The 59,286-nt window shown below is 46.8% G+C and overlaps 4 protein-coding genes across 6 annotated transcripts in view; 3 read left to right on the top strand and 1 right to left on the bottom strand.

The window, feature by feature from the left end:
• Window positions 1-7,993: 7,993 nt before the first annotated feature.
• LOC128409381 (zinc finger protein 883-like) lies at window positions 7,994-23,112 on the bottom strand. Its single transcript, XM_053379809.1, has 3 exons — window positions 22,979-23,112; window positions 12,966-13,094; window positions 7,994-11,763 (listed from the first exon to the last, which is right to left on the bottom strand). Exons 2-3 carry the CDS (start codon window positions 13,081-13,083, stop codon window positions 9,827-9,829), a joined length of 2,055 nt encoding a protein of 684 aa, XP_053235784.1. The 5' UTR covers window positions 13,084-13,094; window positions 22,979-23,112; the 3' UTR covers window positions 7,994-9,826.
• Window positions 23,113-25,139: 2,027 nt separating this feature from the next.
• LOC128409378 (zinc finger protein 24-like) lies at window positions 25,140-32,404 on the top strand. Of its 3 annotated transcripts, none has more exons than XM_053379803.1 (5): window positions 25,140-25,365; window positions 26,951-27,956; window positions 28,159-28,293; window positions 28,849-28,972; window positions 30,672-32,404. In XM_053379803.1, the coding sequence occupies exons 2-5, from the start codon at window positions 27,150-27,152 to the stop codon at window positions 31,268-31,270; spliced, it is 1,665 nt and encodes a 554-aa protein (XP_053235778.1). In that variant the 5' UTR covers window positions 25,140-25,365; window positions 26,951-27,149; the 3' UTR covers window positions 31,271-32,404. The 3 variants fall into 3 exon arrangements, with proteins under 3 accessions (XP_053235778.1, XP_053235780.1, XP_053235779.1); XM_053379804.1 differs by lacking the exon at window positions 25,140-25,365 and adding an exon at window positions 25,372-25,539; XM_053379805.1 differs by lacking the exon at window positions 28,159-28,293 and having other exon boundaries at window positions 25,141-25,365.
• An 8,666-nt stretch (window positions 32,405-41,070) lies between these two features.
• LOC128408827 (uncharacterized) overlaps window positions 41,071-59,286 on the top strand; it is a 282,229-nt gene continuing 264,013 nt past the window's right edge. Inside the window, exons 1-2 of the mRNA XM_053378849.1 lie at window positions 41,071-41,158; window positions 42,431-42,911. Coding sequence (XP_053234824.1) covers window positions 42,495-42,911 — 417 coding nt within the window. The 5' untranslated portion in view covers window positions 41,071-41,158; window positions 42,431-42,494. The remainder of the gene's footprint in view (window positions 41,159-42,430; window positions 42,912-59,286) is intronic.
• Window positions 56,624-59,286, top strand: part of LOC128409628 (uncharacterized) — a 24,720-nt gene continuing 22,057 nt past the window's right edge. The window contains exons 1-2 of the mRNA XM_053380193.1: window positions 56,624-56,768; window positions 58,445-59,286. The exon at window positions 58,445-59,286 is cut by the window's right edge and continues 156 nt beyond it. Of these exons, the coding sequence (XP_053236168.1) occupies window positions 58,651-59,286 (636 nt within the window). The 5' untranslated portion in view covers window positions 56,624-56,768; window positions 58,445-58,650. The remainder of the gene's footprint in view (window positions 56,769-58,444) is intronic.

Here is a 59,286-nt window from a genome sequence, read left to right as displayed (position 1 = left end):
TGTGATACTCCCACAATTCTTTGGTGGAAGCCATGACTGTTTTAAAGTGGTATCATGGTGATTTAAATGCATTGTGGCTTCAGTGTTGCTGGGGAAAGGCTGTTATGTTGAAGGGAGCTGAAAGCAGTGCCCCCCCCCCATGGAACAACTGGGAATTTTTGGAAAGCTCTGCAGATGGGGCGGGGTATGCTTTTTGTGTGTGTGTGTTTTTTGTAACTCTAATGTGTAGTAGCAGTTTTTAATGTAAGACAATCCATTGCGCTGGAGAGTGATTATTTCTGTGCATACTATAGAGCTCAGTGCTTTCAATCTCTTTCTGGATTCCGCAGCATTTTAGAGCTTGAATTTTACACAATTGCATTGTTTAAATAAAAGCAGAACTTGCTTTCAGGACATCCCCCCTTCATTAGAAATCACTGCTTTCGAAATTCTGGGTTTGCGCTTTCCCCATGTTCTGGAGCCACTTTTGTTCCATTTATTTAAGCACCTGCACTCTGCTGCTTTTTGCGGAACTTCCGTCATGTAGCATCTGGGCTTTTTTTATTAACTACTTGCTCCTCATTTGAAAGGGGAAATGAATATTATTTTTAAAATTTCCTAAGGTTTCCTTCCTGCCCATCACCGTACGGTCACAGGGAGGGCAGATTACAACCATTTAATAGGCAATCAGTACTTTTTTTCTAAAAAAAATATTTAGGGGTACTCTCCTTTGGACTCAAGAAAATCACTATTTATAGTTCAAATTGGGAAAACTAAATACAGTAAATGGACAAAAGTACAAAGATTCACAAAATGTTTAGTGGTATGCAGAGCTGTCTTTCCCATAGGGCTTAGTGGTTCGTTGCGCCAGGGCGCTGGCCTCTCAGGAGCGCCCCAGCGAGTGGGGGAGCTTCGCAGCTTTGCCGGCGGCCTCCCCTTTCCCTGCACGCCCGCCAGCTGCACCTCGCCAACCATATGGCTGGCGGACGTGCAGCTTGCCTCCCAAACCTCCGCGGGAGGAGAGCGATCCCTGCAGAAGCTTAGGATGGAAGCTGCGCCCTGCCAACTATATGGCTGGCTGGCGTGCAACTTCCTTCCCAAGCCTCCCTCCCTCCTTCCCTCACCCCACACCCCCAGTCTTCCCTCCGTGAAAGTAGCATTTATTACTACTCGGGAGGAGGAGGCGGCAGCAGCAAGATGAACATTTGGGGGCGATGGGTGGATCTTTCCACCCCGGCGCTGCATATGCTAAAGACGGCCCGGGGTATGCGTACCCCTGCGTCGTATCCAGAAAAAAGCACTGTACATATTTATGAAACAGGTCACAACTGTTCCAGGTGTAACAGAACAGGATGAATTCAACAAACGATGTGGGTCCCACAAAGAGAATGCCTTCTCTGTCAAGGACCAGGAGGAAGAGGTGCATCTTCTGCACCAGTGAAGGGGTGCAGACAGGGTGACATTGCTCCCCCCCAACACTTAAGTGTTACTGTGGGTTCCTCAGAAGATGGGTGGCAAGGCATGGGGGCCTCAGCAGGCGGCATCAATCATAGAATCGTATCTCCTCTCAGTCTCCTCTTTTCCAGGCCAAACATACCCAGCTCCTTCAACCATTCCTCTCAGGCTTGGTTTTCAGACTCTTCATCATCTGCACACCTTCCAGCTTCTCAACATCCTTCTTAAATTGTGGCACCCAGAACTGGGTCTGTTTAGCCTGGAAAAGAGGAGACTGAGAGGAGATAGGATAGACAGCTTCAGATATCTGAAGGGCTGTCACATGGAAGGTGGAGCACGCTTGTTTTCTCCTGCTGTGGAGGGTAGGACTCGAACCCATGGCTTCTGAGATTCCAACTAAACACCAGGAAGAGGTTTGTGACATTAAAAAACGTTCGACAGTGGAACGGACTCCCTTGGTAAGTGGTGGAGACTCAAAAGGTTGGCTGGCCATCTGCCATGGATGCCTTGAGATTCCTGCATTGCAGAGGGTCAGGCTAGATGACCCTCAGGTTCCTTTCCCACTCATGATTCTGTGATTTGTGCAGTACATAGTTAAACTATGGAACTCCGGCAAGAGGCAGGTATGGATTAGACACAGAAGTAGACAATTTTGTGGAGGAAAGAGCTATCCAGGTACAAATTCAGATATGTTCTACCTCCCTGTCGGAGGCAGTAAACGCTGCTTCTGAACACCAGTTGCTGGAAGCCACAGGATGGGGCGTTCTGTCACACTCAGAACCTGCTTTTGGGCTTCCCTTTGAGGCTGGGACCCGAATGCTGGACTAGATGGGCCACTGGACTGGCCTGATCTCAGTAGAGATCTTCTCATGTTTTTAAACATGAGCAGAATTAAAAACCACACACACACACACACACACACACACAATCAGAGTGAGAGAGAGAAGGCTCCTGCAGTTCAGCCGTCCAATGGTTAAATGGACTGAGCTCTTGTTCCTAGAGAGGCAGGAAGTTTTGAAAGTGAGGTGGGAGAGACTATGGGGGGGGGGCACACTCATTGGTCTTCCAGGGAGGGAAACAGGCCTAGTGACATTTTTTGGCAAAGCTGATGGGTGGAGTGGAGGCCTGGACCCAAGAGGTGCAGGAGGAGGATGCATTTGAGGGAAGTGGCGCAGCAATAAAACTGCTGACACGCTTGCAAAGCTAAGCAGGGTCCAGTATGGTTTCAAATTGGATGGGGTACCTCTGTTGATTCCAGCATTGCAGGGGGCTGGAATGGATGACCCTGAGGGGTCCCTTCCAGCTCTACCATTCAGTGAAAGAGAATCCCCCTTCCCACCATGGGGTGGTGGTGCTGATCCATGCAAGTGGGCTGCAAAAGGGGGTCCCCATTCAGCTGCATTGATTTGCCAGACTGCCTGGGAAGCCTCAACTGCAAGATATGGGGTGGGAGGAAATGGATTTGCGGGGCAGCGGTGGACGGGTGAAGGAGCTCTTTAAAAATAAAAAGGAGGAAGAACACCACCACCCCCAAAAAAATCCACACCCATCCAACTACAAAATGCCCCCCAAAAACCCTGGATTGGGTTTTAAAGGATCTTCCTCCCCTCCTGCCTACTCTGAACTCTTATCAAATCTGTATAGGGGCAGGAGAGGAAAGAGCCTTGCGGAGGGAAGAGGGGAACTTCGCTGTGCAGCTTTTCAGTGCCAGAGCTGGAGGGGAACTACTCTCCTGCATCATCATCATCATCATAACAACAATAATTTATACCTCACACACTCACACATGGGCATAGTCAGGATTTTTGTTGGGGAGGGGCAGGCCTTTTGTTGGGGGGGAAGAACCTCAGTTAGCTGTATTTTTTATTCATTTCTATTTGTTGGGGGGGCAGCTGCCCCTCCCTGCCCCCCTTGGCTACGCCCATGATAAAACATCAGTCATGAATTTATCGGAACTGTTTCTTCCTTCAATTTTCAGGCATAAATCCTTTGGTAAGGAAGGGATCATATTCTCCTTTCTTTCTAGGGCTCAAATATACAAATATGATTGACTGGGAAGAAAACCTGCCTGTTTAAACTGCAACGAGTTCCGGCATTTGTTACTGCAATGTGTTTGATGGGGGAAGTCTTCTCTCTGGTCAGGTGCAAGTCCGTTTAACTGTCACTGTGGGAACTTTGACGGGCAGCTGAAGAGGGGCTGGAGCGATGCGTATTCTGATTGGCGGTTGCTGGTTTAGAATTCCGAGTGAAACGCTGTGATTGGCTGGGTTGCCCCAAGGAAGTGTATATATAGCCAGGTGCTATTCAGCAGAGTTAGTTGGAGCTGTTGGTGCTCCTGGAGTCAGACAGAAAAAGACAGAGGAGGAGGATGGGGAAAGAAGACCCAGAAGGAAGGGCAGAGGGGCTTGGTGGCCAAAGGCTTCTTGGGCTAGCCATATAATTTGGCTCAGCCTAAGGCAGGGGTGTCAAACTCAAATTCATCGGGGGCCGCACCAGCAGTTTGGTCACCCTCAAAGGGCCGGTTGTATCTGTAGGACTATGTAAAGGACATGTAAAGTGGAGGTTTCCTGTGTAGAACGGCCGTTCTCTGGCTTGTACGCTGCCGCGCATGCACTGAAGAGGCGGCTTTCTTGTGTCAAAAAAAAAAAAGTGAGAATAAAAGGTGGCGGCTGGCGGCGGCTGCACGGGCCACATGATGAGGTCTGGCTGGCCGGATTCGGCCCGCGGGCCTTGTGTTTGACACCCGTGGCCTAAGGAATCTACAGCACTGAAGGAGAAGAAAGGAGAGGCGGTTTGCAATGCTGGGCTCTGGTGCCTGGTAGGGGAGCCAGAGGAAGATCCCAGACAGCAAAAACAGGCCTGGGGTTTCATTTGTGGGAATTAAAATCTAGCCCCCATTTACAGAGTTATGCCAAAGAGAGCCTGGGTCTTTTGACCCTTTAATTTGTTCCCTTTTCCCTCCTATAAAAACTATGCAAGACCACCTCTGTTTAGAGTTTAAATAACAAATAACTTTTACTCAGTGCAGACCCTCCAAGTGTCCCTGTTTTCCAGGGACAGTCCTAGATTTATGGAAGCCGTCCCGGTTTCTGATTTGATCCTGGCATGTCCTTCTTTTCATTAGGACATCCCTAATGGTCAGGCTTCACTGTGATGGAGTAACTACAAGGGCAATATGACAAAAGGGTTTTAAAAAGGTTCCTCAGAGTTGTCTTGCAATAATAACAGGTAGTGTAAAAAAGGTGTATTTTGGTAAGAGACATATATCCTATTAAATATATATATATATATATGTGTGTGTGTGTGTGTATAAATAATAATAATAATAATAATAATAATAATAATAATAATATATCCTATTATATAAGTTTGTGCACAGCCATACTCTTGCAATCAATAAACATTATTATATTTGTTAAATATAGCCTATATCTGTCTGGGTTTGAACCATGCCTATATCCCACAGTTGCCAGGGTTATTGGTAAGTTAAGGGTCCAGAGAGTTTAAAGGATGTTAAATGGTGGCAGCAGTACAGGTTTAGGGAATTCTTTGGGGTAGAAATTGGGTTTTGTTAATAAACTAAGTAAGGAAACTCCCTCCTTCCCTCGCCACAGTGACCAAGTAAGTAGACTGTGAAAGCTCCCACTGTCTCACACATGTAAGGAAGATTATTTCTGAGTACAGAATATGTGCTTCTTTCAGTGTTTGGTTTCCTTTGAGGAGGTGGTTGTGTCTTTCACCAAAGGGGAGTGGGATCTCCTGGATCTGGGCCAAAGAGCTCTCTACAAGGAAGTGATGCTGGAGATTTACCAGGCTGTGATCTCTCTGGGTAAGGGTGATTGTTTCTTGATGGACAGATGCTGAAGGGGTTGGGAAGCCATATAGGTTATAATGGGGGTCGTTATTACTGCTACATTTATTGATCACTTCCCATCCCAAAATGATTTACAATAAAAACGTATATAAGAATTGCACACACAGCACAGCCTCATCAGCCTTTTGGAGGACTGAATACCAGGGTTCAAACTATGTGCTGTATTTATTTTCTTCCTGTCCTGAATCTCCAATGTTTGGCTGCTTTGGAAATCCATGGGTTCTGGTGTTATGGGGAGAAAAACTTGCCTTTACCCATTTTCCCCTCACTGTGAAATGTGTGATGCGAGCCTCACAGACAAAGGAGTATGCATCAATAGAGATGGACGGACGAGAGGATGAAGGACTTGACACAGAAAGTTTCTCTGTGCGATCCTCTGCATGTCTGCTCAGAAGTAAATCCCACTGGACTCGAAGAGGTTTCACTGCCAAGTCAGTGTGTGTTTGGCTGATAAAAATATCTAGGCGTCTTAGCAGACCACAAGCTTAAGATGAGTCAACAGTGTGAGGCAGCGGCAAAAAAGGCCAATGCTTATCTAGGCTACATCAACAAACTTATAGTGTACTGATCAAGAAAAGTAATAGCATCACTCTATTCTGCATTGGCCAACCCCCAACTGGAGTTCTGTGTCCAGGTCTGGCCACCAACGTTTAAGAAGGATATTGACAAGTTAAAACGTCTGCAGAGAAGGGTGATCAAGGCCATCAAGCGTCTGGAAACCAAACACTGCAACAGGAATAGGGGCCCCACTATCAATTCTCAGCACCCTTAACAAACTGTCTCTCAGAATTTTGGGGGGAAATGACTGTGTAAAGCAGCCCTTTACACATATGGTGTGAATGTAGACTTAAGTTGGATAATGATGATGATTTATACCCTGTCCATCTGACTGGGTTTCCCCAGCCACTCTGGGTGGCTTACAGGATACAGTGGTACCTCAGGTTACATACACTTCAGGTTTCATACGCTTCAGGTTACATACGCTTCAGGTTACATACGCTTCAGGTTACACACTCCGCTAAGCCAGAAATAGTGCTTCAGGTGAAGAACTTTGCTGCAGGATAAGAACAGAAATTGTGCTCCAGCAGCGCTGCGGCAGCAGGAGGCCCCATTAGCTAAAGTGGTGCTTCAGGTTAAGAACAGTTTCAGGTTAAGAACGGACCTCTAGAACGAATTAAGTACTTAACCTGAGGTACCACTGTATATAAAAATATAATAGCCCAAAGTCTCTGAGATCCTCGTCCAGCAGTCTAACCACTATAACACACCGGCAACTTTTTGTATATGCTTCTGACTTCCTCATGGGCTGCTGCACAATTATTATTACCTTGAGGCCCTTGGATGAAAGGTAGGGTATAAATGTGAACATGAATTTAAAAAATGTGTAATGTGCCACAGAAACTTTAGATATTTGCTGTTTTTAAGTGTGTGTGTGTGTGTGTGTGTGTGTGTGAAGACCATATTCATGGAAGACAATCTTACCCGGCTTAGGAGTGATTGCCAATGAAGAAGACCTTGAGGGTTACACTCCCTGGATCCCATTAAAATATTTCAGCAAAGGGAAGGGGACCCATCTTTGGCCAGAGAAGGAGCCAGCTGGCTCTCTCGCTTCCCTGCTCTGGGATAACAAGACCGTTTGGCCCCCAGTTGACTTGGGACCACCGAGCCAAAGGGAGGCCCACTTGGGCCCTGTCCTTCCTTCTCTCTCACCCCCCCTTCCTTCCTCCTCTCACACAGGTATTCCTCCTTTCTCACACACTTCCTCTCACACGCTTCCTCCTTTCCTTCTCTCTTTCTTACACATACATTCCCCCCCCCCTATTTCTCTCACATACAGCTCCTTCCACTCAGACATCATAATCATTATTATCATATTTATTAAATTTGTATATCACCCTATACCCTCGGGGCGGTTACCACATAAAAGCACAACATGAAAACACAAATTACGTAATAAAAACTAAAACAAGTCAAACAATTATACAAGTTCTCACACATTCCTCCTCCTTTCCTTCTTGCACTTCTTTTTCACATACATTCCTCCTCCTTTCTCACACTCCTTCTCCCTCCTCTTTTTCACACATTCTTCCTTCCCTCACTTTTCCACACACATTCCTCTCATACACCTTTCCTACCTTCTCTCACTTTCTCACACATTCCTTTCTTGCCTTATTCCTCCATTCTCTCTCTTTCTCACATTCCTTTCTTCCCCCTCTCCCTCTTTCTTTCCTCTCTCTCAGACACAACCTTCCTTTCCTCTCTCTCACACATTCCTTTCTTCCCTCTCTCAGACACAACCTCCTCTCTCTCTCTCTCTCTCTCTCTCTCTCTCTCACACACACACACACACACACACACATTCCTTTCTTCCCCCTCTCTTCCTCTTTCTTCCCTCTCTCACACAGACACAACCTCCTCCCTTTTTTCACACTTTCTGACACAAGCTAGTTGATTATACTAAGCCCCATCTATCTCCACCAACTGTCTTTTGGGGACTTTGAGATCGGTGGGTAGAAAATCTTGAGAAACTCCAGGCCAGATTTGACACCTTGGCTGCCCCTATGCCACTATGTGATTCTATGACTCCTTCGGGAGGAAGAGCTGGGTATAAATTAAGGCAATAAAAATACAATATTGAGCCTGTCCTTTCACAGGCTGCCCAGGAGAAAAGTGTACAACGGCCAGTTGTCTGTTTACTTATTTATTCTTCCCACTTATTAGTTGCCCGGTAACAGATATTTTTCAAGCCAACATACAGTAATAGTGTAAAACAAAATTTTAAATGCAAGCAGGTACAACAATTCCAACAATAAAATCCAACCCAGCGTAAAAATGCACAAGGGAGCCACCCGCAACCCCTCCAGGACTCAACACCCCCCCTACAAAAGCTAAAAAGCAATAACTAAATTGCCATCGATCTCCAGACACTAAAATAAAATATGTTACATTACGGTAAAATAATATCGAATGACATTCATAGGCTTGGGAGAACAAAAAAGAGATCTGCCTGACACCAAAATATGTTAAAAGTAGGGAACAAGGAGAGGGATTTGTCAAATCTCCTTCTCTGCTATGAAGGTGTAAAAAGATATTTTTTGTGCGTTGATAGGGTCACTACAAAGTTTGGTCACCAGATGACAAAAGACTTAAGTTTTATCTGAGTGGAGTGGATGTTTCCTAGGTCTCTTCTCTTATTGCTGGAGAAAGTCAATAAGGTTTTTGTCTTGCTTTCTGACCAGTTTCTCCTCTCAGCCTTCTATAACAAAGAGTCCCCAAGACAGTTTTTATTCTTTTTATCACGAGATAGAAATTCCCCTCAGGATTTTCCTCTCCATTGATAAGAGGCTTCCAGGGCACAGTCATAAGATGGCTTCTATTCTTTTTTTTTGTCACGTGACAGAAATTCCTCTCAGGATTTTTCCTCTCCATAAGACAGACACCAAGAGTTTCTATACTTTTTGTTACGTGACTAGGGATGCCATATTTCAAAAGGTGAAAATCCGGAAACAAAAGTTGTTGAGGTTGGTTTTTTGTTTTTTGCCAAAGTTGTTGAGCTTTTTTAGTTTTGGCCAAAATTTTGCTGAAAGAGTTTTTGTGCTATTTTTAAGGAAGATCGCAAAAAACGGCACTGTTGCCATACATCCAGATTCTCCCAGACATTTCACCCTATACATGACAGAAATTCCCCTCAGGATTTTCATTCTCCATTTATGGGGTCTTCCAGAACACAAATTAACCAAGACAGTTTTTATTCTTTTCACATGACAGAAATTCCCTGAAGGGTATTTTTCTCTCCGTTGATGGAAACACAGATACATCTAGCCAAACACATGCTGACTAGGATTTGGTCTGCACACGCAACACCACCTATGTCCACCTCACAAGTCAGTCTTTCCTGACAAAAATTCAGCCGACAGTAAAACTATTAGTCTTAATAGTTTCCACCTGCTGTTTTCCCCGCAAGAGGTGAATAAGTCTCTTCTTCTGTCACACGTTCTTATTCCTGAAGGGTGACCAGCTCCTCAAATGATGCACAGAACCACCTAGCAAAAACAGTTTTTTTTAAAAGAGTCATGTGGAAGACAAAGGACCAGAGATAGGAGAGTGACTTCCATACAGCAACAGGCAGCAGAGGAACATAGCAGTGTTCATACATCACAGAAGTTTGCTTGGTGGTGGCCTAACATGAAAGTACTATTTCTTAGATTGCACAATAGGAAATATACACACTTAAAAAACAACAACATAAGATTAGGAGACCTTCTTCCCTCTGCTGTACGCCTTCAAGGAATCAGGATGTCTGTAGTGCCTGGAAGAATTGCCAGATTTTATGATTGTGCAGGCGAAAACTCATTAAAATCTATGCAACTGAAGAGGAGACTCTGCAATTCCGGAAGCTCTTTCTTTGCTACAATCATTTTCATGATTTCTGATTAGCTGCGAACTGATCCGTTGCAGAAGCTGCAGTATATATATAAATTTCCCACAATGTGAATAATTCCCAGGGCCCGACAAGGCTTATTGCATGACAACCGCTCCACTGTTTTCATCGTTGCAGTGGATCATCTCCTCCTTGAATTCTTTGATGTCTAGGAAGTTCTGAGCGCTGGCCGAAGCCCTTTCAAAACTCCAAGCGCTGAAATGGTTCTCGGTGTGAACCCGCTGGTGTCTTATAAGGAGCGTGCTCGAAGTGAAGTTCTTTCCGCACTCCAAGCATTTGAACGGCTTCTCCCCGGTGTGGCTTCTCTGATGTTTGTTGAGCAGCGAACTCTCGCGGAAGCTTTTCCCGCACTGCTGGCATTTGAACGGCTTCTCTGCCGTGTGGGTTCTCTCGTGTCTAATAAGGAGCGTGCTCCAAGTGAAACTCTTCCCGCACTCCAGGCATTTAAAGGGTTTGTCTCCCGTGTGGGTTCTCACGTGAGAAATGAGGATGGAGTTGTGGCTGAAGCTTTTGCCGCATTCCATGCACTTGAAGGGCTTCTCGCCGGTGTGCGTCCTCTCGTGGCAGGTGAGGTGTATGTGCTGGCGGAAGCTCCGGCCGCACTCCAGGCATTTGAAGGGCTTCTCTCCTGTGTGGATCCGCTTGTGGGAGGTGAGGTGGATGAGCTGGCGGAACCTCTTCCCGCACTCGGGGCACTTGAACGGCTTCTGCCCTGTGTGCATCCCTTGGTGCGCAGTAAGGATCCCGCTCTGGCTGAAGCACTTCCCACACTCGAGGCACTGATACGGCTTCTCCCCGGTGTGGGTTCTCTGATGTGAAGTCAGGCTCCTGCTCTGGCTGAAGCTCTTCCCGCACACTGGACACTTATACGGTCTCTCTCCCGTGTGGCTGACTTGGTGCCTGATGAGGTTGGTGCTGTCACTGAATTCCTTCCCGCACTCCAAGCATTTGAACGGTTTCTCTCCCGTGTGGGTTCTCTCGTGTCGTATAAGTTCCGAGCTCCGGCTGAAGCTCTTCCCGCAAACCTGGCACCTGAAGGGTTTTTCCCCTGTGTGAGTCCTTTCATGTCGAATGAGTTCCGCGCTGTGGCCAAAGCTCTTCCCGCACAGCAGGCAGTTAAACGGCTTCTCTCCGGTGTGAATTCTTTCGTGTCTGATAAGGTGGGAGCTCTGGCTAAAGCTCTTCCCACACTCCCGGCATTTGAACGGTTTCTCTCCGGTGTGCGTTCTTTCGTGGGAAGTAAGGTGGATCTGCTGGCGGAAGCTCTTCCCGCACTGCTGACATTTAAAGGGCTTCTCCCCAGTGTGCGTTCTTTCGTGGGAGGTGAGGTGGATCTGCTGGCGAAAGCTTTTCCCACACTCCAGACACTTGAATGGTTTCTGCCCTGTGTGCATTCCCTGGTGTGCGGTAAGGATCCCGCTCTGACTGAAGCACTTTCCACACTCCAGGCACTGATATGGTTTCTCCCCGGTGTGGCTTCTCTGATGTGAAGTAAGAATCCCGGCCTGGCTGAAACACTTTCCGCACTCCAGGCATTTATAAGGCTTCTCTCCCGTGTGACTCCTCTGATGTGAAGTAAGGTTTCTGCTCTGAGTGAAGCTTTTCCCGCACTCCAGGCATTTGAAAGGTTTCTCTCCGGTGTGGATCCTTTTATGTCGAATAAGCTCTGAGTTACGCTTGAAGCTCTTCCCACAGTCCAGGCATTTATACGGTTTGTCTCCTGTCTGGGTTTTCCAATGCATTTGAAGGCCTGGTGCATCGTTAAAGCTTTCCAAATACGCTGGGCACTCGTTCCTTCTTCCTCCTTTATGTTTTCCTGGATGGGCTGGGATTTCAAAGAAGCCGCTGTTCAGACAACCAATAGGTTCACCCCAATCCTGATCTGCCTCGTTTCCTGCCTGCAACTTTACCCCATCTTGATTCCCAAGGTTCTCAACCATAGCTGGAAATGTAATGCTTTCCTCCAACACCTGATGGGCTTCCTCATCACTTTCTCTCTTCCACACGTGCCCTGCTGAAATAAAAGAGAAATGTGATGTGAGGGAAAAGAAGAAAAATCAATTACAGAATACAACAGCTGCCCCAAACTTTCTACCACCTTACCTCTCCTGGTAAACCAACATTAACCCCTACCTAGTGAACAACTTCAGACCTTGGCATTCTTCAGACATTTGACAGCTTCTGGGTCATGTGGCCAGCATGACTAAGCTGCTTTTGGCGAACCAGAGCAGTAGACGGAAACGCCGTTTACCTTCCCGCTGGAGCAGTATCTTTACGAACGTTTTACAAGGAGAGGAAGAAACATCACGGGCAGAATAAATGCCACACACAGGAAGAAGGATATAGTTTGAATGCTTCACCTGTAGATTTAGAAATCCCTTAATGTGTCAATATGAATGGAAGTCGTTAATATTCCAGTTGTTGTATAAGGGATTGTTATTTTGACAGGAGCGTAGTTGAAATTAATAAGATTTTGGAACGCAGAAATAAAGTAAATCATCAAACCATCAATTCTAGCACGCAGGGGGGCCACCTAAATTTTATAATTTGGCGTCTGAATGATTGGAATTAGTAACTGCATTATAATTTGCCATTGTTAAAGGTAAAGGGACCCCTGACCATTAGGTCCAGTCGTGGCCAACTATGGGGTTGCGGCACTCATCTCGCTTTACTGGCCAAGGGAGCCGGTGTACAGCTTCCGGGTCATGTGGCCAGCATGACTAAGCCACTTCTGGCGAACCAGAGCAGCGCACAGAAATGCCGTTTACCTTCCCGCCAGAGTGGTACCTATTTATCTACTTGCACTTTGATGTGCTTTCAAACTGCTAGGTTGGCAGGAGCTGGGACCCAGCAATGGGAGCTCACCCCGTTGCGGGGATTTGAACCGCCGACCTTCTGACCGGCAAGTCCTAGGCTCTGTGGTTTAACCCACAGCGCCACCCGAGGCTATTATTGGATTATTGTAATTAAAAACTAATTAAAATTATTTTCAAAAAAAAACTCAGAAAGAACTAAAACATTTAAAACAAAACATTATTATTAACGTATTATGGCATGCAAAACTCATATTCTGTTTTTTAGGATACCGTTATATATTTTTTATCGTATTTTTGAATGCCATTTAGGGATCTTTAAAACACAGAGCAGTTTAGATGCACTTTAAAACAAAGAAACAAATTTAGAATTGAGCTCTATCCAAGTTTGAACGGAACTCACATTCATCGACTGCATTCTGGAGGGCCAGGCTTGCGTGGGATCGTCCGGTGGAAGCCATGAACATTTCTTCGAACCCGGGGCTTTCCTCTTGGATATGCTGAGCCGTGATCTCTGCCATGTTCCTGTCATCTTTGCGGGAGCGGGTTGAGAAAAAAGAAAGAATGAGAATCGTAAAACTTCAGTCCTAGATACAGCAAGATAGGAAGCTCCACAGGAAGAGGAGTCGGGGAAAACTCATGATTTGTTTGGAGGCAAACAAACCGTAAAACCAGGGTTCGGATATTACGCTAAGGCAGCCTAGCTCCTGGCAGCAAACTACCAGCAAGGGAAAAGCGAAGCACCTGCAAATTTCTGCAACTTGCATCCAGCAGTGCTCACATTAATGTTAAACCATTGTTTAACTATGGTTGAACATGATATATAAGCAAGGCCATCAGGGGTTTTCGCCTTCATCTCTGAGCTTGCAGTTTGGGGAAAGAATTCAAAGCCCCAAATGTCACTTTCTTCCTTCTTCCTTTCTACATTATGAAAACCAATATTCCCATAAACACCACGATTTACAACAGCGTACATCTACAAAACACGTTCTTACTAAGTGAGCCACAAGTTAGTGTAAACCTTTGGGGCTGGTCCTTGGTTTTCTGGAGAACCAAAACTCCACCATTCTACCACAAAGGTGTCTTTGTGCTTTGCTCCTTTCACAAGTCACCTTGTTCTGGATGAAGGAAATTCTATAGGGAGCCCTATAGTTCCCAGACGACAGACTGTCTCCCCACACATCTAAGGAGCTACCTGACAAACTCTCCTCTTCAACGAACTCTCCTCTTCGTCACAGTCCCAGACATACAGTTCTAATAATAATAATAATAATTTATTTATATCCCCGCCCTCCCTAGCCGAAGCTGGGCTCAGAGCGGCTAACAATAAAAGTAACACAACATTCTAAAATCAAGTCATTTTAAAATCAATTCAAAATGAAATTAATGGCAACCTTTCCGCAGGTCCTGCGGAAAGATGTCAAGTCCCGCAGGGCCCTAGTCTCCTGTGACAGAGCGTTCCACCAGATCGGGGCCACGGCCGAAAAAGCCCTAGCTCTGGTTGAGGCCAGCCTAACCTCCCTGTGGCCTGGGACCTCCAAGATGTTTTTGTTTGAAGACCGTAAGGTCCTCTGTGGGGCATACCAGGAGAGGCTGGCCTTTTCCTCTTTATGCCAGCCAGGAGATAAAGTCAGAAATCCTGTAGGAAGAAGAAGAAGAAGAAGAAGAAGAAGAAGAAGAAGAAGAAGAAGAAGAAGAGCAGAGGAGGAGGAGGAGATTCTGATATTTCTGCCTCTTTGTGCCTCACAAAAGTCAAATCTTTAAAAAGCAAGATTTTTTTAAAAAGCTTGCAACAGTTGGGTAAGGTCACTTTGGACTTCAAAACATCCACCTGGTGTCTGTTGCTTGCCCCTGGCTTCGATTTGACATACCAGAAAGAGATGGAAAGAAGACAAAGTCCTGACCAGAAGAGAATGGCAGATTTAAGTTGATGGATTATGCCAAAATGGCAAAAATGACCGAAAGAATCAGAAATCAGGAAGACCAAAATTTTAATAAGGAATGGGGGGAAATTATAATTTATATTAAAAATCATTGTAAACAGTTAAAATTGTTAGTAGGATTGGAATAACATTTGTAGTTTAATGGTGAATTTTGGCTTCGTTTTCGAACGTAATCTGTTCCGGAAGACCGTTCGACTTCTGAAACGTTCGAAAACCGAAGCGTTTACTTCCGGAAGCATTTACTTGCGGAAAACTCAATACAGAAGCCGCGTGGCATGTTCGACTTCTGAAAAGCGTTTGGATACCGAAGCAGTCACTTCTGGGTTTTTGGTGTTCGAAAACCGAAACATTCGACTTCCAAGATGTTTGAAAACCGAGGTACCACTGTAATAGAGATTCGGATTATTATAAAAGATGCAGGAGGAAATGACTAACGATAGGACCCACAAAGGGGAGGAGATTCTTTGGAATCTTGTTCTTACGATGTATGTTGGATATGTGATTGTAAAACTTTAATTTGAAAAACCAAATAAATAAATTTATTTTTTAAAAAAGGAAAATGGTACAGTTGAAGAGGGACCAAGGATGATCTCCCAAGAGTCTTAGCGCAGGGTTGGCTGGTTTAAGCAACCAAGACTCCTTTAAACAGAGCCAACAGGGTCTCTTCCTTTAAATTCCTAGGAGTTTATCTCAGTGAAGACCTTACTTGGAAAATCAATACAACCCAGGTGGTTAAGAAAGCCCAACAGAGACTCCATCTCCTCAGAATATTGCGTAAGAACGATGTCAATCAACATTTGATGATCTCCTTCTACTGGTCAACAATAGAAAGTGTCCTTTCATACTGCATCATGGTGTGGTACGCTGGTTTGACATCAACTGATAGGAAGTGCCTACGGAGGGTGGTGAATACAGCACGAGATATTATGGGCTGTCCCGTGAATCCGCTGGATGAAAAAGTGGAAGAACGTTGCCTCAGGAGAGTGAGGAAAATTCTCAGGGATGATTCACACCCTGGCCAGCACTTTCTTGATCTCCTGCCCTGGGCAGAAGATAAAGAAGCATGATTAGTCGCACCAACAGGGTAAAGAACAGCTTCTATCCGTGGGCTGTTAGGCTGCTGAATGAAAAGAGAACAACAGGGCAACTGACTTTCGGGTTTGGTGGATGTGCGTCAGTAAACGAGGGGAATTAAGACTAAGAGAGCTGAGTGGGGGTTCTTATGTAATCTTGCTGTATACAAGTTGTACAAGTGACAATAAAGTATTTCAATTTCAATCGCTGCCTCTTGGGGGAGTGAATCCCACAATTTAGCTATCTGCTGAATGAAGAAATCCTTTGTCAGTCCTGAATCGTCCAACATTCAGCTGGATGTCCCTGTGACGTTAACATATGAGAGTGCTGGAGGTGAAATAGCTAAACAGGTTACCCAATCAGAACCCAGGGGGTGGAGTCAGAGGGACTATAAAACCAGCTCTGGGAGGGGCGAAGGGAGGAGTTCGTTGGGAGTTGGGTGGTTGGTTGGAGTGGGAGTGAATTGGGATAGAGTCTGTGGGTAGGTTGAGTGAGTGTAGCGAAATAAGCTGAGTCAGGAACAGTTAGGAGCTAGGAAGACAAGTATCTGAGAGGTGGTTTAGTGAGTGAGAGCAGGTAGCGGAAGTTATAGGTCTGGATAGGCATCCCATGATTGTAATTGACTGATACCGTTTATGAAACCACACGCTTGTTAAACTGCAATAAATAAACAGAAGTTTATGTTCTAATTTAAACCTGACTGGACTCAGTATTGTCCCAGGTAGGGTCTGGGTGGTGGCAGAGAGAAATCAAGTGGTGGCACAGGGATCAGTAGACGGTGAAACGTCCAGGGACCCTGTGTGATCGCCACAGTCCCAGCGCTATTTTTCTGGGAAAAGAGGTCTCAGAACCCACCATGAACACCTCCCTTTTTCTTTTAGAATGGCACCCACCCGGGAGGTTGCCAGAACTGAGTTCCGGTGAATTCCCCCTGGAAAAAAAGAAAAAAGCTCCGAATGTCCCCAAGTTACAGCGTTATGAGAGAGGGACAAACTCTTTGTCCCCTATCCACTTCCTCCAGCTTCGTTGACCTACCCCTGGTTCTATCATTCAATGTTAAGGGGCAAAAAAGCTTTCTGTCTGCTATCTCCATCATCATGGATAACTTGACACATCTCTGTCGTCAGGCCCCTTTACTCAAAATTTTTCTACTCTTAAGTAGCCACCCCCTCTCACAAAAAAAAATCTTTTCCACATATAGTGGACGCTCGGGTTGCGAACGTGATCCGTGCAGGATGCATGTTCTCAACCTGCAGCGGCACGTCTGCGCACGCACGGGTTGCGATTTGGCGCTCCTGCGCAAAGTGTGATTTAGTGCTTCTGCGCATGTGCGACCGCCGAAACCCAGAAGTAACCTGTTCCGGTACTTCTGGGTTTCGGTGGTCCATCACCTGAAAAAATGCAACCTGAAGCGTCTGTAACCCGAGTATGACTGTAGATGAATTACTCCAGCCCCCCAATTGTGAAACTGCTGTGTGAAATTGTAGTCTTTAAAAGCTGTGGGCCCACTGAAAGGCACATTGAGAACAGAAAGGTGAGAGAAACACACCGTGTTTTTCGCTCTGTAAGAGCCACCAGACCAGAAGACGCACCTAGTTTTTGGAGGAGGAAAACAAGAAAAAAAAAATCTGAATCTCAGAAACCAGAACAGCAAGAGGGATCATTACACAGTGAAAGCAGCAATCCCTCTTGCTGTTCTGGCTTCTGGGATAGCTGTGCAGCCTGCATTCGCTCCATAAGATGCACACACATTTCCCCTTACTTTTTAGGAGGGAAAAAGTGAGTCTTATAGAGCAAAAAATACGGTACTTTAAATGCAGAGACGGGGAATTTGCGGCCCTGCAAAAACCGTGGGGAATTCCATCGGCCAAACCAAATTCCCAGCCAGCATGGCTGATAATCAAGGAATTATGGGAGTGGGGCGCCATCATCACCAGCTCCTCCCCCATCAATCCCACTTTTGAGAAAAGAAGTCTTAATAAATGTTCTGCTTCTGAGCTTCCCGTAGGGACCTGGTTGGTTGAACTGGGTGCTGGACTAATCTGGATTAGGAGCCGAGACTGGCTTGATCCAGCAGGTTCTAAAAACGAAGATGGCAGGATTCTTTTCACACACTGCATTTATTTTGTGTTCCCATTTCTTGTGAGGAAAAATTGCTTTTTGGAAACCATTATAGATGTTGCATTTGATCTAGACCAGGGTTTCCCCAAACTCGGGTCTCCAGCTGCTTTTGGACTAATAATAATAATAATAATAATAATAATAATAATAATAATAATAATAAATTGTATTTGTACCCTGCCCTCCCCAGCCAGAGCCGGGCTCAGGGCGGCTAACACCAATAAAATCACAGTAAAAACATAGTAAGAAAAAAGAAAAAGAAAAAAACCAATTTAAAATACAGGTTAAAATGCAATTTAAAATGCAGCCTCATTATAAAAGTCAAAACCATAAGGGGAGGGAAACATAAGGGTCAGACTGAGTCCAAACCAAAGGAACAGCTCTGTCTTGCAGGCCCTGCAGAAAGATGTCAAGTCCCGCAGGGCCCTGGTCTCTTGTGACAGAGCATTCCACCACGTCGGGGCCAGTACTGAAAAGGCCCTGGCCCTAGTTGAGACCAACCTAACCACCTTGCGACCTGGGACCTCCAAAATGTTGTCATTTGTGGACCTTGAGGTCCTCCGCGGGGCATACCAGGAGAGGCGGTCCCATAGGTACATGGGTCCTAGGCCGCATAGCAGGACCAGCAGTCAGGGATGATGGGAATCGTAGTCCCCAAACATCAGGAGACCCGAGCTTGGGAAACCCTGATGTAGAAACCCTTTCCAACTCTGCAGTTCTATGATTCTATGACTCCCCCCGCTTAGCCCCAGGTATACATTACGTTCTTATGAATGCCAGTTGTTGGTAATCATAAATAGGAAGTGTGTTGCGATTTCGGGCGTCCCATTCAGTCATCTGCCTGGCAACCAGGATACTGGCTTAGAAAGGTTCCCTTTGGCCTGATCTTCTTTTTTTCTGCTTATGTGCTTAATCTCCTCACCATAGCTGTCAACTGTTGCCTTTTCTTGCGAGGAATCCTATTTGGAAGAAGGGAATTTCCCTTAAAAAAAGGGAAACATTGACAGCTATGCTCCTCACCTAGGTTCTCCCATGCAGTTTGAGCAGATCAACACCATTCATTTAAACCCCATGGCTTCCCCACAAAGGATCCTGGGAACTGTAGTTTATTAAGAGTGCTGGGAATTGTAGCTCCATGAGCGGGAAAACTAGAGGCATCGGAACTGGCTATCTATTTGGGATAACGTGAGGTGCATTTTGTATGTGCTATCATTTCCTGTGCTGTCTCCTTTTTTAAAAAAATAATAATAATTTCTCAGATATACCTTGCAATGCTAAAATTTAATATATAATAAACAACCAAAAGTAATTTTAAATATTTATTGCATCAACTCCCGCTGCTTTTAAATGGTTATGGTGGGTACAATAGGAAGAAACTTTTGAATCACAGCTTGAACTGGGTTTTGATCCTGACGCCTGTTCCCCTGTGAAAATAAGGTTTATACATATTAGTCTAACTTTTTGGGTGAAATTTGCTTTCCATTTATACCTCAGATGCTATGCTTTGCATTTTTAGCTTTGGCCCAACCTGACTTTGTTTTTTGGTGTGTTTTTTTACTTTTTACTGGCAGAAAACATGTGCTCACAATATAATATTATTTATATTTCATTTGCTTTCTGCTGTTATTTTATTGCTTATCCTGTTTCAGGAGAGGGTGAATATTGTCTTGTCAAGGGTGTTCAACCTGTCTATAAAATCCAATAAAAGAATATTTTTAAACAAAATTTACTATAACATAGTATAGGATTTAATGCATAATGGCCACCTCCCAAAATAACTATAACAACTAAAAAATTTGGGAGGATATCATAAAATAAGGTTGCCATACATCCAGAATTTCCCATGTCAGCAGTGTCGTTTCTGGCAATTTCCCTTAAAACTACCTGCCAAAAAAGCTTAACTTTGCCAAAAAAAAAAGCCCAACAACTTTTGTGTCTGTTTATTCAGGGTAACGTTTTCAAATACGGCAACCCTATCATAAAAGTTTTACATCTTTGCTTCTTAAATCTTGCAAAAAGGGACTGGGATTTTAGTGGGATTCTGTGGAACAACCACCATAACTTTGCATTCTTTCAGAAACCACGGAAAATCTATCATTTTTGCTGGGCTTTTAGCAGCTGATGAGTTAAATCATTTTAAAGCCATTTTTAATCATGCTATCTATGGTAATTGTTTTAATGTTTCTGTTTTTTATATAATGTTTCTATTTATTATGTGTTTTTTAATATTAGGGTGTGTGTGTTTTGTGTAAAACAATAGACTCGACACAATGTAGCGGTTAGACTGTTGGACTAGGATCTGGGAGACCTGGGTTCAAATCCTCACTCAGCCATGAAGCTCACTGAATGGCCTGCTCCAGTCACTGCCTGTCAGCCTAACCTACCTCACAGGGGTGTTGAGGAGAAGAACCATGTGCATCACCTCAAACTCCTCCAATGTAGAACACAGAAGTACAGTGGTACCTCGGGTTAAGTACTTAATTCGTTCCGGAGGTCCGTACTTAACCTGAAACTGTTCTTAACCTGAAGCACCACTTTAGCTAATGGGGCCTCCTGCTGCCGCTGCGCTGCTGAAGCACGATTTCTGTTCTCATCCTGAAGCAAAGTTCTTAACCTGAAGCACTACAGTGGTGCCCCGCAAGACGAATGCCTCGCAAGACGAAAAACTCGCTAGACGAAAGGGTTTTCCGTTTTTTGAGTCGTTCCGCAAGACGAATTTCCCTATGGGCTTGCTTCGCAAGACGAAACGTCTTGTGAGTTCTTGCGAGTTTGTTTCCTTTTTCTTAAAGCCGCTAAGCTGTTAATAGCCGCTAAGCCGCTAATAGCCGTGCTTCGCAAGACGAAAAAACCGCAAGACGAAGAGATTCGCGGAACGGATTAATTTCGTCTTGCGAGGCACCACTGTATTTCTGGGTTAGCGGAGTATGTAACCTGAAGCACATGTAACCTGAAGCGTATGTAACCTGAGGTACCACTGTAGTAATAAATAATAAACAAAGGGGAAAAACTGTCCAGTGACTATTTTTGAAAGGCTATACGGTATAGTAATATTTTTTAAAAAGCAAAAACAAATAAACTACGGTAATGTGCTTTCCCTACCTTCCCTCACTTAAGAAATTATTGTAACATACCCTGTTTTACTGGGACATTCTTGGACTAAAGGAATTATCGCAGGTCCCTTTTTCGTGTGTGTGTGTACATAATTTTTCTGTTTTACAATTTAGAGTATTCATTTAAACAGCCTTAAAACATCAATGACTTCCCTTCTTCTCTTTCCATGGTTCATTTTGCATACCATAAATCCCTGCATATTTTACATAAACTAAACCGTTCGGTATTCCATTATTACATCCATCAAAACTTACATTGTTGAATTGATCTTAATGCTGCCAACGTTTTCAAACGTACAGTCCCCCCCCATATATTTAATAAACATTTTCCAATCTTCTTTAAACGTATGGTCCATTTTCATATGCCACAGAAGTATTCATAGAGAGATTACGAGGGGAATCTGTAACCAGGCAGCATCCAGATTATGCTCTTAAAAACTTGTAATCTGGACCAGCGTCCTGTTTTCACAGTGGCCAAGCAGATGTCTGTGGCAAACCCACGAGAACAACAGAAAATATCCCCTGCCATGACTTCCAGGAGCTGGTATTCAGAAGCATTACAGTGGTACCTCGGGTTAAGTACTTAATTCGTTCCTGAGGTCCGTTCTTAACCTGAAACTGTTCTTAACCTGAAGCACCACTTTAGCTAATGGGGCCTCCTGCTGCCGCAGCAGCACAATTTCTGTTCTCATCCTGAAGCAAAGTTCTTAACCTGAAGCACTATTTCTGGGTTAGTGGAGTCTGTATCCTGAAGCATACGTAACCTGAAGAGTATGTAACCTGAGGTACCACTGTACTGCCTTGGACTATGGAGGGGAATCACAGCCCTTAGAGCAGGGGTCAGCAAACTTTTTCAGCAGGGGGCCGGTCCACTGTCCCTCAGACCTTGTGGGGGGCCGGACTATATACACCGTATTTTTCGCTCTATAAGACGCACCAGATCATAAGACGTACCTAGTTTTTGGAGGAGGAAAACAAGAAAAAATAATATTCTGAATCTCAGAAGCCAGAACAGCAAGAGGGATCGCTGCGCAGCCTCTTGCTGTTCCGGCTTCCAGGATAGCTGCGCAGCCTGTATTCGCTCCATAAGACGCACACACATTTCCTCTTACTTTTTGGGAGGGAAAAGTGAGTCTTATAGAGCAAAAAATACGGTATATATTTTTTTGGGGGGGATAAACGAATTCCTATGCCCCACAAATAACCCAGAGATGCATTTTAAATAAAAGCACACATTCTACTCATGTAAAAAGACACTGGTTCCTGGACCGTCCGCGGGCTGGATTTAGAAAGCGATTGGGCCGGATCCGGCCCCCGGGCCTTAGTTTGCCTATCCATGCCTTAGAGCTGGTACCCATTGATAGCCTTCTCCTCCAAACATTTGTCCCTCTTAAAGGTCATCAGGGTTGGCGGCAGGCCCTGCCTCCTGTGGCAGCGAGTTCCATAGGTTAACGACTCACTGCAGGAAGGAGGGCCTTTTTTTAGAGGGTGGGGGGGGGCTTTTCTGTATCCACTTTTCTGCACGCCATGCAGAGCTCTCCCAACCCACCCACAGCTGCTTTGACCAAGAACTCCCATCACCAACCCCATTTGTTGCTGTTATTATTATTACTATTATTATTATTATTATTATTCTGTGTAAATTATATACTTAAGGTTGCACACCACCCTGGGATATTTGGATAAAGAGGGGTATACAAATTGAATAAAACAAGAGCTGTTCGTCTCCCTCGGGAGGTGGTGGCCTCTCCTTCCTTGGAGGTTTTTAAGCAGAGCTTGGATGGCCACCTGTCATAGATGCTTTAGCTGATGCATTGCAGAGGGGGTCCGACTAGAGGACCCCTGGGGATCCCTTCCAAGTCTAAGATTCTATGAAATAGCAATAATAGGAGACAAGGAGGAGAAAGGACCTTGCGTGCAGTGAAAGGAGGAGCAGCATCAGGTTCTGCTGCACAGACGGAAGGTGACTGGGTGTCCTTTACTAGCCTATGTTATGAACCACCCTGAGATCTTTGGGTGAAGGGCGGTATAGAAATTTAATAAATTAAAAATAATAAATAATACTCCCCAGGCTGCATGTCCCCCCCCTCTCCTTTTCTGCAAAGCCTGGAGCTTTTTTGGGCGTTGCAGCCTCTCCTTTTCTTTTTTGCACCCGGAGCCAGACTCACCAGATTCCTCCCCAGACACGGAAGATGCAGAACCTGCAGCCGCCTTCCGACGTTCAGACGGGGCTCCAGCTTCCAGGAAAGGTGGGGGGGTAGGGTAGAGAGTGGGGGGGTGAGAGGGGCGTTTGCAACCGGAAATGGATTTTTCGGGCGCCACTCTAGGACACCGGGCTCGCTTTAATTAACCCTTTCAGGAGGCAGGCTCCACGTTCAGACAAAGAGGCTGCATACCCGCTTAGGGAAGGAGAGATGTTGGAAGCTGCGTGTCAGAGCTTTGCTCCATCTAGCTCGGGATTGCCGACACGGGCTGGCAGCGGCTCGCGATGGTTTCAGGGATGGGAGACCTTTTTGCAGTCCTGCTTGGAGGGATTGAAGCTGTGGCCTTCCGTGCATACAAAGGAGACCGTGGATTCGGAAGGGACCCCGAGGGTCATCTAGACCAACCCCCCACAATGCAGGAATCTCAACTAAAGCATCCATGACAAATGAGCTGGGATAGCTCAGTCGCTAGAGCAATAGACTTAATCTCAGGGCTGTGGGTTCAAGCCCCACCTTGGGCGAAATATTCCTGCATTGCAAGGGTTGGACTAGATGACCCCGGGGGTCTCTTCCGACTCTCTCATTCTATACTTCTATGAGCCTCTGCTTAAAAACCTCTAATGAAGGAGAGTCCGTCACCGAGGAAGTCTGTTCAAGCCCCCTGCATTGCAGGAATCTTTCGCCGAAGCTGGGGCTCGAACCCACGGACCTGATATTCTCTTGCCCTACTGACTGAGCTAACACCTGGCTGTCCCACCTGCAAGATGGCGCAGTGGGAGAGCACCTGCTTTGTATTGCAGAAGGTCCCAGTTCAATCCTAGAATTGCAGAGTTGGAAAAGGGGACCCGGGGTCATCTAGTCCAACCCGCTGTGATACAGGCATCTTTCGCCCAAGCTGGGACTCAAACCCACAACCGTACTCTACCAACTGAGCTATACCAGCTCATTTGTAGTTGATGCTGTAGTTGAGATTCCTGCATTGCAGGGGCTTGGTCTAGATGTCCCTCGGGGGTTCCTTCCATGTGGGGTTCCTTCTTTGGGGTTTGCCCCATGTAGGGCTCACAACCCTGTGAGGTAGGTGAGGCAGAGAGTGCTACAGCGGCTTTCTTCCCCCCAAGGTCACCCAGGGAGCTTCATTGTGACTGAGTGGGGATTTGAACCCAGTTCCCCCAGGGCCAGGGACGTGGGTGGCGCTGTGGGTAAAAGCCTCAGCGCCTAGGGCTTGCCGATCGAAAGGTCGGCGGTTCGAATCCCTGCGGCGGGGTGCGCTCCCGTTGCTCGGTCCCAGCGCCTGCCAACCTAGCAGTTCAAAAGCACCCCCAGGTGCAAGTAAATAAATAGGGACCGCTTACTGGCGGGAAGGTAAACGGCGTTTCCGTGTACTGCGCTGGCTCGCCAGATGCAGCTTTGTCACGCTGGCCACGTGACCCGGAAGTGTCTCCGGACAGCGCTGGCCCCTGGCCTCTTAAGTGAGATGGGCGCACAACCCTAGAGTCTGTCAAGACTGGCCCGTATGGGCAGGGGTACCTTTACCTTTACCTTTACCCCCAGGGCCTAAGTACGGCACACTGGTGCCTGATTTGATCTCTCTTCCTTAGGACATCCCTATTTTCATCAGCTTAAAAAGCAGAGACATCACCTTGCCAACAAAGTTCCGTATAGTTAAATCTATGGTTTTCCCAGCAGTGATGTATGGAAGTGAGAGCTGGACCATAAAGAAGGCTGATCGCCGAAGAATTGATGCTTTTGAATTCTGGTGCTGGAGGAGACTCTTGAGAGTCCCATGGACTGCAAGAAGATCAAACCTCTCCATTCTTAAGGAAATTAGCCCTGAGTGCTCACTAGAAGGACAGAACCTGAAGCTGAGGCTCCAATACTTTGGCCACCTCATGAGAAGAGAAGACTCCCTGGAAAAGACCCTGATGTTGGGAAAGATGGAGGGCACAAGGAGAAGGGGACGACAGAGGACGAGATGGTTGGATGGTGTTCTTGAAGCTACCAGCATGAGTTTGACCAAACTGTGGGAGGCAGTGGAAGACAGGAGTGCCTGGCGTGCTCTGGTCCATGGGGTCACGAAGAGGCGGACACGACTAAACGACAACATTTTCATTGGAGAAATGTTGGAGGGCATGGCATTGAACTGGGGGAAAGCCAGGAAAGAGCTATTCCCGCCCCAGTTTGGCCCTTTAATGGTTAAAGCCACGGATAAATCATTCCTAGAGAGGAAGAAGGAAGTGAGCACCCCATGGGGGAAATCCCCAGGCTGGGCACCTTCCTGTCCGTTCTCTTTTGTGTTCCTCAGTGGTGGGAAAGAATGGGAGACCCATCCCTGTGAGTTAGAAAGGTGCGAGGTGGGGTGACAGGCATGGTCTTCCTTGGGAGGCCATGGCCAGGCCGAGCAGGAGGGTGGGGGAAGGCGGCTGGGAAGTGGAAGGACCCAGTGCAAGAGGGAGAAGCAGCCAGACTTCTGCTGCAGGGAGCAATAAAACCTCAAAATACATTTGCAAAGCTAAGCAGGGTCCGCTGTGGTTTCACATTGGATGGGGAGCCTGCGTGTTGAGATGGGGTGCGCAAGAGGGGAGGGGAGCCGCTGCCCATGAACCCCGCAAATCCCCTTCATTTTCTAGCATTGGTCTGATTCAGCGAGAGGCATCTCCCTTGGCTCCAGTTTGAAGGGCTCTGCGTTCATGAGGATCCATAAATTGAGGGTCCATAAATAGCAACACCCTAGTGGTCCCGGGCCCTAAGGAAGTCAGATTAGCCTCAACCAGAGCCAGGGCCTTTTCAACACTGGCTCCCGCCTGGTGGAACGCTCTGTCTCATGAGACCAGGGCCCTGCAGGATCTGATTTCTTTCTGCAGGGCCTGTGAGACAGAGTTGTTCCGCCTGGCCTTTGGCTTAGAATCAATTTGACTCCCTCCCCCTCTTTCTTTCTTTTTTCCTTTCTCCTGTGAAGAGGCTGCATTTTAATGTTTTAATGTTGTATTTTAATCTTGTTTTTAAGTTGTATTTCAATCAACTTGTTTTATTATTGGTTGTTAGCTGCCCTGAGCCCGGTCCTGGCTGGGGAGGGCGGGGTATAAATAAAATTTATTATTATTATTATGGGAGGTATAACCACTCAGGGAAGGAGTGCATGTGGAACTTCTTGAGTTCAATCCTGGGCATCTCCAGGTAAAAGCTGGGAGCAAGCACTGTCTGAAATCCTGGAGAGCTGCTTGCGTGTTGATGTGACAGTCCCAAGCGCCCCCTTACCTATGGGTACACCAGCATTCTCATCCTCCCGGTTGCTCATATGCAAAATAAATCTTACGGGTTGTTTAAGAGACGGGTTGTGACTTGGTGGCAGAGCAGCTGCTCTGTGTGGAGAAGGTCCCCTGGGATCTCCAGGTAAGGCTGTGACTGTTCCTTGCCTGAAAGCCGTGGAGAGCCAATGATCCCACAGCAGAGAGACTAATTTGGGATAATGACGCTTCCTAATTATTTAAATAGCTCTTCACAGAACAATGAGGACGAGAATCTTACTTAATCTTTAAGGAAAGGGACAACAGATCAGTGGTAGAGCACCTTTCAGAATGTCGCACTTCAATCCTTGGTTTCGGGGGAAACACCTTTGCCTGGAACCTTGGAGAACTGATGTCAGTCAGTGCCTGGAATCTTCCTTCCCCCCCTGCAGAATTCCCAGAGTTCCCTGGGATGAAGGATTGCTTCTTAAGCCACACTGGGAATTGTAGCTGTGTAAATAGGGGCTTCCTAGCAACACTCGGCACCCTTGACAAACTACAACTCCCAGTATAATTTGGGGAAATGCTGTCTTTTTAAAGCGGTTTCACCCCACTTTAAATGTCTAGTGCAGATGGGGCCTACAAAGTGCCCTGTTTCATCAGTTGCCTCACTTTTGTCTGTTTCGATTCCCATTTCTTTCAGTGTAAAGAGAAGCTTTTGCCAGAAGTGGGGGAAAGATTTCAGCTTCCATGTGACCCTTCTTTGGCCAGAGACTTGCCGCTGACTGAGAGGCAACACTCCATCACATGTTCCCAGGAACCTCATTCTTGTGCTGACCCACAAATTAACAGGGGAAACGTTTTGTCCCTTACACAGAAGACGACTGAGGGACATCTCCCTGTGAGTGAAAATGGCTGCAGAGCAGGGAGCAGAAATCCCAGCAGCCTCTCTGGGTCTCCAGCTCCAGTTGGCACCAGAGGCCGGTGCGAAGCCAGGAATTAAAACGGAGCAGGCGGAATTGGCAAGGCTGGCGCCAGAGATGACACTGGAAGGGACTGTCTGTCTTGGGGGCACAGAGGGACTGCATCCGAGCCAGACGGAGCCACAACGTATCAAAGAGGAGTCGGAAGAGGAGCTCTCGTCCCGGCAATGGGAAGCCCAGTGGCAGGAATTCCTCCGGACTGTGCAGGCCCCACACTCTGGGGGAGAAGGAAGCCCACAGCTCCTAGGGGATGGGGCATGGGGCGAGGCAAAGCCTTCTGGGTCCTCCTTTGAGGGAGCAGCCATTCCCAGCCAGTGGGCTGGAGCAGGAGACAGCAAGACCAGTCTCCCTCTAGGAACAGCTCAACCGGTCACTTCCAGACCAGCCGCTGCCAGCCAGGGAAACATCGGGCAAGCAAAGGAAATCAAGATGGAGGATGTCAGCAGCTCTGAGGCTCGTCGCCAGCTCTTCAGGCAGCTCTGCTACCAGGATGCCCAGGGCCCTCGCGAGGTCTACGGCCTCCTGAGGGAGCTTTGCCTACAGTGGCTGAGGCCAGAGAAGCACACCAAGGAGCAGATCCTGGACCTGGTGATCCTGGAGCAGTTCCTGGCTGTGCTGCCCTCGGAAATGGGGAGCTGGGTGAAGGAGCGAGGCTCAGAGGGCTGCGTCCAGGCCCTGGCCCTGGCAGAGGAATTCCTCCTGAGGCACCAGGAGGCGGAGAAAGCAGGACAGCAGGTGAGAGAAGCATTTGGGGGTCCAGAGTCGACAAAGGGGTTAAAAAAGTGGCCATTTTGCTTATGAACATGACTCCTCGATCACCCAATGAACGGTCGTGGCTCCCTGGAGTTTCATGCAAGCTATACATGCCGAGAAGTGAATGTGTTCTCTCTTGCTCTGCAGGGGCTGGATAGAAAAATATTTTCTCCTCCTCTTTCAGGGACTGAGGACCATTGCAGAGGCGGCTGCTTGTGTCACCGAAGGAGAAAAGCAGGGAAGCTCAGAGGGCTGCGTCCTTGCCCTGGCAGAGGAATTCCTCCTGAGGCACCAGGAGGTGGAGAAAGCAGGACAGCAGGTGAGAGAAGCATTTGGGGGTCCAGAGTCGACAAAGGGGTTAACCTCCTAAAAACTCTGATACCCCATAATTAAATACAATATACTCCCACAAAGACTACCTTACACTGCGTTTAATACCAAAATTGCATTGGATAGAAACTGTTTCTCAGGTGGCTAGTCCTAGTCTTTATAACCCTGTACCTTCTTCCGGAAGGCAGAAGCTGAAAGAGATCAATTCCGGGGTTCACACTATCCTGCGCTATCTCTGCAGCTTTCGTATGGCACCTGGAAGCGTAGATTTGATCCAAGGTGGGAAGAGTGCCCCCAGTTATTCTCTCCGCAGTCTTTACAACCCTGGACAGCATTGTTTTTCCCCTGACCGTGCAGCTCCCAAACCACACACACAGACCATAAGTTAATACACTCTCCACAGTACAATGGTAAAGTGCCATCAACAGTTCATTTGAGAGATTATTTTTCCAGAGGATGTTTTCTGTGTGGGGCTGCCCTTGGGACTTGGTGCAGAATGCAGGTGTCCTGACGAGGTTGAATGGAAAGTGTTACTCTCTTTCAGGGACTGGGGGCCATTGAAGAAGGGGCAGTGTGCACTCCCAAAGAAGAACGTTCCTTGCTGGATCCAGGCCGAAGACTTGAGACCAGGGAAGTCCTGCAGAATTATGAAAACAAGGCCCCTTTGGGTAAAAAGACACTCATTCTCCCTATCCCAATCTGTTGTGAGTTTTTCCATGAAATTGTATTCTAGATTTGGCTCTTTAGCTCTGCTCTCTGTGCATCTGTCGGATTGATTTGTTGTGCTCCAAAGTGATTCAGGTTGGACACAAGAAAATGCTTTCCCCTCCCCCCCCAGCCCGTACAAGGCAGGCCATTCCCGATTTGCACGGGGCTGGCATTCTGGGTCACTGCGATGGCGGGTGGCGCTATGGGTAAAACCTCAGCGCCTAGGACTTGCCGATCGCATGGTCGGCGGTTCAAATCCCCGCGGCGGGGTGAGCTCCCGTCGTTCGGTCCCAGCTCCTGCCCACCTAGCAGTTCGAAAGCACCCTTAAAAAAAGTGCAAGTAGATAAATAGATACTGCTTTATAGCGGGAAGGTAAACGGCGTTTCCGTGTGCTGCGCTGGTGCTGGCTCGCCAGAGCAGCTTCATCACGCTGGCCACGTGACCCGGAAGTGTCTTCGGACAGCGCCCGCTCCCGGCCTCTAGAGTGAGATGAGCGCACAACACTAGAGTCTGTCAAGACTGGCCCGTACGGGCAGAGGTACCTTTACCTTTACCTGCGATGGCGGAGTGTGCATAAGCTCACTCTTCCCCATTATGCCCCTGCCTCGCCTCTTTTCCCGACCCTTTCTAGGTCACCACTATGTACGCATGCGTAGTCGCGCATCAGTTAGACGCAAGTAAACCGGCTTTTAGATGTGCATAGCTAAAACACTGGCATTTTCACATGCAATATTTATTTATTTTATAAAACTTGTTTAGCACCCTTCCTCTGAAGATCAAAACACAAAATACATAATACAGTGGTACCTCAGGTTAAGTACTTAATTCGTTCCGGAGGTCTGTTCTTAACCTGAAACTGTTCTTAACCTGAAGCACCACTTTAGCTAATGGGGCCTCCCGCTGCCGCCGCGCCGCTGGAGCATGATTTCTGTTCTCATCCTGAAGCAAAGTTCTTAACCTGAGGTACTATTTGTGGGTTAGCGGAGTCTGTAACCTGAAGCGTCTGTAACCCGAGGTACCACTGTAAAGACAAAAGCAAAGCTAACCCAGACACTATGGAAAGGAATATGCAATGGTGGCCACAATTTTGGGGAGCAGGGAGAGTGCCTGCGGGAAGTGGGTCGTAGCTCAGTGAGTGTCCCAACTCAAATTTAAACGCTACAATAGAGGCTCTTAGGCGAGAGCATAAAAGGAGCTTTCTTCGAAGCTTGCAACGGCCCAGGTACAGATCACCAAAGGTGCTGGCTGGAGAGTTCACAGACAGCATCAGGGGTCCACTGCCAGGCGGTTTTTGCTACTTCTGAGTTCCCTTTTCAGCCCAGCACTCCCCTTCCATGGACCCCCAAATGTCATAGAAGGTTAGGGGACCTATGGAACAAGGTGGGAAATGGCACAGGGCAGTATGAGAAGGGAATCTTGAACAAATTTTGGGCAGAGGTCGGTAAGGATTACTTCTGCTTTAATTTGTTCTATTGCGTATTTTGATTATAGATGTTTAGATTTTTAACATCTGTACTACTGGATTTTTCACTCGTTTGAAGCCTGGTTTGACATTACGGAGCCATTAAGCATTAAGCCTATTTTGACATCCATCATAATTTGGGGGTTTTGGCAACATGCTCATTCTACGGTTCCTCCGCCCCCCCACTTCTTAACAGATTGCTGGCAGGTAGATGAACGCCAAGAGGGAAACCCTTCACTTGAGAGAGCCATGGAAGGGGCGACTTTGCAGAGCTGCGTCCAAAGGAGAACAGCAGAGAAGACACCTTCCTGGGGCGAGGAGCGGGAAGAGACTTCCGAGCATCAGCCGAGACCAAGAAAGCAGCAGAGGAACCGCCCCAAGAACAGGCTGAGCAAGTCTATCTCTTGCACCGTCCACCTTCTTCAGCACCCGTGGACCCAAGAGGCCACGAAACTGCACCAGTGCTCTTACTGCGGGAAGAACTTTGACGGCCCGTCGCACCTGATCATCCACGAGAGGAAGCACACCGGGGAGAAGCCCTATAGCTGTGCCACATGCGGGAAGAGCTTCAGCCGCAATTGGAGCCTGGTCATGCACGTGATGACCCACACAGGCGAGAAGCCCTACAAGTGCTCAGCCTGCGGGAAAGGCTTCCGGCAGAAGTCCGCACTCACCATCCACGAGAGAACCCACACGGGGGAGAAGCCCTACAAGTGCTCAGCCTGCGGCAAAAGCTACATGTGCAACTCGCGCCTCGTCGCACACGGCAAGAAGCACTCCAAGGAGAAGCCCTAACAGTGTCCCTCGTACGGGAAGAACTTCCGCTGCAACTCCCAGCTCGTCCAGCACCAGAGGGTCCACACGGAGGGGAAGCTGTAGAAGCGCTCTTGTCTGCGGGAAGAGCTCCAGCTACAAGTCAGACCTTCTCTGACATAAGAGAACCCACCGTTAGAGGGGGGTTTTCTTCTGGTGGCGGACGACAGAACCATGAGACCGGTGTAAAACACTCAAACGAAGGTTTTATTACAGCTATACAAAACAACAAACACAAAGCATGTTGGTGTTATCTCTCTGCAGGCAAATTCAAACTGCAATTTCTCCTCTTTTGATACTCATCACCAGCTGTACCTAATCAGCCTAGAAAACCACTCACAGAAACAGTTCTTAAAGTTACAATCATTTTTTCTGTATGACTCCTAACACCCCCTCTCATTCAAACAGATACAGAAACAAAACAGTACTTTAAACATATACAAAACATATTTATACATCATGCACAACAATTCCTAATTTTGTCACTAGCTGTGCATGTTTCTCAAAAGTTAGTGCTTTCGTAAATATATCAGCCACATTTTACATGCTCTCACAGTATTTCAGCATTATCAGGTTTTGTTTAACATTTTCACTTACATTCTGATCTTTAATCTCCAAATGTTTTGATTTACTGTTGAACTGATCAGGCCCAGACAAAGTTATTACAGCTTGATTTTCTTCCCATATTTGAACTGGATAATCACATTGTATATCTAAATCATTGAGGATTTGAACGTAATATTTTATTTCATTACACAACTCCGATAAAGCACAGTATTCAGCCTCTGTTGAAGACGTGGTCTCGATTCGTTGCTCTTTGGACTTCCAACCTATCAAGGAATCCCCAAATTGAAACACCATGCTGGAAATGGATTTTCTATCAGGCAGGTTGGCCCAATCGCTGTCAATGTAACACTGCAATTTTGTAGACCCTGAAGATGGTAATCTTAAACAATAATCAAGTGTAAGTTTTAGATACCAGAAAATACGTTTTAAACCCTTCCAGGCATTTTCTGTGGGGTAGCTTACAAGTCTGCTCAGTATTCCAACTGCATAACTCAAATCTGGTCTGTTCCACAATGAAATGTATAATAAACTTCCAACTATTGAATGGTACGTTTCAGGATTTACTGGTTCTGTGGATTCTCCATTATTGAAAAAAAACCTATTTCCATTGGGGTTTTTGCTCCCTTGCTATTTTGCATATTGTTCTTTCTAGAAATTCCATTATTTTATCTTTTTGACTCAACAAAAAACTTACATTGTTTGTCCTTTGAATTTCTAGACCGAGATAATTTTTCACTGGTCCCAAATCTCTTACTTTAAATTCCTTTCTTAGTTGTTCTGCAAATTTTTGCACTTGCTTGTCATTTTTTGTAGAATAAAGCAAATCATCAACATAAGACAAACATAATTCTTGTTTATCACCCTTTCCTTTAGTGTACAAGCAATTATCAGCTAAGCTACTTTTAAAGCCAATATTTTTTAAAGCATTATTGAGACACTTGTTCCAATTTCTAGCTGATTGTTTGAGCCCATAGATTGCTTTGTGTAACCTATATACAGAATTCTGTTGCCTGCCTCAAAACCTGGCGCTTGATTCATAAAAAATTCTTCGTGCAGTTTTGTGTTAAGATAAGCTGTTTCAATATCAAAATGATTTACTTTAAACCCACGTTGTGCTGCAATACCTAGCAATAAACGTACATGTTCGCTCCTTGCAGTAGGAGAAAAGGTTTCATCAAAACTTTCACCTTTTCTTTGCGTAAAGCCTCGTGCTACCTGCCTAGCTTTGTAATTAACGCTACCATCTGCCAAGTGTTTTATTTTTTACACCCATCTACAGTCCACTGCCTTTTTTCCTTCTGGCAATGGCTCAATAGTAAACACATTATGTTTTGCCAAAGATTTCAATTCTGCTCCCATTGCATTTTCCCACATTACTATTTCCTGGTATGGTAACTTTAAAACCTCCTCATAATCACAAGGTTCTTTCTTCACGTCAACAGTTTTAACTTCTTGTATAGTAAACCTTTCTGAAGGTACCCCCTTATTGCTTCTTTGTGATCTTCTAACTTGAACACTTTCCCCCTCTGAACTATCTTCCCCTTCTAATTCATCTTGCTCAGGAGAAATTGGTTCAGCTTTAGGAGATTGTGTACTGGGACTCTCATCCCCTGATTCCTCATCACTATCACTTTCAGGACTTTCTTGAATTTGTGGCTTTTCTTCCTCAGATTTCACAAATTTATCTGTATCATCTGAAGATAAAACTTCTGAATTTCCATGTAAATGAGCCCAACCATCTTGCTCACAAAACTTTGCATGTCTTGATATCACAACTCTGCCACGCCCTAGTGCAAAACGATACCCCTTTGACCAACTTTGATAGCCAACAAATCTAAGTCTCTTTGCCTTGGGATCTCCTTTCCTTCTCTGTCCTTTTGGGATGTGAACCCAAGCCCAACAACCAAAAGTTGGTCCAAAAAAGACTTTTTTCCATAAAGCAAAAAAAGGGGTATTGTTTATGGTAGAATGAAACAATCTGTTCTGTGTGTAATTAGCACAGAGAATTGCTTCCCCTCAAAACTTCCTGGATAAGCCAGACTCACATAACATAGAATCTAGCATTGTTTGTAAAGACCTTATATTGCGTTCTGCAATTGAATTTTCTTCGGGTGAAAAGGGACACAATTTACAGTGACTAATACCACGTTTTTTCAACCGTATCTGGGGGGCTTCAGACATGAACTTGTCTCCATGGTCACTCTGCAATTGGGTATCTTTGTAGGGAAACTTCCTTTCTATATAGTTGACCCAATTTTTAATCAGTTGACCAGTTTCACTTTTGTGTTTTAACAAGTATACCCAAGTATACCGGCTATAATCATCCACAAGAACCAGAAAAAACTTTGCTCCTCCTTCAGATTCTGCAAATGGCCCACAAAGGTCTGAGTGTACTAAAGCAAATGGCATCTTGCTAATTCTATTACTCTCAGGATAAGATCTCCGCTTACTTTTAGACTCCTTGCAGGTATTGCAGTCCAGAAAAACTGAACATTTTCCAGAGTTACGGTGAGGTGTTGTCGCCTTCCTCTCATGGCGTCTTTCCTCCGCATCAAGCAAACGCCTTGTTAAGAAATGCATCGTTAATTGGCTTTCTGGAATTGCCTCCAGCATCATCACTAAATTATCCCATGACTTGGGAAGTGAAGACAGCACAATATAAACCTTTCTCTGCTCAGAAAAATGTTCCCCAAGTTCATTTAACTGTGAAAATAAATCACACATTCTTTGAAGGTGTTTTGAAACACATTCACCCTCACTTAGTCTGGCTCGGTACAGAGCTCTCATTAGAGTAATTTTGCTGCCAGCAGTATCTCTAATGTGTATTGCTTTCAATGCTTTCCAAATCTCACTTGCTGTTTCAAGGTCTTGCACATGAGATAACTGAGACTTCTCTAAACTCAAAATTAGATTGGCAAATGCTTTGTCCTCCAGCCTTTGGTCTGCTTCATCTACTTCTTCATCCTCCTTACAGGAGGGTTAACAATTACAGTCCAACATTGTTCTTTCTTTAAAAATGCCTGCATCTGTAAACTCCATGACATATAATTGGATTCTCCCAGTTTCTCTACTGGAAAACATGAAGCTCCCCCTTGAGCTCCAGTTCCAAGTCCAGCCATGGCTCCACCCACCTTTCAGCTTTCCACTCAGTCTTTACTCACATGCGGCTTGAAGAATTGCTCGGCTCCTGGTCTCACACAGACACTCCCTGCCGACGCCTTCACACGGCCAGCTGCTTGAGAAACACTGAATCACTTCCAATCTCTGGGTTCTTTTCCACGCTCTGTCTCTGCCCACTCAGGACTGGTGCCCATAACCTGTTAGAGGGGGGTTTCTTCTGGTGGCGGACGACAGAACCACAAGACCGGTGTAAAAGACTCAAACAAAGGTTTTATTACAGCTACACAAAACAACAAACACAAAGCATGTGGGAATTTGCCTCTCTCTGCAGGCAAATTCAAACTGCAACTACTCCTCCAGCTGTACCTAATCAGCCTAGAAAACCACTCACAGAAACAGTTCTTAAAGTTACAACCATCTTTTCTGTTTCTTTGCAGAATGACTCCTAACACCCACATGCGGGAGAGACCTTACCAGTGCGACAAGTGCGGGTGGAGTTTCGTTTGGAAATCGCAGCTCATGAGCCACCAGTGGATGCACAGGGAAGAGAAGCCTTGACGCAGGAACCCGCTTGCTTTGGGGAAAGCGTTTGTCATCACTCACTTCATAGGAGGAGGCAGAAGGAACAGAGGAAGCTTCCCCTCTACCCAACCAGGCCGTTGGGTCCATCCGGCCGTGGCTGTCCAGGATTCCAGGCAGGGTTCTTTCTGAGACCTACCCAGAGATGCCACGGATTGAGCGTACGCAAAGCAGTTACTCTGCAAATGAGCTATGACCACTCCCCATTTCTACCAAAATACCTGCCTTATTAAAATGCTCCATGCGTTAGGTGTGTGGCAGCCGTGGGGAGCCCTGAATCCACAGCTCTGGCTGACTTCAGAAGGTCTTTTTGTCCCGTCCCGATCACCAGTTTCTTAATATCTTCAGTCTGGTTCCTGGGCAAGACTTCCAAACTGAGCTCACACCACAAAAACCCCAGTTCTACGATACTCACAGGTTCCCTGTTAATGTCGAGTTGACGCTCCCGAATTATTATTTTTCTCCATTATTTTTATTAAATTTTCAGTTTTACATTTTAGAATATTAATTTAAACAACCTTAAAATATCAATGACTTCCCTTCTCTTTCCATGGTTCATTTTGCATAGCATAAATCCCTGCGTATTTTATATTAACTAAACCATTCAGTATTCCTTTATTGCATCCATCAAAACTTTTTTACACGGTTGAATTCATATTAATGCAGCCCACGTTTTCAAAAATACACATCCCCCCCCCATATATTCAATAAACATTTTCCAATCTACTTCAAACATACGTTCTTCTTGTTCTCTTATTCTATATGTTAGGTCTGCAAGCTGCACGTATTCCATCAGTTTAAGTTGCCATTCTTCTTTGGTTGGGACCGCGCTCGTTTTCCATTTGGGGGCTAACCAAGCACGGGCCGCAGTAGTGGCATACATAAATAACCTTTTTCGACACCTGGGAATTTCCATCTGAATTATCCCCAACCAAAAGGACTCTGATTTTTTTGGGAAAGTACTTCTAAACATTTTTTTCCAATTCATTATGAATTCTTTCCCAATACTCTTTTACCCTTTTACAGGTCCACCACATATGATAGAATGTACCCTCAGTCGCATTGCATCTCCTGAAAATGACACTCCTGAAAATAGATCTTTTCCTTGTATACTTTAGAAGGATAAATAAACTGAAACCATTCCCTGCCTCTCGAAGCATTCTCTTTTAATGCTGCTAGCAGTTCTGAATGTGTTGTCTCTTGTTTGGCTTGTCCCTGTTTCTTGTGACGCCCTTTGGGAGTCTGTCAGTTGAGGATGGCCAGCAGTCTCTCTGGCTAAGCCCAAGCGGCTGTGACATGTACCGTATTTTTCCCTCTATAACACGCAGATTTTTTCTCCTAAAAAGGAAGGGGAAATGTCTGTGCGTGTTATTGAGCGAATGTGTGGTCCCTGGAGCCGAAAAATCAGGCAAAAATCAAATCGCGCTTCACGGAGAAGGGAAACCTGAAAAGAGGAAGTGGCTGCTTTCCTGCATTCTGCCTCAGGGTCTTACTGCCCACCCTCCTCTGTTTCCTTGCTGTGTTTGCTGAAACGGAACAAAGAGCAGGGAAAGCCCCTCCCCTCCAGGCAAGCAGAGGGGAAAGCAGAGTGTGTTCCTTCTAATTCCTCTCTGTGCTCCGGTGCTGCTGGGGGAGAGGGAGAGGGGGGGAGGGAGAGAGAGGGGGGGAGGGAGAGAGGGAGGGGGAGGGAGGGATGGAGAGAGAGAGAGAGATGGCTGGCTTGGGTGGGGGGAAACTTTTGCCTTTCTTTTCTCCCTCCCGTTAAATCCCTCTCCTGCATTCTTAGCCAGCTGCTTCTCTGCACACCCCCTCATGTCCCTTCTTTGTTTTTCCTTCGCTCCCCACTTAAAATGTGGTTACAAAGCATGGATCTAAAGGGATTCTCAGGATCTTTGCATTGGATCACCCCAAATTCACCATCAGATCACATAGCATGTCCATGGCTACAGCCTGCCCCCCAAAAATCACGCACCCACTGTTGCCTGGGGCTGCAATGGTGCAAAAATGTGGTTACAAAGCATGGATCCACAGGGATTCTCAGGATCTTTGCATTGGGTCACCCCAAATTCACCATCAGATCACATAGCATGTCCATGGCTACAGCCTGCCCCCCAAAAATCACGCACCCACTGTTGCCTGGGGCTGCAATGGTGCAAAAACGTGGTTACAAAGCATGGGTCCACAGGAATTCTCAGGATTTTTGCATTGGGTCACCCCAAATTCACCATCAGATCACATGTCTGTGGCCACAGCATGAAGCACAAAAATGATACATCCACTGTTTCATTCAGAATGTTTTTTCCCTTGTTTTCCTCCTCTAAAAACGATGTGCGTGTTATGGTCAGGTGCGTGTTATAGAGCGAAAAATACGGTAGTTCCTCTTCTGCAAGCACCAGTGAAATGAGTCCTTACCTTCCAAGGATTGGCTCCCAGGGCCATTCTGCAAAAGGCGCACAAGGATGAAAACTGAGCAGGAGCTGCTGCTCCTTACGCCCCAAAGCTAAGCAGCCAGGAACGCTTAAAGCATGTCAGCTTCAAGAAACTGCCGAGTGAGTTCTGTTGGCTATAATAATAAGAATAATAATTTATTATTTATGCCCCGCCCATCTGGCTGGGTTTCCCCAGCCACTCTGGGTGGCTCCCAACAAAATATTAAAAATTCAATAAAACATCAAACATTAAAAACTTCCCCAAACAGGGCTGCCTTCAGATGTCTTCTGAAAGTCAGATAGTTGTTTATTTCCTTGAGCGTTCCACAGGGTGGGTGCCACTATTGAGAAGGCCCTTGGTCTACAATGGAAAACACAATTCGAAAATGTCTTTGAGTGCTGCAAATCATTTGCCCAGGGTAGGGAAGATATCGTCAAAAGGCAACACATGCAGATCTGATTGTGGCAATGCATCCCCATGTATTATGATCTTGTATTATCTGATAAGATTATATAATCTTAGAAGGAGTCATAACTGTGAGACCCTGCTCTTCTGAATTTGGCCCTCTAGATGTCAGAAATGCAATATAATTTGGGAAGCATCTCAGAACTACTAAGAAAGCAGAATGAGGTGTGGGATATCCGGTATAAACCCAATACTAACACACTAATGTGTCAGTTACATGTTGTGTCAATTATTATGATGTCCATTAGGTAAAGGGACCCCTGATCATTAGGTCCAGTCATGGCCGACTCTGGGGTTGCGGTGCTCATCTCGCTTTATTGGCCGAGGGAGCCGGCGTACAGCTTCCGAGTCATGGCCAGCATGACTAAGCCGCTTCTGGCGAACCAGAGCAGCGCACGGAAACGCGGTGCCTATTTATCTACTTGCACTTTTACATGCTTTTGAACTGCTAGGTTGGCAGGAGCAGGGACCGAGCAACAGGAGCTCACCCCGTCATGGGGATTCGAACCGCCCGACCTTCTGATTGGCAAGTCCTAGGCTCTGTGGTTTAACCCACAGCGCCACCCATGTCCCTATGATGTCCAGTAAAGGTAAAGGTAAAGGTACCCCTGCCCGTACGGGCCAGTCGTGACCGACTCTGGGGTTGCGCACCCATCTCGCTTAAGAGGCCGGGGGCCAGCGCTGTCTGAAGACACTTCCGGGTCACGTGGCCAGCGTGACAAAGCTGCTCTGGCGAGCCTGCACCAGCGCAGCACACGGAAATGCCATTTACCTTCCCGCTATAAAGTGGTACCTATTTATCTACTTGCACTTAAGGGTGCTTTCGAACTGTTAGGTGGGCAGGAGCTGGGACCGAACGACGGGAGCTCACCCCGCCGCGGGGATTTGAACCGCCGACCATACGATCAGCAAGTCCTAGGCGCTGAGGTTTTACCCACAGCGCCACCCGCGTCCCTGATGTCCATTACTGCTGCATAAGAACAACAAGAAGTGTCTGGAGGGCCCTGAGGGGATTGGACCAGCTGTGCCTAATTACCCTTCAGTTTCCATGAGGGAGCAGAGGTAAATTAACTGGATCCTGAGTTCGAATCAGTTTTTAAAATGGCCATCCATTGTTAATCTTCTACTGTATTGTATATATTCAAGTATTTTGTCCTAGCCTTTAAATCTACAGATTAGTCATGGAAGTAGCTGGCACTTCTCTGATTTGGATGAACTCTCTCTCAGTCAATAAAACTTTTCCTTGTTTAAGAATATTGTTGCCCTTGGCCTCGGGAATTAAGACACATTCAAGAGGATTTGGAAATCACTCGTGCAGGGACAGTGATGGTGATGGTGATGATTGATTTTTTATACCCCACCCATCTGGCTGGGTTTCCCCAGCCACTCTGAGTGGCTCCCAACAGAATATTAAAAACATGATAAAACATCAAACATTAAAAACTTCCCTAAACAGGGCTGCCTTCAGATGTTTATTTCCTTGACATCTGGTGGGAGGGCGTTTCACAGGGCAGGTGCCACTACCGAGAAGGCCCTCTGCCTGGTTCCCTGTAACCTCACTTCTCGCAGGAAGGGAACCGCCAGAAGGCCCTCGGAGCTGGACCTCAGTGTCCAGGCTGAATGATGGGGGTGGAGACGCTCCTTCAGGTATACTGGGCCAAGGCTGTTTAGGGCTTTAAAGGTCAGCACCAACACTTCAGATTGTGCTCGGAAATGTACTGGGAGCAAATATAGGTCTTTCAGGACAAGTGTTACATGGTCTCGGCGGCCACTCCCAGTCACCAGTCTAGCTGCTGCATTCTGGACTAGTTGTAGTTTCCTGGCCACCTACAAAGGTAGCCCCACATAGAGCACATTGCAGTAGTCCAAGTGGGAGGTAACCAGAGCATGCACCACTCTGGCGAGACAGTCTGCGGTAAACGAAAAACGACAAAACATCAAACATTAAAAACTTCCCTAAACAGGGCTGCCTTCAGATGTCTTCTAAAAGTCAGGTAGTTGTTTATTTCCTTGGCATCTGCTGGGAGGCATTCCAGAGAGAGGGTGCCACCACCGAGAAGGCCCTCTTCATAGTTCCCTGTAACCTGCAATCAGGGAACCACCAGAAGGCCCTCGGTGCTGGACCTCAGTGTCCATTTAAACACTTTGCTCCTAAAGTTGTACACATTACATAATACAATATAAAAACCACAGATACGTAATAAAAATAAGAACAGAACAAAACTAGCAATCCCTCCCTTCCACAACACCTTTAAAAAAGCATCAGATTTCCATCAGCCCAAGGCCTTTTCTCCCAAGGACTCAGGGTGCTGCCACGTGGTTTCCATCACGACACCAACAACCCTGCGAGGTAGGCACACAATGCACGCATTCTTTCACCTCGAAGGAAAGAGAAAGAAATGCATTTTTAAAATAATAATAATAATAAAAACAATTTTTTTTTTTTAAGGAGCAGTCGCGACGGTTTGCCCCGATTAGTGAATCCGTAGCGAGACCGTGGTTGTTTCTGCAGCTGCAGCTGTTTCTAATCCCCGGCCACTTCGGGGTTAAGACTAGAGAGTCCCGCTGCGCTTCCTAGAGGGGGCGCAAAGGAAGGAAGCCAGCCAAGGGCAGAGGAGAGTGACAGCTCCTTTCCTGTCCCGCCCCCTTCCCTGGGAGAAAAAAAAGGGGGGGTGTCTTTGTTTGCAGCAGGCCTGCTGGAAGGAGCTGGTGAGTTGCATGGCCACCTGTCTTGGATGCTTCGGCTGAGATTCCTGCATTGCAGGGGGTTGGGCTAGATGGCCCCTGGGGGTCCCTTCCCAACTCTTCAGATTGCAGGATTCTATGAGTGGGGAGCGCCTTTGAGCGGAGGGGAGAGGAAGGGGGCAAGGCAGGTGGGCGGGCTGCTGGCTGGCTGGCTCGCTTGCAAGGAGGAGCCCTGCCCTCCTGGCCCAGGATCCTGTCCTCAAAGTGGGCAAAACCAGCTTCTCTCCCCCCCCCCCGCCCAGTGGAAAGCCCCTCTTGCTATTCCCTCCCATTGCAATTCCCCAAAGCTGGCCTTCAGAGGCAGTTGCAGCCTCCTGCACTGGAGGGAGGACAGCAGCCACATTTCTCCCCTGAAAATAGGGACGCCCAATTTAATCATCTTCATCATCATCATCATCATCATCTTATTATTATTATTATTTGCACACCACACATCTGACTGGGTTGCTGCTGGCACTCTGGGCAGCTTGCAGCATATATATTTTTTAAAAATGTCATTGAACATTACACGCAATTAAACATTGCACATCCGAGAGTGGGAAGCCCTGCCTGCAATTCTCTCCTTTTGCAGTTAACCAAAAACTGGCCTTCGGAGGCATTCTGCCTCGGGAGGTGGTGAACTCTCCCTCCTTGGAGGTTTTCAAGCAGAGGTTGGATGGCCACCTGTCACGGATGCTTTAGGTGAGATTCCTGCATTGCAGGGGGTTGGACTAGATGATCCTTGTGGTCCCATCCAATACTTACAAGGAAAAAAGCAGTATTCTTTATTATTGTAGTTTGAATATTGTGTCAAATAGATGATTCTTCATCCTGTTTATGGAATGTGCTGCATAATCTGAATCCTGAAATACAGTACAGTGGTACCTCGGGTTACAGATGCTTCAGCTTACAGACGCTTCAGGTTACAGACTCTGCTAACCCAGAAATAGTACCTCGGGTTAAGAACTTTGCTTCAGGATGAAAACAGAAATCGCGTGGCGGCAGTGGGAGGCCCCATTAGCTAAAGTGGTACCTCAGGTTAAGAACAGTTTCAGGTTAAGAACGGACCTCCAGAACGAATTAAGTTCTTAACCCGAGGTACCACTGTAATACTCTTTGGTATGGGCTGGGGGGGAATATATAGATGCCCGAATGAGATTGCCAATTGCATCTGAATGCTCTGCTGGTGTAACATTTCACGTAAGATTTCCTGGCTCTCTGCAGGTTTAGAAGCCTAATCAATTTAGGCAATCGCAGGTGGAAAGAGGAGGAAGCTGTTTTGGGGGCCCAGGAGAGGGTGACCTCGGAGCGCGGCTGGGAAATGGAGGAGCAAGCCTTGGCTAAGCTGAAAGCAGGAAGATGCCAGAATGTTATCCAGACTGGGAGCAGCGGGGGATTCTGGGAAAGAACCACACCAGAGATCCTGGGCGAGGAGGATGCCCTTGGCTTGGACGCTCAACGTCTACGTTTCAGGCGCTTCTGCTACCAGAAGGCCGAGGGGCCCCGAGAGGTTTGCAGCCGACTCCACCATCTTTGCCATGAGTGGCTGAAGCCAGAGAGACACACCAAGGCTCAGATCCTGGACCTGGTGATCCTGGAGCAGTTCCTGACCGTCCTTCCCTCAGAGATGGAGAACTGGGTCAGGGAATGTGGAGCGGAGACCAGTTCCCAGGCAGTGGCCCTGGCTGAAGGTTTCCTCCTGAGCCGGGCAGAGGTCAAGAAGCAGACAGAGCTGCAGGTGAGAGAGGGTTTCGTTCTGGTAGTTCCAAAAGACAAAAATGTGAGCATGAATAAAGTAAAAAAAAAACCCACTAGTTTCCAAAAGGAGGAGGGAATCCAAGCCCCCAACACTTTGCCTACGCCTTTCCAGTGTGGTGAGAGCCAGTGTGGTGTAGTGGTTAAGAGCGGTAGACTTGTAATCTGGTGAACCGGGTTCGCATCTCTGCTCCTCCACATGCAGCTGCTGGGTGACCTTGGGCCAGTCACACTTCTTTGAAGTCTCTCAGCCCCACTCACCTCACAGAGTGTTTGTTGTGGGGGAGGAAGGGAAAGGAGAATGTTAGCCGCTTTGAAACTCCTTCGGGGAGTGATAAAGCGGGATATCTAATCCAAATTCCTCCTCCTCCTCCTCCTCTTCCTCCTCCTCCTCCTCCTCTTCTTCCTTTTCTCTTCCCACTCCCCATTTCCTTTTCCTTTTTTAAATGTTTGGACATGGCATGAATATTTCAGCATGATAGCAAATTCAGAGGGCACAGTTTGTCTTACACATTTGTCACTTTTCTGGTATGTTTGTGTTCCTTTTCTAAAATAAGCAAGGAAAAGAGTTTCAGGCTTATGAATGTTCTGTCAAGTATAGGAATGCAAAAGAGTGTAAGAAGAGCCTGCTGGCCTGGATCGTGTGGAGATCTCTTGGTGCACCAGGTTGGCGACTGGCGAAAGCGAAATATCACTTGGAGAAGGATCTGAAATAAGCTCTAATTTGATTTGTTCTGGATTGTTTTGTTTTATGTTTTAATCAGGACCAACTGGTTAGAAACCAAAGGGTCCAAGTTACTCCGAACCAATTCCTGTTTTATGTTTGAATGTTGCAAATCACTTGGAGATCTGTTCTGTAAAATGTAAAGCAGTACAGAAACGAAATTAATAATAATAATGATGATGTTCAATTGCAAAAAACCCCAAAACCAAACAAACTTTGGCGCCTGGACATTCCATTATTGCGACCGTAACCTAGGTTTAAAATGCCGTTTGGGGATTAGATTATACAGTCAAACCTCGGTTGTTGAACGTAATCTGTTCTGTTCCAATATTGCAAAGTATTGGAAGACACAAGATCTACCCACCCTGGAAGAATGGCAGATGAAGGTGATGGACTACATGGAATTGGCAGAAATGACTGGCAGAATCCGAGACCAGGGAGAAGAGTCGGTGGAAGAAGATTGGAAGAAATATTGTAAAATTAATGAATGTTAGAATGATGTTGGATGAAAAGTTATGTGGTTTTTAGCTAAAATGCTATAAGGAGTATGGAAAAAAAAGGACTATTAACAGACAAAAATTTAATGTTACATTATTTTAAGATTAAAGATTAGGATAAACAAAGAGGGGAAGGATTTGCTGAACTAACAAATTGAACTGGAATACAAAAAGGGAGGTGTGAGGAGGTCTGGGAAATAAGCAAATGAAAGAAAGTGATGGAAAGATGGAATTCTTTTTTATCTATTTTTACTTTGTATTTTTCTTTTTTCATTTTGTAAAATTCTAATAAATATCTTTTTAAAAAAAAAAAAAAAAGAAGAACGTAATCTGTTCCGGAAGCCTGTTCGGCTTCCAAAATGTTCAACAACCAAGGCATGGCTTCCGATTGGTTGCAGGAGCTTCGGCTTCCAAAAAACGTTCGAAAACCAGAGCATTTACTTCTGGGTTTTTGTCATTTGGGAGCCAAAATGTTCCAAAGCAGAGGCGTTTGGAATCCGATGTTTGACTGTATCTGTATCTGATTTTCTAACACTGCTTCTGATTTTTTAGAACCTTTCTCCTGTGGCTGTAAGTTGTATTAAGTGGTTTTAAGGCTGGGCTTTAACTGCTGTAACCCACCCTGGGTGCTTAGGGCAAAGGCCAGGAAATTAATAATAATATTATCCCTCCTTTCTGCTTCAGGGGCAGGGACCTCTAGCTGAAGTTTCTCTGGGTTTCCGTGAGGCAGAGCAGGCAGCCTCAGCTCCCCGAGAAAGACGGCTCTTCAGGTGGATCGTGCAAGAGTGTGACCAAGCTGCCAACTCGCTAGGTAAGGAAAACTGCCGCCTGTATCCGTTTGTAAGAAATTATCTTTTAGCGTGGCAGCACCTGCAATCTCAAACTCCCTGGCTATCAATATCACTGTACTCTTTTTGACGACTGCCAAAAATATTTTTCTTTTTTCTTTTTTTCTTTATACTTTTCAAATTTATACATTTCATTAATTTTACAATCCATTTAACATTTCAAAATTTGACTTCCTTCCCCCTCTTTCTGCGGTTCCTTAAATTTACTTTTTCATATCTTCTGCATATCCAAATTCATTTAATTTACTTTAATTATCTACTGTAAATATATGTTGCTTTCACACTTTCTCAGCCTCTTCTAAGCTGAGCAACAAGCTATGGTTTAGTGAGCCACAGCTTGGCATGGTGTGCAAACCAGGTATATTGAAACCAGGGTGGATTTGATTTAAATCAAATTGATTTAAATCACAATTTACATCACAAATCAGTAAGACTTGATTTAATTATTATTATTTTTTTAACAGAAAGACTCATTCTTGCTGGTATAATCTTAATATTTACAACCAGATGAAGGATTCCTTTTTGGAATAATACATTTTCAGAGTGGTGTTTACAGTTATATCAAAATTTACTGATTTGGTTATACATAGGCAGATAATTATGAAATTATTGTGAGGTTTAATAAGTTGACTGCTTATATTTGCTTATATCTACCTTTCTGCTTTACTTTATTGGAAGGAGAAAAATAATCAATTCCTTCATAACAATTTAAACAATTTATTCAACTAAAACAATAACATTATAGCATATGTATCCACATTTGTTAACTGATGTGGTTAAACATTTTTTAAAAACAAATAAATAAACTTAGACTGTGTTTTAGCACACAGGAAAATCTTAAAACATGTCCTTATTTCCTGATGAATAGCCTTTGGACTGTAATGTAACTTAAATAGAAAACTATCTTTAGAAAGATTTTTTCCTCCAAAAGCGTTTTATTTTTAAAATCTCATTTAAATTTTAAAAAATCCCATTTAAATTTTAAATATCCAATTTTTAAAAAAATAAAAAATCATTGATTTCTATCCACCTTGATTGAAATGGAAACACAAGATGTTTAAAGGCAATAAAATATCCACCCACTTTTTTTGTGTTCCTAGCAGGCAACAGAGTGACCCCGGCGACCCGCACTCCTTGTGGCGGAGTGGAAACGGCGGCCATGGGGCCTGATCAGGTAGGGGAAAGAATCCCAGAGGGATCAATGGAGGCAGCTTGCATGCCTGGGCTTGGAAGGTTCCTGTCCCTTTGCTATAACAAAGAAAGCGTCTAGAAGATGAGGGGAGTCCGTTAATGAAGAGCAACCCACCCCCCAGCCTAAGAACCTCAGCATAACTAGGCTTTCTGGTTGTGAACATGAGAACCTCAAGAGAGCCTTGTTGGTGCTTGCAGCCAAAGAGTCCAGTCCCAGCATCCTTTCTCATAGTGACCAAGCAGGAGATCCATTGGGAAACCGGGAAGCTCTCTGGGTGATGATATCACCTGGTGTCAGGCTTTGGGCAATCTGATCCCTCCCCCGGTGGCAGTAAATAAGCAGATCAGATGAAAGGAGCGTTCTTACCCAGTTAGTTTATTTAATAATCACAGCGAGAGACAAAGGAGTGCATATCTCCCTAGAAATGGCGTTGCTCCCAGTAAAGGTTTACCCCCTCCGTCCCCATTAATCTACGTCACTTCTACATTGGGTGATCTGAGCTTGTTGCCGCTGAGCTCTCTGTTCTGTCACTCTCAAAGCCTGCCTAGGCTCAGGAATGCTTTCCAAGGACACTGTCTCTCTCCTGGTGTTTCCTCTTCTAGTTGTTCCTCTCCCAGTATTTCCCAGCTTTAGCCCTCTGGACTGTGCCCCTCTGCAAACCACTGCTCTAAATCTATACTGTCCTCCTGCCCTTGGCAGGTTCAGGAGAAGGGGGAGGGCGGCTCCCGTGACTCCTCCTCAGTCCAGCCCCTGACACCTAGGGAGCTCAGTTGGTTAGAGCATGGTGCTGATGATGCCAAGGTTGCAGGCCTGATCCCCATTCCTGCATTGCAGGGGGTTGGATTAGATGATGTTCAAGGTCCCTCCCAACTCAACAATTCTATGGTTTTATTATTCTTTTTTGGTCTGGCCAGCTTCGCAGGGAAGTTTTTAATGTTTGATGTTTTTCCGTGTTTTTAATATTCTGTTGGGAGCCGTCCAGAGTGGCTGGGGAAAGCCAGCCAGATGGATGGGTTATAAATTATAATAATAATAATAATAATAATAATTAATTACTACAATAATTATTAGCCACCTTCAGCCAATGCAGAATAGTCCCATCTAAGTTACTGGACTTGCCTAACCAGTTCATTTATTGCCGTGGACCTACGCTTGAATAGAACTTCTTGTTGTTGTTTAGTCGTGTCCGACTCTTCGTGACCCCCTGGACCAGAGCACGCCAGGCACTCCTGTCTTCCACTGCCTCCCGCAGTTTGGTCAAACTCATGCTGGTAGCTTTGAGAACACTGTTGAACCATCTCGTCCTCTGTCATCCCCTTCTCCTTGTGCCCTCCATCTTTCCCAACATCAGGGTCTTTTCCAGGGAGTCTTCTCTTCTCATGAGGTGGCCAAAGTATTGGAGCCTCAGCTTCACGATCTGTCCAGTGAGCACTCAGGGCTGATTTCCTTCAGAATGGAGAGGTTTGATCTTCTTGCAGTCCATGGGACTCTCAAGAGTCTTCTCCAGCACCATAATTCAAAAGGGCGCAACTCTTCATTGTGTTCCTTGCCCCCCACTTTTTAAAAAAGAGAATTTGTTTTTTTCTTCCTTCTCCTCCTCCAGGAACGGGTGTCCTTTGAGGATGTGGCTGTGTATTTCACAGATGACGAGTGGGTGTTGCTGGATCCAGCCCAGAGAGCCCTGCATGTGGAAGTTATGGAGGAGAATTGTGGGAACCTGGCCTCTCTCGGTACGGCTTCCTTTTTTTCTTTGACTTGGCAGATGCTGACAGTCGAAACGGCCGCCAGGATCAGCACCCAGCATCCTCTGCTTGGGTCCAGTTCTTGTGGCAGGCTCATGCAGGTCTCTTAGGAGACAGGGATTTGCCATCCTGTATGGACACGGGTGGCGCTGTGGGTTAAACCACAGAGCCTAGGACTTGCCGATCAGAAGGTCGGTGGTTCGAATCCCCCCGACGGAGTGAGCTCCCGTTGCTCGGTCCCTGCTCCTGCCAACCTAGCAGTTTGCAAGCATGTCAAAGTCCAAGTAGATAAATAGGTACCGCTCCGGCGGGAAGGTAAACTGTGTTTCCGTGCGCTGTTCTGTTTCGCCAGAAGCGGCTTAATCATGCTGACCCTGAATCTGTACGCCGGCTCCCTTAGCCAATAATCAAGATGAGTGCCGCAACCCCAGAGTCATCTGCGACTGGACCTAATGGTCAGGGGTCCCTTTATCCTTTACCTTTATGGAGCCTCAAGCCTGTGGTGTCAGGGACTGGCTCGATGACAAATGGTGCAAGGCTCCAGCCGAGGAACCCTCTAGGGAACCCACAGAGGAAGAAGACTCAGACCCAGGGGAGAGGTGGTAGGACACAAAGACAAGTCAGAGGATCAGGGAATCCAGGAGGTGGAAGAAAGTGGATGCTTTCTATGACACACTGGGCAATAGATCTAGGACACAATACAGTGGTGCCTCGCAAGACGAAAAGAATCCGTTCCGCGATTCTCTTCGTCTAGCGGTTTTTTCGTCTTGCGAAGCAACCCTATTAGCGGCTTAGCGGCTATTAAACGCTTAGCGGCTTAGCTGCTAAAAGGCTATTAGCGGCTTAGAAAAAGGGGGGGGGGAGCGGAAAAAAAATCGCAAGACTAGTAAGACGTTTCATCTTGCGAAGCAAGCCCATAGGGAAAATCGTCTTGCGAAGCAACTCAAAAACGGAAAACCCTTTCGTCTTGCGGGTTTTCCGTCTTGCGAGGCACCACTGTATAGATTTCCATCTTTGGGGAAAATTTTGGAATCTGAAGTTTACTGCATGTTATTCCTTGAACGAGAACTACCTGAAAACAATTTACAGATGGTATCTAATTCAGAGTAGAGTTACTAAGATTTAGTGGGCTGTGTGGATGAGTTAACACCGGAGAAAAACTTACACCAAGTTGAATAAAAGTGGTTTATTTTTTAATTAACCATTAAGGAGTCCCCATTTTAGAACTTGAAAGGAACTGCTTGTTCTGTATTATTGCTCAGAATGGCATTAAACTCAGTTTTGCTCCCTAGGTTTGGGGTCCTGGTTTTCTCTCTTAGGCTCTTACCGATTTTCTCTTGCTGTTCTGGCAGGTGATGGCTGGGAGTTTGGCGCTCGGATTGAGGGAGACGCGCCCAGATTATTGCTGGAAAGAGCTGCTTGCGAACAGGAACTGGAAGAGCAGAGCAAGGAAACAGAAAGGGATGAGCAGATGAAGGATATTTCATCTGCTGCTGTGGGGGGAGCTTTCCGTGAAGCCCCGGTCCTAGAGAAAAGAGAGAAAGGGAAAGAAGGCAGCGAGTGCCCGGTGTGCGGGGAAAGTTTCAGCTGCAAATCCAGCTTTAACGCTCACTTGAAAACGCACAAAGAGGAGAAACCGTACAAATGCTTGGATTGTGGAAAGAGCTTCTCTCAGAGGAAAGGCCTTATCCGACATCAGAGAATCCACACCGGGGAGAAACCCTATACCTGTCTGGAGTGCGGGAAGAGCTTCCGTCAGAGCGCGGCCCTGATCACTCACCAGCGTATCCACACAGGGGAGAAGCCGTACACTTGCTTGGAGTGTGGAAAGAGCTTCTGTCAGAAGACGACGTTGGTGAGGCACCAGCGGATCCACACAGGGGAGAAGCCGTACGCCTGCTCGGAGTGCGGGAAGAGTTTCAGTCACAGGTCTCAGCTCACCTCCCACCTGAGAGTCCACACTGGGGAGAAACCATACAAATGCCTGGAGTGCGGGAAGAGTTTCAGTCAGAACACAAACCTTACTTTACATCAGAGAACTCACACGGGGGAGAAGCCGTTCCGGTGCTTGGAGTGCGGAAGGAGCTTCAGTCATAGCTCGACCCTTATGGCGCATCAGAGAACCCACACAGGGGAGAAGCCGTTTACATGTCTGGAGTGCGGTCAGAGCTTTGCTCAGAACGCAAGCCTTATCTTCCATCAGAGAACTCACACGGGGGAGAAGCCGTATGCCTGTCCCGAGTGCGGGAAGAGCTTCAGCACGAGCACCAGCCTCACCTCGCACCGGCGCATTCACACAGGGGAGAAGCCCTACACCTGCTCCGAGTGCGGGAAGAGCTTTTGTACGAGCACAAACCTTGTTACACATCAGAGAATCCACACGGGGGAGAAGCCGTACAAGTGCTCAGAGTGCGGGGAAAACTTTCGCAAGAAAGCACATCTCCTTAGACATCACATGACACACACGGGGGAGAAGCCGTACAAATGCGCAGAGTGTGGGAAGAGCTTTAGCGAGAAAAGAAATCTCATTTCTCATCAGAGGATCCACTCTGAGTGTTGGAACGAGGATCCTGTAAGCAGTCATTGGATTCCTCCCTCTGTAGGTCCGGGATATGTCCCCCTTCCCCAAGATTCCAGTACTTTCCAGAGCCCTCTCAGTCATAATTCCAGCCCAGGAGAAAGATTGGAGTGTTTTAGTTTTTTTCTCAATGAGTAGATGGCAATTGGTCCAGCCTTGATGGGATGCAAATGAAAGACACAGATAGGTTAAAATGGTAAAATAAAACAAATAAAGTTTAATGACAAATAGAACAAAAAGTAATAGGTCTAAAAAAAAAGCATTACTTTAAACAAAAAGGTTATTGATAAACTTAACAATAACATGACTAATCAAGTTTCCAACACTCATTGAGGCTTATGACTTTTATCAACATGACTGCACCTGTTCAGAGTTGCCAGCGCACAGCTGCTATTGATGGTAAACTGGTACAGCCAACTTTTGGCTGGTTCTGATCTGACCCGAAAATTCTCCATCCTGGGTTTAGGCTATTGCACCCTGGGAAGGTCACTTCGATGCTGCTAACACGATGGTTTGACTTCACCCCCGGAGGCGCACTCCATTGTCCCTCGAGACAGACGGATGCCAACAACCGCAGCTACTGAAAAACTTTGTGCCATGATGGTCGGTGGTGTTTTGGAATAACGGTGTTTGTGATGATATCGGACCTTCCGTGGTGTTTTTTTCTCTTTTTGTAACTGTAATTCAAATCATGTGTGTTTGGGAAAGGGAGTGATCCACGCTACTCTAGAGCACCCTATTCTAGAACTCTAGAAAACCCACTCTCTTATCTTTCAGTATTAAAATAGCAGCCCAAGTGTAGCAATTTTCTCCACTAATAACACGAATATTTAGTGTAGTTGATGGGTGTTTTTAACAGTTTACTGTATTCAGGCTAGAGCATGTATTTTAATCTGATTTGTAAAAGAAAATAAAAACCGCAAGGACACTAGGAGAAGCATTGCCCTGGTGACAAGATATTGCTCTGTTGGTGAAGGATGACTTGTAGGGGTGGCTGGCCTGTTAGGATGACTACAGTGGTACCTCAGGTTAAGTACTTAATTCGTTCTGGAGGTCCGTTCTTAACCTGAAACTGTTCTTAACCTGAGGCACCACTTTAGCTAATGGGGCCTCCCTCTGCCGCTGCATGATTTCTGTTCTCATCCTGAAGCAAAGTTCTTAACCCAAGGTAGTATTTCTGGGTTAGCGGAGTCTGTAACCTGAAGCGTATGTAACCTGAGGTACCACTGTACTAGCCTATCATGAGTGACCCAGCAGTAAATCACACTGTGCAAGTCGGAGTTAACGCTTTATTAGCAAAAACAGGATCTGCACCGGAGTGTCAGGCCTGAGCACAGCAACTTGTCTCTGGTAGATCTCACCCCCCCCCCCCGATGAAGAAATTGCTGAGACTGAATATCCTTGCCTTCCCACAGCTGCCTAAGTCCCCCCCTCTCCAGGGTTTCCCCCCAAGCAATCTGAGACTGCACCTGTGTGACACGACTCCACCCTCTTCATGCCTCTCCTGGTTCTGGGAGACCAGGAGGGAGGGAAGCATGTCACAGCAGGAGGGCGAGACACCCATAACTCTTCACCAGTCTCTCATCTCTGCCTCTTGGCCTTCCTCACCCCCAAACTCCTGCTTCAGCTTCCGCCTCTGATGCTGGACTTCTCTCTGTCACTGGCTCTCCCCGCTCACTAAGCCCTGTCGCCTCCGACGCCTCCTCTTCCCAGTCTTCTTCCTCTTCTCCCTCTGACCACTCATTGTCATCCCGCCACCACTCCCCTGGCTCTGAGCCTCCTTCCCTTGATGGCAATTGGATCTAGCGCCACCTGCTGTTTAGCTCCCCTGCCTTCTGACCTACCAGTCGCTACGGTTCACCTGGCAGCCTCTTTTTCAGAACGGTTCTCAATTGAAGCCACGTTCTGGGATGAAGTGCTGCTTTTTAGATAGCGAGGGGCTTGGCGGTACAAAACGGGTCAGGAGTGAGGATGGGTTGAGGTTGAGGAGGGCTGCGGGGCTTTCACTGCAGCATAGAAGTGGCATTTTGTTGTTTTCCCTTCTGGGAACTGGGTGATCCTGGAAAGTCAATTCTCAACGGCACCCGTAAAAACTGTTAAACCTACTGTGGTCCCTCAAGCTGAGGTCCTCTTGAGACAGGCTTACTGGACCATCCTTCTGTACTGCCAGTCTGTCGTATTACAGTTGTACCTTGGTTCTCAAACAGAATGCGTTCCAGGAGTCCATTCAACTCCTGGAACTGTTTGAGAACCAAGGCACAGCTTCCGGTGGCCTGCAGGAGCTTCCTGCAATCCATCGGAAGCCATGCTGGACATTCAGCTTCTTAAAATCGTTCGAAAACCGGAACAATCACTTCCAGTTTTCTGTCATTCAGGAGCCGTAACATTTGACTCCCAATGCATTCGGGAGTCAAGGTACGATTCTACTAGTGACCTGTCTTCTCCAGGGAACTCCTCAGTGCTTGGACGCGAGCGACTGAAAACCATCACAATGCTGAAACAACTGGAGATGTAATATGGACGATGTTTTAATGTAACAGTTGTTTGAATGGTTTGACTTAAGTTCTAGGCTTCCGTTTGGCGACGTTTTGTCAGCGACGTTTTGAGAGTTTTCTATCAAAAAGCCAGGTGCTGAATATATTGAAATGGAATAAAACAGCAAAAGCGCGTGTCTTTTAGAATGGTTCAACGGGGTGCAAAAGAGGGGATTGAATTAGCTTCTGGTATTAACACAAGAGTGGGATGCCTAATGCGGCCCCCAGGGCTTTCTATTCGGTTCTCGGGACTCTCCTTTGGCCTACCCGCTTCCTAGACCTCACCCCTTCACCAGTCCTGTTTTTTGTCTGCCTTGAACATGTCATTGGACTGGAATAATGCCTTTTGCTCGCTTGGAAGCTGGGTGGCTGGACAAACTTCTGGCTTCTGCATGGCTTAAAATGTCATCTTTTGAACGAGGTAAGAGTCACTTCTGTTGCTCAGTCCTCCGTTTGATTTGGCCCCACCTACCTCTGGCATGCAGGGCCGCTGGTGGTGCTGTGGGTTAAACCACAGAGCCTAGGGCTTGCCGATCAGAAGGTCGGCGGTTCGAATCCTGAGACGGGGTGAGCTCCCGTTGCTCGGTCCCAGCTCCTGCCAACCTAGCAGTTCAAAAGCACGTCAAAGTGCAAGTAGATAAATAGGTGCTGCTCCGGCGGGAAGGTAAACAGCGTTTCTGTGCGCTGCTCTGGTTCGCCAGAAGCGGCTTAGTCATGCTGGCCACATGACCCGGAAGCTGTACGCCGGCTCCCTCAGCCAATAAAGCGAGATGATACGCTGGCTCCCTCGGCCAATAAAGCAAGATGAGCGCCAGAGTCGGCCACGACAGGACCTAATGTTCCCTTTACCTTTACTTATGTGACAGCAGCCACAATCCTGGGAACGGCTTCAACTAGCTGGCTAAACCAGGCGAGGGCAGCCGATGGTTCTCAAACCCTCAGTGAGTTAGGGGCTCCCCCTGCATGCAAAGACAGGCTCCAGTGAGTTGAGTGGATAAGACCAACAGTGGGTCCACTTGCTGTAAACAGAGGGAAGTGAGGGGCAGATGGGGCTTGTCTACCTGGGCAGGTAGCCCATCTAGGAGAAGGAAAACTCTGATCCTAAACCTCCTCTGCCTTGCAGAATAACTTCAGGAGAAGAAAATAATAATAATAATAATAAAATTTTATTTATTCCCCGTTCTTCCCGGTTCAGGAAACTGGGCTCAGGGCAGCTAACAACAGATTTAAAACACTTAATTGATGCTACGGTATAAAGCGTAAATAACAATAAAATCAAGAGTCAAAAATAAATTGAGGGGGGAAATCCATCCAATAAACATTAGATGATCACCAGGGCTAGCTGGCTAAATTAGTCCCACTTGGGCCAGCGAGGAGACCAGGGGAGAACCAGCTGTGGGATCCCAGAGTGGGCAATCTTCACAAAAAGGGGAGGGGGAGGGAAGGAAGGGGAATAAAAGATCTGGCTAAGTTCAAATTGAAAGCTAGGCGGAATAGCTCTGTCTTACAGTCCCTGCGGAAGGAAGTCATATCCTGCAGGGCCCTGGTCTCATGGGACAGAGCATTCCACCAGGTTGGAGCCATCACTGAGAAGGCCCTGGCCCTGGTGGAGGATAATCTAGCTTCCTTAGGGCCCGGGGCCTCTAAACTATGATTATTCATGGACCTTAAGGCTCAGGACAGGATTAAACCCCACACAAATCCACAGTGGAGTCCCTAAGACGGTTGGATGGTGTCTGGTCTGCCTCCTGCCAGCAACTCCTGCAGCCAAGCTGGTGCCAACTGTCTTCCTCCGATTTCCTTTGGACCCCATCAACAAGGCCAAGAGGTCTTGTCATCTGGGCAATCCAGGACCTCCAGACACACTGCCCAGGCTTGCACCCCAGGGAGGTCGCTTTGGTGCTCCTAACACAGCAGTTTGACTTCACCTCTGGAACGGCACTCCATTGTCTCTCAAGACAGACGGGTGCCAACAATCAGCACACCCCTAATTTTGACATGGTCACACTTATTTGGGTGAACAAATAAGCTCCCCCCCCCATGTCACATGCAGGGTCTCGCAGTCCATAAATTCGCCACTGGCCACAATAACTGTTTTCTACCTTTTTTCCCCTGCTACCAAATTTAGCTGTTTTCAGATTCCCAGTTTATGTTCCCAGATTCCCAGTCTTGACTATGCTACCACTCAGTGGATTTGTAACTGGCTGACTGACCGAACCCAAAGGGTTCTCATCAATGGTTCCTCTTCATCCTGGAGAAGAGTGACTAGTGGGGTGCCACAGGGTTCTGTCTTGGGCCCGGTCTTATTCAACATCTTTATCAACGACTTGGATGATGGACTCAAGGGCATCCTGATCAAATTTGCAGATGACACCAAACTGGGAGGGGTGGCTAACACCCCAGAGGACAGGATCACACTTCAAAACGACCTTGACAGATTAGAGAACTGGGCCAAAACAAACAAGATGAATTTTAACAGGGAGAAATGTAAAGTATTGCACTTGGGCAAAAAAAATGAGAGGCACAAATACAAGATGGGTGACACCTGGCTTGAGAGCACTACATGTGAAAAGGATCTAGGAGTCTTGGTTGACCACAAACTTGACATGAGCCAACAGTGTGACGCGACAGCTAAAAAAGCCAATGCAATCCTGGGCTGCATCAATAGGAGTATAGCATCTAGATCAAGGGAAGTAATAGTGCCACTGTATTCTGCTCTGGTCAGACCTCACCTGGAGTACTGTGTCCAGTTCTGGGCACCACAGTTCAAGAAGGACACTGACAAACTGGAACGTGTCCAGAGGAGGGCAACCAAAATGGTCAAAGGCCTGGAAACGATGCCTTATGAGGAACGGCTAAGGGAGCTGGGCATGTTTAGCCTGGAGAAGAGGAGGTTAAGGGGTGATATGATAGCCATGTTCAAATATATAAAAGGATGTCACATAGAGGAGGGAGAAAGGTTGTTTTCTGCTGCTCCAGAGAAGCGGACACGGAGCAATGGATCCAAACTGCAGGAAAGAAGATTCCACCTAAACATTAGGAAGAACTTCCTGACAGTAAGAGCTGTTTGACAGTGGAATTTGCTGCCAAGGAGTGTGGTGGAGTCTCCTTCTTTGGAGGTCTTTAAGCAGAGGCTTGACAACCATATGCCAGGAGTGCTCTGATGGTGTTTCCTGCTTGGCAGGGGGTTGGACTCGATGGCCCTTGTGGTCTCTTCCAACTCTATGATTCTATGATTCTATGATTCTGAGTTCCCCAGATTATGAGTCTACCGCTCTTAACCACTACACCACACTGGCTCTCTTGCAGTTTTAGAGTACGACCCTCACCGTGCGGACTGCAGCCTCGCTGCACTCTCCTGACCCTGCGGATTGCAGCCTGACAGCCCAATCCCAGCCCCTCTCCAAAAGGGGTTACAGTTGCCTTGAACCGAGAGCAGCTCTTCCTTCCAGGCAAACGGGGCGAAGGCTGCAGCCTTGCAGAGCAAGCAAGCAAGCAAGCAGCTGTCGAGCTTTCTTCTCTTTGCACGGAAGGGTTAAGCAGACCGAGGCTGCCTTTCCCAGAGTGGACGGGGAAGGCCATCGGGAGCCTTGGGGGAGGCCATCATTTCCTCTTCCTCGCCTTTTGTGGCGGAGCAACTGCAGCAGGAGGAGGCGACGCGTCCCGGCAGCTTGGCCTCCCGCGCGCCCTTTTGCAACCAGGCGCCCCTGCGCTCGCGGGAGCAGGTAAAGCAGCTCCTTCCATTGCACCTTGCAGGAAAAGAAAAGGGGAAAAAGCAGGCTGGGTGCAGCCCCCAGTGCGCATGAGTGGCTGGGCTGGCGGGGACAGGAGAAGGGCAAAGGCTCGGTGGGGGGCGGCGGCTGCGGCTGAGCACCTAGCTTTGGAGAGTGGCAAGGGACCCTCAGGGGTCATCCAGCCCAACCCCCTTGCAATGCAGGAATCTCAGATCAAGCATCCATGGCAGGTGGCCAGCCAACCTCTGCTTGAAAACCTCCAAGGAAGGAGAGTTGTAGAGTTGCAAGGGACCCCCAGGTCATCTAGTCCAACCCACTGCAGTGTTGGAAAGCCTTGCCCAACTGTATAGGTGCTTATTCTTCCTGGGTATTTTGTGTGTGTGAGAAAAGCTAGCCATTCATTGTTTTCCTTTGCACCTCCCCGCCCCCCTGAAAAACTTACTGTGGGTGCCCATCGCCGCCCCCCAGCCCAGCCCAGCAACCTGATCTTTGGGTGAAATGTAGCTCAGTTGGCAAAAGCACAAGACTCTTAGTCTCAGGGTTGGGGATTCGAGCCCCACTATTCTCAGGTATCTATGAAAACATAGATTGAGAGTGAAGGAATAAAAGGAAATGGGGGAGAAAGTGGGGGGAATAGATAAAAGAGCGTGGGGGGCAATTAAAAGAAAGAGAAGGAGTTAAGAAACTTAAGAACTTCCAATTCTTTGTCTGTCAGCTATATAGAAACATTATTCGATTTGTCCACTCCAAAAATAACATCCAGCACAGCTACAGTGGTACCTCAGGTTACAGACGCTTCAGGTTACAGACTCCGCTAACCCAGAAATAGTACCTCGGGTTAAGAACTTTGCTTCAGGATGAGAACAGAAATCTTGCTCCAGCAGCGCGGCAGCAGCAGGAGGCCCCATTAGTTAAGGGGTGCTTCAGGTTAAGAACAGTTTCAGGTTAAGAACAGACCTCCAGAACGAATTAAGTACTTAACCCGAGGTACCACTGTACTTTCTATAAATCGGTATACCTGAAGGAGCGTCTCCACCCCCATTATTCTGCCCGGACACTGAGGTCCAGCTCCGAGGGCCTTCTGGCGGTTCCCTTGCTGCGAGAAGCCAAGTTACAGGGAACCAGGCAGAGGGCCTTCTTGGTAGTGGCACCCGCCCTGTGGAACGCCCTCCCACCAGATATCAAAGAGAAAAACAACTACCAGACTTTTAAAAGACATCTAAAGGCAGCCCTAGTTAGGGAAACTTTTAATGTTTAATAGATTATTGTATTTTAATATTCTGTTGGAAGCTGCCCAGAGTGGCTGGGGAAACCCAGCCAGATGGGCGGGGTATAAATAATAAATTATTATTATTATCATCATTATACCTTCATACTTCGAACCCAAATGTCATTATTTCATCATCTTTTTCACCCAAAAAGTTTTACGAGAGGCTTCCAATCTTTAGTAAACGTTAACCACGACTTTTCTCTGATCAAATGTGTCAATTTCGCCACCTTGAATAATTTTAGTAACCGTTCCTCAGTTGTTGGTACTGACGAGTCTTTCCGTCTTTGTGCATGTAAAAGTCTCGCCGCCATAAGTATAACTTGGCTGCTGTAATCATGTATCTTTCCAATTCTTTCTCATCTCTCTGCATCTTTTTTTCCTTTTCCTCATCTCCCAGGAAAAGCTCCCTCAACTCCAGCGGAGAAACAGCCGTGTTGCCTAAACATGCCCTAAGCCTCTTGTTGGAGGAGCCAGAGAATGGGCGGATAATTCAAGCTGTATCCCTCTGTCCTGTATACTTTTGTGTATTTGCGTTCTGGCATCCCTGATCAAATCCAAGACTGCGAGAGTGTGACCAGGGCGGCCGCTGTTCCAGAATTCATCATGAGACACAAAATGGTCCCGGAGAAAGGACAAACTCAGAACACAGACTTCCGGGACCGGGTCCCCATGGAGCAGTCAGTGTCCGGAAGCGTGAACCAGCCGGAGGAAAAGCTGCGCCGAACTGGCCCCGAGCCTGGCAAGGCGTCGGAGGGAGCCACACGAGTGTCTCCTGAACTCGAGGCCGGGAATGACCGAGGACCCACGAAGAAGGAAGTCCCAGAGAAGATGACGAACGAGCCGGGAGAGAGGCGGTTGAAATACCTGGACCCTCGGGCCGCCTCCAAGTCCCGCAACGCGGGGTGGGCAGACCCCGAGCGACTGGAATCTGAGCCATGGGAGAACTCCAAGTCTTGCTTGGCCTCCTTGGAAGGAGCAGCTGAGGCCTACCGGAAGTTCAGAGGCCTGCCGGATCTCAGGAGGGAAAGCCAAGGGGATTGCAGGACCCCCAAGATGGAGGATGAGAGGAAGGCGAGGGAGGATCTCCTCAGAGAAGATTTGGCCGCTATGGACGTGCAGAGGACTCTGTTCCGGGAGTTCCGCTACCAGGAGGCCGAAGGTCCCCGCGAGGCCTGTAGTCGCCTCTGGTACCTGTGCCACCGGTGGCTGAAGCCAGAGAGGCACTCCAAGGAGCAGATC

The sequence above is a fragment of the Podarcis raffonei genome, chromosome 2 (assembly GCF_027172205.1).
Source record: "Podarcis raffonei isolate rPodRaf1 chromosome 2, rPodRaf1.pri, whole genome shotgun sequence".
NCBI lineage: Eukaryota > Metazoa > Chordata > Lepidosauria > Squamata > Lacertidae > Podarcis > Podarcis raffonei.
This window is presented reverse-complemented; position numbering and strand designations above follow the sequence as displayed.

Coding starts and splice junctions, on each gene's coding strand:
- LOC128409378 (XM_053379803.1), top strand. CDS start 27,150: ATGGCTGCAGAGCAGGGAGCAGAAATCCCAGCAGCCTCTCTGGGTCTC. Junction 28,294..28,848: donor TGGAGAAAGCAGGACAGCAG/GTGAGAGAAGCA, acceptor ACTCTCTTTCAG/GGACTGGGGGCCATTGAAGA. Junction 28,973..30,671: donor TGAAAACAAGGCCCCTTTGG/GTAAAAAGACAC, acceptor ACTTCTTAACAG/ATTGCTGGCAGGTAGATGAA.
- LOC128409381 (XM_053379809.1), bottom strand. CDS start 13,083: ATGGCAGAGATCACGGCTCAGCATATCCAAGAGGAAAGCCCCGGGTTC. Junction 11,764..12,965: donor CCAGAATGCAGTCGATGAAT/GTGAGTTCCGTT, acceptor CTTTTATTTCAG/CAGGGCACGTGTGGAAGAGA.